Source organism: Cinclus cinclus, chromosome 18 (assembly GCF_963662255.1).
Source record: "Cinclus cinclus chromosome 18, bCinCin1.1, whole genome shotgun sequence".
NCBI lineage: Eukaryota > Metazoa > Chordata > Aves > Passeriformes > Cinclidae > Cinclus > Cinclus cinclus.
This window is the reverse complement of record NC_085063.1, coordinates 9,864,619-9,935,523: the sequence shown is the minus strand read 5'-3', so window position 1 is coordinate 9,935,523 and position 70,905 is coordinate 9,864,619. Positions and strand designations below refer to the sequence as shown.

The following is a 70,905-nucleotide window of genomic DNA, read 5'->3' as shown; positions in this document are numbered from 1 at the left end:
CTCAGACTCTTCTGAAGCCTCCAAAGTTTGCAAATCAAGGTTCAGAGTGAAACCCAAGAAAAGCCAGCCCCTCCCAAGATCTGAGCGTGGTTTGGGCTCAGCAAAGAGCAGCCTCTGGGTACACCCCCAGCAAGCTGACATATTCCAAACTCTGTGAGCTCCATTTCCTTGCACAGATGGCAACCTTGCATGGAAGGTCCACAGCGAACTCTAAAATTGTCATTTCAACCAAACCCTCATGTCGGCCCTGCCTTTCTTAGGCCAAAATCATGCCAGACTATCTGCAGGAGCTGGGGAAAGAGACTGGCTTTAGGAGAGTGCAAACTGACTTCATTGGAACTACTGCCAAGCCAGGCTGATGGAAATAAGAGCAAAATCGCTGCCCTCCAGCCTGAATTCCCAAAGGAAGCAGAGCCTTTGCAAAGCCCTGGTTCCCACTTGCTCAGCCAAAAGAGGAAAAAAAAAAAACACAAAACAAATAAGGAAAGCAGGGGACAACATCCACAGAGTCTGACCAGTGCACAGATCTACCTGGCCTTGCTCTGTTAAATCATCTCAACATATAGGCTGGTTCCTTGGTTGTTCTTTATATATTTTTGGGGAGGGAAAAAAAAAGAAAACAAACCAAAGGAAAAAGAAAAAATCGATTCTTCTATGATTTACGGTGGGGTTAAGGCAAACGTGAAGCCCATGTTAAGGCTGTTCATCTCATGATAAGGCAGCAAAAAGGTCAACAAATTACTCTCTCCCTAATGGTTCATTTGAACCAATGAAAACAGGATATTTTATCCTCCCGGGTCAGGCCTCCTTAGAAATCCTACGTCCCATTCCCTCCTTCCCTCCTCAGCCTACCCCTCTCCCCCCTCCCTCTCTCCCATTCCCAGACCCTTTCTTTTAACTCTCTATCTCTGATCCTCCAAGGTGACCTTTTCTCCTACTCCTAATACCAAATTTTCTGGCTGAGCGCCGCTGAGCGCTGTTTCTGCCCTGGCCGGGGGTGCCCGGGCTGCAGGGCCAGGGCTGGAGCTGCATGTGTGCATCTCGGGGGATGATGTGCTCCACGCTGATGCTGCTGTGCCGAGCGGGAAAAAGAATCCCGAGCCGGAGAGATGGAGAGAGGAAAGCCCTGCTGGTCCTGCCCCGCCTGGGAGAGGTTTATTTGGCCATAGGAGCCTCATCAGCTGTAACCTCGCAGGGGATGATCCAGGGCTCTCCTGCTTTAGCCAGAGCTGGAGCAGCGAGCGCTAACTGCTGCCTATTAGGAATAGCTATCACATCTAATTGTTATCCTTGCTGCTGATTGAGGGGGGAAGTGGAGGGATGGGAAGTTCAGCCGTGTGACATGATGCAGTTTTAATGAGTCTCTCTTTTTCTTTCCCTTTTCTTCTTCCATTTTTTTCCCCCCCTCCGGCCTGGCTGTTTTAATATGGAAATATAGTAAATTCTAACAAAATCAGGCTGGCACGCAGAGCGCAGACCGAAGGCAAACCTCCAGGAGGCTTTCAGCAGTGGCTGGGCAGCAATAGCAATACAGAAGCAATTAATTCCTTAAGTTCTTTAGTGCAGGGCCTTCGGAAGGGGGTGGACGCTAGATTAAGCCCTGCTTCATTTGCCTATTTATTCAACTGTCAGAAGGCTGAAGGGGTTAAACTCGTGTTGGAGCAGAGAGCCTCCCCAGAGCCCGCTCCCGAGTGACCGTCCCCGGCACACAGCGCTGGCTCCACCGCTGCTGCAGCCTGGCCACACGCATTAAAGAGTTAAAAATGTACTTTTCCCCCTCTCCCAGCAGATGCAGAGCTGCGAGGTGGGGCGGCAGCACAACCTGACTCAGCAAAGGCTCCTGATGTCAGCGCAGCCCCATCCGTGCTGGAATTCACCCCAGCAGAGCGAGCGGAGCCCGGGGCTGCTCCCAAAGCCGAGCACTCTCTGCAGAATTAGCCCCGCTTTAGGAAAAGGCGATTTCTGAGCTGGGGTGCGTGTCTGACACCGGGAGGGGCTGGTGCACAGCGGCGGACTCTGTCTCTAAATAATGGACAGATTAAGCTCCACGTTGGGATCTGGTTTGTATTTGTTCCCTGCCTTGCTTCCCCGTCCCCGCAGCCGTGCGTGTGTCCGAGCCCTGCATCCCAGGGCTGCCCTGCACATCCCAGATCTCGTTTTCCACATTTCATCAGAACTAGATTTAAAAAGTTAACTCTCCCAGAGCAGTTGTTTTGCTTTGTATGCCTCGACGCACACACTGGGCATCAACTGTGTCTGTACCAGGGAAGGTTTTAATTACAGAATCATGTTTGTGGTGCATGACCAGTTCATCCCCAATATAGGTCAGTAATTTGGATTCTCTCTTGGCTGGAGGATCCCGTAGTGCTGCTCGTTGTGATGTCTGGCAGCTCATACCCAACCCCAGAGTTTTTGCTCTTCCTCTCTGCATTGTTTGAGATACAAATTTGAGAGAATCTGTTTTCACAGTCTAAGAAATGTGTATGTGTGTTTGGTTGGTTGTTGTTCCAGGGGTTTTTTGTTTGTTTTTTTTTTCTTTTTTTTTTCCTTGAAGAATTAAAAATGTAGCATATTTGAAATGTATTTAGAGACAGGGCTCACATACAATCACACACTCAGAGGAGGGATGCCAGTGCATATGGAGTATGATAGCTCAAAACACAGAGAGAGCATGTAATACAATTTTGTTGTAGCATATCACTGAATTTTGTTGATATAATAACCTGAAATAAAGTATTAAGACAGATTGACATGCCTGGGTAGCACAGCTGAGGATTCAAATATTTAAATCTAACATGTTCTAGCTTGTTCCTACTGAAATCGATGGAAGTTCTCCTTCACAGCTGATTGCAGTGGGGAAAAATGGATCCAGCTTATGCAGAATAATGACAGGAAGGGGAATGGGTAAGTTCAGCTGAGTTTTCAAATGTTGATTTCTCAGCTCAAATCAGCCCTCCATTTGGCTTTTGGTGGGGTTGGAGGGGGGGGGGGGTTAGAGGAAAAAAAGGAAGCTATTTTCTTCGACATTCATAAATAAAATAGAAATCATCCCAATACAAGGAAAGAGAAAGGGAAGAGAGTGAAAAACCTGTTTAATCTGCATCTTCCTTTCATGCCTTTCACTTCCTCTGCCACTCTTCCGTTGCCACTTTATCTACCCAAAGGATGAGACCATATCCTGCTGGAACCTGGAGATTCTCTAAGTCTGCTCACAATGGACACAAAAACTTCAAACCACGTTTTTGAGCTCAAGATCTCAAAATACAAATATTGCAAAAAATATTGTAGCCTCACGCTCAATTAATGGATGGTCACATTCTCATTCCAGTCACCTTTCTCTGTTCCAAGATCATCCTGAGCAGGCAGTCGCTCTTTTAGCTGCCTGATAACATAATTTTAATTTTTTTTCCAGGATTCTGCTTCACATTAGCAAATTGTGTCCGGGCATTCAACCTCCAAACTGACTTCAAAAGATTGTAGCAGCAAGGCATATGTTTATACTTCCATTGAGACAACAGGGATGCCCCTGTGATTAACAGAGAAGGAAGCTCCAACCCAGATCCTAAAAAGCTGAATCTTTCAAAAAAGACTAAAACTATTTCAAATTATTTCTACAGAGGGTAGAAATCACCCCTCCCCAGGACTATCTACTCTGATTGACTTTAAACATCAGGAAAGTTCTGGGAAATAGAAAACTTATGTAATAAGGCTCCCACAAACACATTTGAAGCTCGTTTATAGCAAATCCAAATTCCCATACTAAATGTGCCACTTCAAAATGCTTTCTCAGATTAAAAGACGAGTTTTCAAAAATAAAGCTGTAGCAGCTACAAAAGCAGAGTGGAGAATTTTGGTAGAAATAAGAAGGAAACGCCTCTTTTCCTTCAAACAAAACTAAATGAAATGGATTAATGAATGGTGAGGAAAATTGACAGGAAGGGTTTTGACATTTCCAATAGGAGCTTTGAAGGGAAAGAAATTGGCAATTCCCAAACCTCCTAAAACAACCCAAAGAAATCCTTTCTGTGGTAGAAGTCTGGAAAGAGGAAAAATACATGTCCCAAAATACTGCAACATCGCTCAGGGGAGGGCAAGAGAAAAACCCTTCCACTATTTCCCATCTCCTGACTGAAAATTCAAACCCTAAATAATTTTACGTTTTATCTACGATGTTCCTCTGGTTTGTTTTGTTCAGGTGGGGGGAGGTGGGTTTAGTTTTGTGTTGGTTTTTGTTTCAGTTGCGCTTGACAAAAATCACGAACCTTTCAGCTGCTGCATCCTTCCCGCACTGCTCGCAGCATTCCCGGGAAGGTTCATCTTTTGTGGGAAAGAAACAAAAGAGTTGGGGGAGGCAGAGGGAGCAGCAGCCCAACCCTGCTGCCCCATCCCGTATCCACGGGAAGGCACAAGCCCCTTGCTCAGGACGTTCCTTTTGCATCTTCCCGGGAAAGGAAAATGCCATTCCCTGCCCCGGACGGTTCCTTCGGGCTCGATTTTACATTCAAATCATCCTCCCGGGGCACGGGGCTGGGTGCTCACCCCAAACCATCACCAAAGTGTAACTGTGCGTTCCTCAGCTGGGGGAAAACACTGGGAATACAAATTGGAGCCAGGATCATTTCCTGGCGTTATTTCACTGTAAATTTAAATGGCCTTGGCATTGTGAAGCTCTCTCATCTATTTTAAAAGCAGGAAAGATTTATTCTACCCAGAAGTCGTTCAGAGTGGGATGGAGAACAAGCAGGATTGGGTTTTGCTCTTTTGCTAACAGCGGCTGAAGCCAGGGCTGCCTCTGGGCTGAACTGCAGAGGGGTTTGGGGTACTTTTATTTCTCTTCCAAAATATTCTCTCATTTTTCCTGTATTTCCTACGCATCATCTTCTGACATAACTCCTGGTAATCTGATGTGTCATTTACCCCTTTGATACCCATCTGGGTTTTAAGTAGCAGCTTTCAGAGTCCTCCCTGTATTTCTTGTACATGCTAAACATAGAAATCCCTTCATAGGAATTCAGTGGAGTCAATCTCCTGGTCACAAAAAAAAAAGTATTGCCATTGAGGACTGTTCTGAGACACAAATAAATACTTAGCATTAACCTGCTCCCTTTCAGAGATGGAAGAACAGGCTGGGGAAGGAAAAATGACCCAAAGACAAAGAACAGACCTGCGGGGAAGCTGAGCTCACTGCTCATGCTCCTGGCTGGCAGCCCCATCCCTGTACCACTACTCAAGCTCTCTACATCTTTGCAGGGTATGCAACTGGCATATGGAATTTTCAAAAGCAATTTTGTAAAGATGGGCTTCTATTTCTGTGCATGCCATAGCTTTTAATCCTGAGGCAGAAACAACCAATGCCTGAGTTTTGCATGTATGCATATGCATTACCTGGAAAAGGCAGGCGAATGTCAGTTTTGGGTTTCTACCAAAATCTTCCCTTAGCTGAGTTTTTCTCAGAAACTAGAGAACAGACAGAAGCAGAGCCCTTAAAATATGTTTTCAGGATTTAAAATGCAAACTGCAACCTTCTTCCCTTCCCCACTTGTACCTGGGGTGACATTCAGCACCCTGGGGACCCACAGATCGTCCCCTGGATGCAGCACAAAGTGGCCAAGGTGGGCATCACCCCACAGAGATGAATGCTGAATTTGGGTACAGGCTCTCTGTTGGATAAAAAAAACATGTGCAGAGAGATGCTGAAGAGGAATAAAAGCAGGGATGAGAAATATTCTGGACTGACCTGCTGTTATTTGAATACACAGACTCAGTGCAGACAGGCCAGAGTTGGATATTAACACAGAGGAGATTTCAAGCTCTGCCTTCAGGGTTGGAGCTGGACTCTCTTTTGTCATATATTCATATCTCCCTTGTGTATAACCCATTAACTGAGGCTGTGCCCAGGCTGTCAGGGGTAGGAATAGAGCCACACACTTGTTGGATCAGGAGAGTGGAGCATCTCTGACTTTCATGGATACTCAGCAGCCAGCCAAGGATATCCATTGTTGGACTCAGTTGTGCATCACTGAGAAATTCCAGAAAACCACAAGTCTGAATCACTCATTTACTGCCCACTCCAACAGGAACTGGCCCTAAAATCTGGGAGAGCTGTAAACAGCCCTTCTTCTATGAACTAAGATGGATGTTTGTTCATATCTGTTCTTTTAGATGTTTATTGCCCTAACTGGCTTTTCATTAACTCAAGAGCTCTGCTATTAATTTTAATATTCACAGTATTTATGACCTTGTAGCTATATCATCCGATTCTCTGCATATACACATTCTAGGTGATCAACAGTGTGTTTCATTTTCACAACAGTGGCGTTTAAAACTATCTGCCCAGGTCATGCAAATTCCTACAGAGGAGCTCTGAAAAATGTTCAAAGCTTGATCTTTTCCAGGCATAGAGACCTCACTGAAATTTGGGGTGCCTATTCAGGAGTAGAAAATAGATTTGTTGAAATCATGCATCAAAAAAATAATGTTTTCCCTTCTTAAAAAAATTTTAGAATTTCATGGTCCACTTCCATAGGGCTATGTCCAGTTTAAACTTTGGGGTCTGGGTAAACTTTGTTCTTCAAACACAGAGGGGAGAAAGAAAGTAAAAAAGGAGAAAATATTCACATTTTTGTGAGTGAGCATCTTTTTCCTATTACTATTTACTCTGACTGCAATGAATCACTTAATTTTTAACCTTTTAAAAGTTTCTATCACCAAGACAGAAAAAGATATTTAAAGTATGGATAACCATCACTTTTCCATTTGTGGCCTGTCTAGAAGCTTCCAATCTTTGGATCAAACACCCCAGAGATAATGGTGTGGCCCAGGTGTCACCTTCCATCCTCAGCTCGCAGGAGCTGGTTAAGCTCTGCAGATTTCATTGGTATCTGCATTCACTGATGTGAGGTTTTTAATCTCGTCCTTGGGTTGGCTCTAACTATGATCTGAGCTAAGTGGCAGCAAGGTGAAAGGAAGTGATTAATATTGTTTTCAGTGGTGGCTGCATCGAGCCTCTCACTCGGAGGGTCTGTGAGCGATGGCCGTAGTCAACTCTGCACCGTGCAGGATTTGGCTCTGCTAGTACACAATCATCTTGAATTATCACACATGCAAGAGAACAACAGAGTCTGAGGGGAAGGAAAAGTCCAGGAATTAAATAAGGCCATAAAATAATGAATTTTCTGCTGGACTAGAACTGTCATGTCATGGGAAAGGAGAAAACTGAAGAGGCTGAAAATTCAACTCCTCTCTCTTCATCAGCAGGGTGGTGGGGATGCAGAGAGCTCTGGCTACCCCAGCTAAACCTAACACAGACCTTCAGGCATGGCAAACACCCTTCAGACCTTCCAAATCTTCGGCTTTCTTCTCACTACCTTCAACCTCTCTCCTTGATTTGAGAGGGAGAAAATCCACTTGGCATTTGCAAATGGCTGTGATTCAATGCAGCGAAGGGTCTCTGCCGCCGCCAGCCTCGCTGAGCCTTGGGAACTCCTTGTGCCATAATGAAATCACATCTGCTGCCGAGTAGGGAGTCAGTGAAGGATGGATGAGTGGGGAGATGCTTTCTCAGGCAGGCTGGGCTCTACTACTTCCCGAGTTTAACATCCATGTGCTGCACCATCTGGGGTGTGCGTTGGCCCAGACATCTGCCCCAGTTACAGTGACTCTCGGACAGGTGATGGGGTGGAGCAGGGTGGCACAAGGACCTTTTTGCAATGGATCAGCTGCTGGGGAGTGAAGGTCCTGATCCTTTTAGGCACTGCCTCACAAAACCCAGTGTCACAAATGGATGCCCTGATTCCAATGAGAGACTGTAGCGGGCTTGGGAAAACCCAGAGAAGTGGATGCAAACGCAAACAACGAATCTCATCATGGATTCATGGTAACAAGTGCCTACAGAAGTAGCACTCTTAACAAATTTCTCCGAGCTCTTAGAGCATCTTAAGAGGAGATCACTCTGTCACTTGCTTTATGGGTCTGTGGAGAATCTTACTGGGTAAGAAATGCACATATTTAAGTTTATGGGAAGCTAAACCTAACATTTAGTGCCTGGCTCTGTTAATATTTAGCTCTGTGCATTCTGAAGTATATTCCTGCCATATGGGGCATTCTGGCTGACCAAACCAGAATGGGTTCTGTAATTATTTAATTACTATAGCAGGATGATACCTGTTATTAATATTATATATAATAAACAATATGTTTTCAACTATAAACCCCAAAGACCAAGTCAGACAAATGTGTAGGGGGAAAAAACAGCAATGTGAAAAATACATCTCTTCAGTAAAGATGAAAGAGTGGCACTGTAGGAGTCAGGGAAGTGGAAATACTGGGAAAATAACAGTGTGGTCCCTGCCTTGTGCTGAATCTGCACAAACACACACCATATGAAATAGTCCCTGTTCTGAGGACTTAAAATTCATGGCTTAGGCTGAGTGAGAAAATGCCTTTATGGTCTCTCTGTCTCTCTTGTGTCTCACTGAGGAAAGATCTTCAGTGGTAAAAACAGCCAAGCCAGTGGATTTTATCATCTCCAGCTGGATTTTCACCCCTATGACCACCGAGAGCAGCTCACTCACAGAAAAGGTTTGCAGAGGGACGGAGGGCAGGGACTGCCAGAGAGAAGTGCAGGAACAGAGACCAGTGCAAGGGAAAGAGAGCAAGAAAAGAGAGGCAGGACAAGGTGTCTGCTAATCTTTTTTTGAGGGACAATGGAAATACTTTAGGGGGACAGGGCAGGAGAAGCCAAGCAGGGCAAGAGGCAGGGTTGGAAGTGATAAAGAAAGGTTTCACTGCCAGAGAGGGTGACATTCAACTAATCTTTCCCTGCTGGCAGTGAGCTGAGCCTAGACCTGACATCTAGACCAGGACACAGGCAGGTCCTGCATGGGCTCCCTGCCACAGCCACCTCCCCAGTTCTCCCTTCCTCTCATGTCTGTGCAGAGCAAGAGAAGGGACAACATCTACTGTGCTCTTCATTATATAAAAAACCAGTTACTTAGATAGAAACTACTCAATATCCCTTAAACCCCCCCCCCCCCCCCGTTTATAACCTCTCCTAGAAAAACTCTTGCTTTTTTACTTTTTACTACCACCATCTTCCATCAAACGAGAAGCAGAATTTCCCTCAGAGCTGAAGAGCCTGGTGTGGATTCTGTTCCTCTGCCCCCTCACCCTGCCCCTTCCAGCTCTGGAACCATGGCCCACCAGCACCCCCCTCTAGCAGCAAAGCCAAGGAAAGTCCTTTAACTCTGAGGATTTCCCCTGAATATCTTGGGAGAGGCTGGGAATTTTGGCAATGAGGAGGTAAAGATGAAGAGATAATAATAAGAGGAATAAGAATACCCAAGCACAGAGCTGCACATGAATGAACTGCTCCAAGATCACCTGGTAAGTGACATGGAGACAGGTGGGACAGATTCCCTTCCTGCTCCCTGTCCTCTAATGAAAGATGCACTTTAATGTGCTGATTTCATTTGCACCAACTTCTTTTAAGTGCAAAGCAAATGCAGAAACTCCAGAGATTTACTCCACTGCTAAAAAAATCTCTAGTAAATAATTAGCCCAATCATGCATTTATGTATGTAAGTTTTGTGGTGTTCACAGATTAACAATAGTAACAGACTTTGTGTGGTAGGGTCTGGGCAGTGGGTTTACACCTCAACCCAAATTTCATCCAAATTGTCCAGCAAAATATGTACTTTTTTATTCTAGAGTGTTGGTGATGACACAAGGAGAGAGAAGAAATAAATCCCACTGGGCCAGTGTGGACAGGAGTGCCTGTTTGCTCTGGAAAGAATTGGAAGAAGAAGAAGAAGAAAAGAAGTGGATTGCTGCCGTACATTAATTGTACAAGAACTGCAAAATGGCTGAAAACAGAGGGATGATATTTATAAAGCTGTCTAGTTTTGAAAAGATCAAAGGCAGAGGTAGAGAAATAATCCATTGGACGTGTCTAGTTGCAAAACGTATATGGTAAAAAAAAATAAAAATAAATTAGAAGGATCCCTGGCTGTTTCCTTTGGCTCCTGCCTCTGCCCGGGGCTCGGTCCGCACGGCTGGGCAGGCGCTCGGCGGCAGCCGAGGCTGCAGCGCTCCCTGCACCGCCCTGCCCGCTGTGACACCGCGGGGTCCGCGGGAAGGACAAAGCCCGGGGAGCCTGGAGCAGGTCACCGGGCCGCTGGCTGTGACACCCAGGGCTGCCGCTCTGGGGACACGCCAGCCTGATCCACTCAGGGCTCGATTTAAGGGAAAAACAAGCTCCCTTTGATGGGTGATGGGGAAAGGCCGGGTCCCCTCAAAAACCACCCCCAAGCGTTCGATGGCTCCGTGGGTTCTGCAGTTTCTCCATCCTGAACTACAGCCGATGTCCTTCCAATCCCTCCCGCTGCTGTCCCACCGCCCCGGGAGCCAGGACAGGGCCGCTGGCTGGAGGGGAGCTCCGAGGATCAGGGAGGGACCAGGGACAGGCAGGGACAGGCAGGGCAGGTGAAGGTTGGGACAGGCAGGGCAGCATCCAGCAAGGCAGGCAGGAAGGACAGGGACAGGGACAGGGACAGGGACAGGGACAGGGACAGGGACAGGGACAGGGACAGGGGACAAGGACAGGCAAGGCAGGGAGAGTAGAGACCAGCACAGGGGAGGCTGAGGATGGAAACATCATCTCTGTCCCGGCATTTTGGGCCACGGACCGGGGCCGGCTGTGAGAGCGGGGACGCAGAGACCCCCGTGTGCCCGCAGGGAGGGATGCCCGCAGCCCCCGAGCACCGCGGGGACAGGAGAACACCCTGTTCCCACCCAGCGATGCTGTTCCCCAGCTGCCAAGGGGAGGAAGCCGATCCCCGGAGCCGGGAGCGGGGAGCGAGGCCGGCGGTGCCCCCGAGGGTCCCCCCGAGGGTCCCCCCGAGGGTCCCCCCGAGGGTCTCCCCGGGGCTCCCGCGGCCGCCGCCCCCTCGCCCCGGCGCGGAGCTGAGGCAGAGACTCAAAAGAGCAATTTCACAATCGCCTATTAAAATGAGGCTGGGCGGAATTGCATTTCCCCGTCCCTTTAATCCAATAAGTCAGAACTTCTTAACTGATTAATTACAAAATTAATGAGTAAAATGGCAGCCTTTGGGTGAGGCGGGATGGTGGGGGATTTTATTTTTTTTAATGCTGTGCTCTTTAAAAAGACTGATGGAAATAAAGTTACCTCAAAGCATCAGGGTGCTTTGATGCCTATAATAGCAATTTAGTTATTGCATTAATAGTTTTCCTCTTTATTTTTAACAAGTCATTGTTAAATATGGTCTTGTTTTGTCTGAAGGAGGAACACTGGAGTTTGTATTTCCCATTATACGAATTCTCCCCGTGCAAAGAATTATTTTGCATTACTTCTCTGCCTTAGATCTCGGCATTCATGTGAGATTATCACCGCATTTCACGGGGGGAGCAGGACTGGCAAACCCCCAAACCCGAGTATCCCCCGGCGTCCCAGCGCCCCTCCTGCAGCACCAGGGGTTGTGTTTACATGAACACTCTCCCCTCTGGAAACTACAGCACCCAACTCAGCACAACCAAGCCCCGAGATGAACCCCTCTACCCACAATTCCAATTGCACCGAGCTGATGGTTTGAGACAGCACCAAAGCAGCAGTTCAATGCACACAAAATGTATGTTTCCCCCCGCTAAAACTCCGCTGCAGAAAATACGGAGGTGACGCTGCAGAAGCTGAGATGAAGGAGTTTTACTCGGTCGTAAGCAGCTCTGAGGTGCCTTCCCTTCACTCAGTCGCTCTTGTCACAGAGGAATGCAAGGCAGAGGTGTGCGCGGGGTGGTACCCGCAGGTACCTGCCCTGGCTTTTCCCCACCGCCACCCCAGCTCAGGATGCTGCGGCTCAGGCGCTGCTGCAGCGGCTCGGAGCAGTGCCGGGAGCCGCTGCCGGGCTGCTCACACGAGCTGAACGTGTTTGGGAAGCTTCTTTTGGGTCAAACAGGCTCCTGCCTCCATTAAGGGCTCGTATTTTTAGGGCAAATATATAAGGAGAGGTGAAACTTCATGTGGGTGGGAGATCTCTTTTTTTCCCTCTCTAAGTGTTTTTGGTAAGTAAAGGAAGGGAGAAAGGGGAAGACAGGGATGCTCGGTAAAGCACTAATGGGGATTTGTTCCCTCAGCAGTTGCTTGGAGAGTGGCATCGGGCACAGGAAGGTGCCTATCCCCTTTTTGGGCCCTTTCCTAGAGATGGGCTGATTCAGGAAGCAGGGGGGAAACCCACAATGCCAATCTTGTTTCCCCCCCATTCCTTAGGGTAAAAAAAATCTCTCCAAAGCCCTCATGGCCAGGACCACATTCCTAAGGATGGCTCATTTCCTAAGAGCAAAAAAACCAAACAGAAATTCGGTAGTGGGTTTTTTGGGTTGTTTTTTTTTGTTGGTATTTTTTTTTCCCCTAGGAAAAACTCTTCCCATAGCCTACATGGGGGCACTCCCTAATGTCAGGCTGCTCTCCCAAACACTGAGAACTGAAGATACCTGTGGGGAGGGGTGTGGGGTTAGAGGGAGAAGGTGCAAGGATGCTCCAGCCTCACTGAGTGGGGTCCTCCAGCTCAGCCCTGGCTCAGCCACCACTCCTGAGTGGCGGAACGGCTGAGCTGAAAGCACTCCTCAACTTCTGCAGGAGAGGCCGAGGGAACAACACCAGAATTCACACATGAAATGGGAAAACGACACCTCTGAGGGCAAGATGTGTCCTTGTGTCTGGACAGATGGACAGCAGCACAGCTGGCCTGGCTCAGAGCCCGCAGGAGCTGTAGTGATTTTACAGATACATTCTGCAAAATATCTCTGTGAAGTAGATGCGTCCTCCAGGCTCTGAGTGAGCCGTGCAGGCTGCACAAACACAGCTGGGGGGATGTGGAGCACACAGGGAGTTACAGCAAGAGCTCACACACAGCCTGGCCATGCAGGGAGATGTGCCCCCCCACTACGTATGTGTTATATAAATTTATAGATAAACTCCAGCTCTCTCGGCACATCCATGAGGAAGGAGCTGTAAAGCTGCCCCAACACATGGGCAGTGTCACATGCGTGGGAGAGGGGCTGTGGCTGTGCCCACCAGAGCCACGGGGGAATTATCTTGTTTTCCCCACACCGAGGCAGATCCGTGCTTGGTTGTGGGGTGCCCTGAGCATATGGTGGGGAGCAGAGAATGGGAACCAGGCCTGGGGGGTCAAAGGCTGTGCCAAGGGATGGGGGGAGCCCTGACCAACCCCCTCCTGCACCTCCCCACCCTGAATGAACATCCACAGCTGGACTGAGTTTGGGGGGCTGCAGGGGAAAGCAAAAGTCAGAGGGACAGGGATGGGGAGCAGGGAATTTTGAGAGTCCTTGAGTGGGGGGGACAGCATCAGCCAGGGATGTCTCCAGCCCTTGCACCCCCTTTCCCAGCTTTCAGGGCCCATTCACAGCCAGATCCCCCTCCCACGAACCTCAGTGCACCCGGTTTCCCAGAGCCATTTCCCAACATTTTGCAGAAACCCTGTTAAATAAGTGGCGAGCAGTATTTAAACACAGCACTCTAATTATCAATCCCCCCGCATCCCTCCCTCAAACGTGAGGGTTTAATTGGCTCCAAGACGAGGAAGCCACAAGCAGTGTTATAAAATGAACTGACCCCGCGAAATGATGCAACATCTGGAGGCAGGGCAGGCGGGGAGGCAAGAGCATCTCTGCGGAGCATCCGTACGTGCAGCCTGCACCGATGGGAAGGGCCCTACGGAGCTACAGCCCAGCTCCTGCCTCGGCAAGCCCGTGCTAAGAAAGAGAAGCCCCTCGGTGCTTACCTGCCCGCAGCGAGGCGCGTCCCCTCAGCACCTGCAGAACAGGAGACCTCTCCTTTCAAACAAAAATTTCCCCTAAGTCCAGCCGGGTGATTGTTTTTTTAGAGCTAATCAAGGAAATAAAGTTAAAGAGGAGGAGAGTTCCTCTTGTTTGGGGTCTGATTTGGGAGAAGGAGGGGGTGGGGGGAGTTAAAGAGACCAGTTGCTGCCCACTGCTTTGACCAGTGAGGGATTCAACCCTTATTACCATTTTGTTTTTGTCCAGATTTGCAAGTAGGGCCCCCTGCATTCAAATCATCGCCCTCCATCCTTATTGTAAAGGACAGGCCTTAGTGGGCCCCCTTTGGATTGTCCTCCATTAACAATCCCTTCTTTTGTGGAGGTGTTTCTTTTTCTATTCACACACATCGCTGATGGTACTTCAGGCCCAGCTCTTAAAGAAACTGTTTGCAAAATTATACCTTTCCACACGCTACTCCACAAGGAAGCAGGGAATTGTAGTTAGGAAAACATTATTGAGGCTTGTAATTTAATTAAAAATGTTAAAGCTGGCAAAGGGGACGGGAAAGAGGGAAAAGGAGCATAAGGGTGCAAAAGCAGGAGCCAGGTTTATTTTCTTTTTGAGCTCTGCAGTCCCTGCACAGGCGGGGCTGGGGCAGTGCTCACGCTGCTGCCTGTGCACACCCAGAGTGTGTCAGCCTGCACAGGGACACGGCTGCCCACGGCCGTCTGTGTGCCACGCTCCCGGGCCAGGCACGGATGAGGCAGCCAGACACCCTTAAGCAAATGTTGTTTTTAAAATGTGAATGCAAGCTCGGACATGCGTGGACAGAGCCCGAGGGGCACGGCTGTGCAGCGGGCGCCTGCAGCTGCCCCTGCTTGGGGCAAAGCCCTGACCTGGGGTGTCTGTGAGGGGTTGCACGCTGCACACTCCTCCTGAAAACCTCTCTCTTTAAGAGTTTAGGCTGAAAGGAAGCTGGAGGAGCTGCACCCCTCCAGCTCAGCATCCTCGCTCTCAGAAAGGCACAGAAGCACGTCTGCAGTGAGGACGCCCTTCCTTTGGTTATTGTTGTTATCCCCGTCGCCAACAGATCTGTAAATGTTCAAAGAACAACACGACTTTAAAAAAAAAAAATCATAATAATTCAGCTGGCGAAGCAGGGCAAAGCCTGACCTCCGGCTCCATGGATGAGTGCTTCGCTGGGACCCCTGCTGAGCCAATGTGGACCTTCAACATCAACTCAGAAATTGGTGTGATTTGCCTGGGAAACCAGCAGTCATAGAGCAACTGGCCTTGACAAGATGAAGAGGAAATGTATAGAAGACGTTTAATGGGTCGCAAAAGGAGGAGGGGGGAGAAACTCAGCCTTGAGTGCTGCATTTTATATGTCTGGAGGGGCCCTTCTGCTGGAAGGGAAGGAGCGGAGCTGGGGAGGGGAGACTTCTTCAGGTTGGCCTTCATTTCCCAGCCATCAGAAGCCATTCGGGAATGCTCTGCCCTGCAGAAGGTTATTTCCCTGTCCCTGGCTGGGACTCAGGCCCAGGCTGGGCTTCCAATAAACCCGGTGATTTCTTTAATGTCAGTGAATAGCTGAAGGCAGCCCGGCTGGCGAGGCTTTGTACATAGACGCACTGGGCTTGGATTATGCACGCCTAATCGCCTAATTTTCTTCGAGTGATCTGGATGCTGTACTCTTGGGCTGTGGAACATTTTATAAATAGCTGTGCTTGGGGTTAATATGATTTACTGGAGAAAGACCAGTTAAGCAATTCCCCACCTAAGTAGAGCAGTAATGAACAGGCTCTGGAGAAGATGCCTTCCCCACTGGCTCCGAGACGGGGTGGGCAGGGAAGCAGGGATGCAGAGAGGTGATGTTTATTTGTGTGCGTGCACAGAGTGTCATTGATTTTTAATTGTATTAAAAGAATTGCAGTAGCCACAGGCTGCCTCTAGGACTGGACTTTTCCCTTAAATATGTGCAGTAAAGCTGTGGCCTCCTTCTCCTGCTGATGCTTGTACTGCTGCAAAATCCCACTGCAGGAGTGAGTGGGGACAGCAGAGCTCTGCCCCACTGAACATTCCATCCCTCATCCCTCACCCCTCATCCTTTTTCCTTCCCTCATCCCTTTCTTCTTCCCCTTCTGAAGCTAAACCAAACCAGGAGGTCTCTCTGCTGCCCTGTTCCTCATTCTGAGGAAATCCCATTGTCAGGGGATGCCAGCAGAGCCAGGCTGAACCCTGAGGGACAGGAGCACCACTTGGCCTGTCCCCTCCACCAGTGGCTGCAGCCTTGGCCAGGAGAGTCAGCGGTGCCTGGAAACCCAGCGGAGCCACAGCTGAGCACAGTGACCCCCTGCCACCACCACTGAAGCCCTGAACCAAAACCACCACAATTTCAGTGAGAACCCCAGTGGGATCTCACGCAGGGACCTTTCTCTCCCCCATTCCCAGGAAAAATATACCCTGGGACAATGTCCTGGAGTTTGGGGGAGCATTGCTGGGATCAGGGTTGTTCCTTGGGGAAGAAGGGGGAGATCAGCAGGTTGAGATGATGAAAACAACACTCTTAGAAAATGCGAAGAGGAGAAATACACAGGTTTCAAACCCTGGTGGTGTTGGTGTGGGGAAACTGTGTCCAAGGCTGGTCCTGGCTCTGTGCAGCAGCCAGCAGAGGCTGGAGATGGGGATAAAGTGGTCAGGCCTGACCTCCCCAGCCCAGGAACAGGGCAGGGGCAACATTGGTTAGTGGCTCATTGGTCACATCTCATCTGAGAGGTAGGAGATACCTCCCCCATGGTGGGCAGGAGAGGGTCCCCCATCCCTGCCAGCACGAAACCCACAACCCAGCTGTGCCACCTCAGCAGGGAAGGAGCTGTGCACCCCCTGACACCAGCACAGGGGTGACCCCAGGCACGAGGGAGCCCCCAGGGCAGCCCCTGCTCCCCCCACACCGGGGAATGTCAGACCCCACACCCAACCCCACGCATGCACAGCATCTGGCACACAATAACCAGGATCCCTCCCGCCCCAGCACCTCCCCTCCCTTGGCTGCGCCTTCTCGAGGTGACCAGGAAAAATTAGGCTGCAAACTGTCCTGGTGATTGATCCGACCAAATCAACATCTCTAGGGAAAGGGGGGAAGGAAGGAAAAAAGCCTTTCTGCAGCGTGGAGCCCGAGAGGGGAAGCAGGTAATTAGCTATGTGATGGAGCAATCCTCTCCTGCCGAGGAAATTCTTGACACCAGAATTCTGCCCTGAGAAACCAAGTGTGACCCAAGTGAGGATTTCCCCCACCCCCCTTCCCCTTTTTAAAATTAAGATCATTATATGTTTTTTAAATGTCAAGCCCAGGAAGAAGTGGCGGGGGTGGGGGCTGGGGAGCTGCGGGCATTCTTCACTTCAGAAGCTTGAATGTTTCAAAGTTGCTGCTGTGCTGTTAGCTGACGGCTATTGTGTGTGTTTAAGGCTGGGGGGGCCTGGGGAGGGGGCTCGGACCCCCCATTGGTGTGGATTTGCTGTCCAAAGACCGTTAGAAAGAGGCAAGAATGAATGAGATTGAATGGAATTGTAATGCACAAGGCCCTCCTCCTTTCTCAAGGAGCTGGGAGGCCAGGAAAGCGAGTCGTGGGGAGAGCAGGCAGCTTTCCTCTACATAGGAAGAGGCTTTGCAAATCAGCAAATTGTATATTTCTAGGGGAAGAGGGGATGGAGGGGGGATATTTATTTTTTTATTTTTATTACAGATCTGGAAAAAAAAATTAAAAGCCCTGCAGCAGCTGAGAAGACCAAAAGGAGACAGAGGGAGAAAAAAGGGAGAGGAGACTTGATAGAAAAATCTGATTCCCAAACCTCTTGTAAGTGTAATTACTTTCTAAGAAAATGAATTGCTTTCTAAGAAAGATAAAAAATTGTAGAAGAATGTCTGAAATTTATATCAGGGACCAAACTCTGCTGATGCCTTTCCTACCCAGAGAGATTTCTGGGGCAGGAACCAGAGGCCTAGAACCCGCGAAACCTTTGTCTGAGGCTTGAAAGAGATCTGGGCTTCATTTTAAAGAGATTTTGCTTTCTCTCCTGCAGGCTGTGGGTCAGCTCCGAGGTGATGCTCGGGCTGGCGATGGGGCAGCGGCCGCTCGGCGCTGCTCCGGTGCCTGGGCCACGTCCTGGTGGCAACAGACAGACAAAGGCTAGTTATTATTGACTTATTCATCAGAAATGAGAGGGGGATGAGATTTTTGGGGTCTTTTTTAGCGTTCTGCAGTGTGTGTGTGTGTGTGTGTGTGTGTGTGTGTGAGAGAGAGAGAGAGAGAGCACGTGTGTGGTGTCTGTGTGTGTGTGCGTGTCACGTTGTCCAGGACGGGGCTGAGCGCACGTTTTCCACGGTTTGTTGTGCTGCAGTTGATTTGGGGTTCAATCTTGTATATTTTTGTAATGTGGTCATCTATGCATGGTGGAGCAGGGGCTTGGAAATGGAAGGAAAGTGGAGGCATGTTGCTTGTCTCTGGGATTTCTTTGTTCGGGGAACAGTAGGTGGTAGGTTTAAAAAGGCAGAGAGCGACAGAGGAGGAGAAGAAGAAAGAAACGAAAAAGGGGGGAAAAATGGCCCTTTACAAATCATCTGACTATTTCCTTCTGGGATGGAGAAATGCTGCATTAGAGATTAAGGAAGGGCTGAGCTTAAGACAAAATGTCTCACTGGAAATGTTGGTAAAATAGCAGCCAAACCCAGCCTGCCTTTAAAGCCTGGGATCAGGAAAAGGCTGCAGGGCCGCACAAGCTGGGGATGAGCTGGTGAGGGTATTTAATGGCAAACTTTAGAAGGGCTGAGCCTATGGCGGGTTTGTTTTAAAGGAGAAATAAACCCTGCTGCCAGCCTGCCGAGCAGCAGCGCTCCCCCCCACCCCACCATATGACACCGCTCAGTCACTACTACGGAGCTTCGCATTGACAGGAGGCTCGAAATACCCCAACCCCGCCGCACCGGGGGAGGGGAGAGCAAAATCAACCCCTCGGGTTTTCGGGGAGGGCTCTCGGGGGGAGCAGGGGCAGGTGGAGGAGCGAGCGCTCGGGGACAGACAGACGGACGGAGGCAGCTCCCCGCAGGACACTCCGGCCGGGTGCGAACCTGTCGGGAAGGGCACGGAGCGGAACGCCGCCTCATTTTAGGGGAGGAACGAAGCGGGGGTGTCCGTGCGTCCCCCCAGGGCTGACCCTGCCGCCGCTGCTGCGGCCCCGCGCCTTCAACACCATGGACAGCGAAGCGGGGCCGGGCCGGGCCGGGCCGGGGGAGGACGGGGACCGGAGACCCGGGAGCGGGGCAGAGGGCAGGGGTCGGTGACAGAGGGACCGGGGGGCTCGAGGAGGCCGGATGGGAGACCAGGGGTCGGGGTTGGGCAGGGGGGAGGCTGCCCAGCCGCCCCCGCATCCCGGGCATCCCTGGAGCCCCTCCGCATCCCTCGGCCCCGGCCCGGAGCAGCACCCTCGGGGCTGGGCGCCGATGCCGTGTCCGAGCCACCCCCGGGGACAGGCCCCGTGCAGACGGTAAACCTAAGCGTTTCCTCCGTGTTAATTTGTTTAGGTTGTTTTCTTTTAAATCGATAAAAGATTGAGAGCCTCGGTCTGGCAGAGTAAATAGGTCAATATGGAACAGGCTCTAAATAAGCAGATGATTTTTTTTTTTTTTTTTTTTTTTTTTAAGTTTCAGAAGATGAAAAGCGAAGGGAAAATTCCCTTTGCTGTGTAATGTCAAACGTTGGTTGTCCCTGGTTTGGGCTTGTCGTGAACCGCAGCATTATAAAAGAGGAAGAGGAAAAGGCACACAAACAGGGACAGGGGCTCTCAGTGCTGTGGCTGCCTTGTAAATATGGCTCTTGAGTTTGGGAGGTGAAATTTCACCTCCCTGCAGAGTATTTTCAGTAAGCAACGGGGTGCACCAGATTTTTGCGAGCTGCTATTTGGAGGTGGTTTCCCCTTCGGAGCCTGGCCTGGCATGGCACGGCCATCAGCGAGGGAGACACGGCCTCAAAACAATTGTTTTGCTTCAGCGGGGAAGGGAATAGATCCCTCTTCCAGCGGTTGTTGCTCAGCTGTCCTGGAAATGCTCATAGTGCTGAGGTAGGGAGAGACTTCCAGCACTGGAGTAAGACACCTTCCATCAAAATAATTGTATCCTGCCTTCCCCCACCTTACAGCCTTCCCACCATGAAGGAAAATACCACAGCGCATGGAAATACACCCAGCAAATAAATCCTTGCCTGAAAGCTCTGCCAGTGAACACGCACAGCACTGCTGGCCATAAAAGTTACTCCAGCCAGGGAATAAAGGCATGTAGAAAGCCACAGAGCTGTCTCAAAAATGAGTGTGTGTGCCTGTACACAGGCTTTTTGGGGATGTGTGTGTTTGGAGCCGGAGGGATGGATAATTAGCACTGAAGAAGCAGGGTGCTTTCCAAAAGACTAAAGCCCATACAAGGCTTCTAAGCAAGACCTCTACTAACTGGATATAGACTGCTTGTTATTAAACATGATTTCTTTTCCCAGAGATTAAATTTGGTGACCCGAGGTAAATAAATAAATCTCAGAGCCTATTCCCATTGTAGCAGCCGCCCTGTGCTGAGGTCTGTAAGTTTAACCAACAAGAGCTGCAGCAAACCCATCTCTGCTTCCCAGCTCGCAAAATGGATGTGGTGGAAAGATATAGTGAGGCACCAGCCACACTGTAAGCTCAGGATGCCTGAGAGGGACGGGGAGAGACACCTGGATGTCACGGCATAGGTTAGAGCAGGTTGAGGGCAGAAAATCTATACGTGCTTTCGGCGTTTTCCTGGGTGGAAATTTTAGCTTAAAGGAAAAAAAATATAGTCTCTCTGTTTGTCACTTGGAAGTCAAACCCATTTCCTTCCAGGTCCTCGCTCCTGTTAATCTGAGCTCATGCAGAATTAAGAAAAATCTAGCATTACACCCCAAAATATAAAATTCATATTGTATATTTAAAGGGAACCTCTTACTTTATATAACTCAGGACACATTGTCTCTTCTCAGAGAGAACGGGGGTGAAATCCTACACATTACCTAAAAAAAAAAAAAAAAAAAAAAAGGAAGAAAGAAATAAAACACGTTTTAAAATTACATCCATGTCAGCTCTAAAGAAAATTATCGCTGATGTCTTTCTGAGCTTGGAAATATAACTGTAGGATTCAACTTTCCCCTCCCCCTCTGCCCCTCCACCCCCTCCCTTCCCAACAAAAAAAAAAAAAAAAAAAGAAAGAAAAGCAACAGAATATATAAAGCTCCTCTGATTAACAGTTTAGGTGCAGAACCCTATTTATAGGGTACACGTTCTCCTGTGCTGCCTCGATCCTCCAGCCCGGAGCGGTGCATTATTGATGCAGCTGCAAGTGCTCAAAGCCTAAACAATATTTTTTCCGAAAGCCCCAGCAGCCCGCCCGGGAGGAAGGTGGGGACGGGCTGGCGATGGAGTCCTGAATGTTACTCCTCCAGTTTCAAGGACATCTTGCTGATGAGGATTTGGTTAATGGAGGAGAACTTATGTCCTAGCGGTGACGTCATTGGGTCCCAATGTAATCCTCTTGTGCTGAACCCAATCAGCAGATGTGCTGAGAGCCGGGATGCGGAGAAGAAGCTCTAATCCCTTAGACTGGATGAGATCAGCTGAAACAGCCAGGACTAGACCCCAAACCCCTCTGCTAGGAAGATCAAGAGAAAAGGGATAAATTGAGAGAGACGCCTCATAACCCCTTTAAAGAGCTTCGGAGAAGAGAAGAGAAAGATGGGTGGTGCACCAAGTTCATCTTGCTTTTAAAGCCTAGCGGGAGCCTGGTTTTCACTCTGATGAGGTCCTTCTGCATTGTTCCAGGGCAGGAAGAGAAAAGAGGAAAAAAAGAGAGAGAGAGAGAGAGAGAAAAGGGGAAAAAAAGAAAAAAGAGAGAGAGAGAAAAGTCTGAAATTCAAAGATAATGAGAGACTAGGCGCCTTTCTTATTAATCTCCAGTTTGCCTACACAAAAACAAGCTTCCTGAGCCACGGGAGGGCGTTTGCACTGGATCTGAGCGAGGAGCGGAGTTTGTGCCGCCGGAGCCGCCGGGCGCCGCGTCCACGAGTGGGTAAATCCGCTACGAGCGGGGCTCCGGCTGTGAGCGCGGGGTGCGGGCGACAGTGGCGGGGAGCGACCGGCTCTATCGCTGACTTGGAACAGCATCAGGATTTTTTTCCTCCCCTTGTGCAAGCGACCTTAATGGGCTTGTGATTTTTTTTTTTTTTTTTTTGTTCTTTCTTCTTCTTTTTTTTTTTTTTTTTTTAATTTTTGGGTTTTTTTTGCTTTTGGACAAAAAAGAGGGGAGGAAGGGGAGGGGGTGAGATTTTTTCAGACACGATATCTAGAGAGAGAAATCGTCCTAAATTCATAAGGCGACTCTTTTAAGTCTGACGGCGAACAACGAAACCGGTTTAATTGCTTTACCCCTTTCAATCCCTCTCAATTTTAATTTTTTTTTGTTTCCTTTTTGCATTGCTATTATTTTTTAAAATGAAACGATTATTGTGCCAACCGCGGCGGAGCGGAGAGATGGGAAACGCATGTTTAACCTCCGCCGGTTTCCCTTCAAGAGGAGAGAAATCGGCTCCTTTGCCTGGCCAGCAAAGACAAACACACGAGCGGGATTTTCATTTCGCTCTGGGGAGGGAGCGGGGGTCCCCCGCATCTCCCGCATCCCCCCGCCGGCTGCCCGGGGCTCGGACGGCGGCGGCCCGGCGTGGAGGGCAGAGCCGCTCCCGCAGCCCCGGGACCGGCGGGGCTGTGAAGCATCTCCGGGCGCTTTGCCTCCGCTCCTGCCTCCGTGCCGGGACGCGCCGCACGGCACCGGCAGCCGGAGGCTTGCTGCGAGATGTCCTCGGCGTTACCGGCTCTGTTGTTGTTGTTGTTGTTATTGTTATTATTATTATTATTATTATTATTATTATTATTATTATCATCACCACCAGCCACATTTTTCTCGCTGGTCGGGCCGGAGTCCGGGATGTGTCCGTCTGTCCGCCCCTCTGCCCCCGGGGCTGCTCCGCACCTGCCCCGGGGCGCGCTGCAGCGCTGCGGCTGGGAGGAGGTCCGGGGGACCCTGCCGGCTCCGGCAGGGCGAGGAGAGGGGGGAAAAGGGACGGCACCGACTCCCGGCAGCAAGGCGGCCCCTCCTCGCCGCCCTCCTCCGCTCCCCGCCGCCCCCGGCCACGCCGCAACCCCGCGGCCGCCCCGGCGGAGGGGGGACCCGGGCGGCGGGGAGGGCGGCCGGCGGTCCCGGCGGGGCGGACCCTGCACTGACAGCCTCTCTCTCTCTTTCTCTTCCCCCCTCCCCGCTCTCTCCCGCAAGCCCCGCTCGCCGCCTGCCCTGCTCCGAGCGGGGACAGCCCGAGCCCCTCTCTGCGTGTTCACAGCGGACCTTGATTTAATGTCCATACAATTAAGGCACGCGGTGAATGCCAAGAGAGGAGCCTCACAGCTTCATTTTCATGGAAATTGGGGACATAAACCCTCTAATTACACTTAACAACAGCCACGGAACGATCTATGGAGCATCCTCGGCCTTTTGACAAATAGGAGTAACAATGCGCCAGCGCCCGGCGGGGCAGCTGTCTCCTCGCATTAACGGGGGCACGGGGGGAGGCGGGGGGAGGCCCCGCTCCGGCCCCGCCGGGGCTTGCGGGGGCTCCCGGCGTACAAAGGGCAGGAGGAGCGGCAGGACAATGCGGGCAGAGCTGAGGGGGCCGCGGGCAGGGAGCGCTCCGAGGAGCGGGGCGTGGGCGGGGGGTGACGGGCGGCCCCTCGTTGCAGAGCGAGGGACCCCCCTCCCCTGCAAAGGGACACCCTCCTTCTTCTCAGCCTCCACAATGCCGTTCAGAAGCTCCTTGAAAAAAAACACCCCTCTGGGGGATTTTAGGAAGGGGGAGGGCGCTTTTTGCTTAATTTTTTTCAGTAGATCTTTTTTGGTTTTATTTTTGCCGTTGCCCCTGCAATGCCCCTCCCTCGCGTGGGGGCTCGGCCGTGTGGCTCCCGCTGCTCTGCGGAGCCGCAAGACAGGTCTAGGGTCCTGTCCTGCCCCTCTGCAATTCAACTATTCACAGAACTAAACGATGAGCCTGCTTTTTTACAAAAGCGGGGTTGGCAAGGTGAGGGGCTGCAGTACTGCAGCCTCCCCGGTGCCGCCTCCGGCCCTGTCACTGCAGCCTGCAAGGTGGCACACATCCCCTTTCGCAGTCTCCAGCGAGACTGCAGTAGCCCACACCGGTTCTCAGGTTAGGCTTTAGACCTCAATAAATCTCTGTTGTAAGACTCGTGTATTCAACTTCCTAAAGACATAGAGAGCCCTAAGTTTGAGCTTCCTGTGGACTGTGCTTAGGCAAGGGAGGATTTGATCATTTGGTAGCAAAAAGCCATAGAGCCGGATTAAGCTGCATACACCCAACTCTCTGTGCCCCCTCCCCGCTTCATCTCTGCTCCACTTTTGTCAGCATTGCGTCTGTCCAAGGAACCGAGGCCATGGATATCTCCATCCTCCATCCCCGCGGTGCTTGCGTGGGACACACGACCTTGTCTGCAGTGGAAATGTCAGTGGCAGAACACTTGCCTTGCTTAGGAGGGGGGGAAAGGAAAACCTTCCCGTACTCTGTGGGATTACTTGACTTCAAGATGGCCTGTGAAAAGCAGGGACTTTCAGGTAGGTCTCCTGGGGGAAGCAGGGCAAGGGAAGAAGCAGAGGACACGGGCTGTGGAGGACAGGAGCGTGGTGTTGAGGCTGTTCTGCTGCAGAGGCATTGCACAACCGAGCAGTTGTGGATGGGTCATGCCTCCAAACCTGTCAGGAGACAGGAATGAGGAAGCACCCGATGCCCACAGGCTCCATCGAGCAGTGCAGTCACCCATCCCTCTCCTTGAACTGATCCTGAGCATTGCTCCAGCGAGGCCAGGTACCCTGTAACTGCAGCAGCTCATGGAGCAAGGGGCTGCGAGGTGCAGGATGGCCCAGATTCATCAGGAGGGCTCTAGGGGCACAGAGATCCTCAAAAGAAGCTGGATTTTCCCCCCTCCCTCTTTCCCAACAGATCAGCACAGGTGTTGGAGACCTGCTTGCTCTCACATCCATCATGTGCTGCAATGTCACAGGACACGCTTTGACCTCATTTGCCCCCAACATAAGCCAGGCTGTGCGGTGACTGGATTCACTGCTGTGAGAGGGAAACACCCCTGATCTCTTCCATGCAACCCTGTGGGGGCAGAGCTCCAGCTACAGGGCAGTTCTGCCCTTGAACAATTTCTTGGCTCTCTGCAAAGCTGGTGGGGAAGAATAAGAACCCAAGGGCAGGGAGACAGATCCTGGTAAACCTAAAGTTGACATTGAGAGAAGTGAGCAAGCCCCTCCAAGTTGTGCAATGCAGTGCAGCAGGAAAGCTGCTGGTTTCCTCCAGGGGCCACCAAGAGGCCAAGGATAGCTCTGAAGGAATGCAGGTAACTGGTGGGTTCTGTGTGGGGCCCAATGGACAAGACTGGGCCTGGGATTGAGAATCAAGATTGGTTGTGCCAGGATGGTGCAAACCAGATGCTTATCCTGGACCAGATCTCTCTCCAGATTTGCCGGGGAGAGTGTTGCACATCTCCTCAGCAAACAGGACTGCCTCAGTTATCAAATGTTCTCCCTCAGGCTTTCTGTGTGCTCCCTTCTTAGACAAATTTGATCACTGAGCTGTAACCTTTTTCCCTCACACAACACCCCCTCCTGTGCTACCACACCTATCCCTCCAGAGTGCCTGGTTGTAGCTGTCCCCATGCCTGCTCTGTGCAGAGCCAGAGGCTGCAGCACAGCCTCGGGGGACACACAAAGCCCATCAAGCTCTGGGGCCACCACGCTGCAAGGAGCCCTGGCCATGTCACTGATGTGACACCCAGGGAGGCAACAGGAGCCATATGGGAGGAGAGGGCAGGCTGGCAGTGCAGCCAGCAGTGGTTTCACGTTGCACATTCCCTGGTCCTACACTGACCCCTCTCTAGGTAAGTCAAGGCTCAATCACCTGGGAGCAGAGAGTTATTGCAGAGTTATTGCTCTGTGTGCCCACAAACTGCTCTGCCTGGCCTCCTCCATCGTCTTTGCTGCTCAGTGTGGATTCAAGGTCCCTCGAGGATATGGTGCCACTTCAGCACCAGCTGCTTAGCTGTGGCTGGTGGTGATCCTGCAGTGATTCCTGGCTGGCTCTGAGGCTCAGCTCTGCTGTGGATCAGCTGGAGGCACCTCCTCCAGGAAGTCACACATTCCACAGGCTGCTCAGCTGAAAAAAGCACCCAGAGCAACACCATTAGTCACACAACAAGGACAGCACTGCCACCAAGTCACCTCCAGTCACAACACCACCTCCTTGACATTCAGAAGGAGGATTTGTCCAAGATCAGATATACTCCTGTGCCAGTAACAGCTTTAGTCCAGTTTCCTGGTGTTAAAGCCTTGGGGAAAATATGAGCTGCAACAATGGGTCTGGATTGGCCATTCTATGATGCAGTCATCACAGAGGAGAAAGCATCGTCTTATTTCCCCTGTACAGCTCCCCCAAACTCAGGAGTGACACAGTTTCCTCCCCACAGGGAAAAGCATGGCTGGAGCCAAGTTGGGGTGAGAAGGAAGCATTACCTTCCACCCTCTAATCACCTCTTCCCTGTAGATGTACACAAAGCACCAGTCTCCACACGACAACTGCCCAGGGAATGGCTTTGCACATGACACTCATCCTGTACAAGTCCTTACATCACCCACTATGGATGGGTTTACAAATAGGTGTGTTTTCTCCCAGATCACCACAGGGCAGATAGGGCTGCCTCATCAGCCCCCTGTGTGTGCCAGGGAGGCCTTGGATTTCAGCTACATTAAGAAAAACAGGTACCACTTGCAAATAGGATAAGGAGAAACCAACCTGGGCAGAGGCCTGACTTCTGATGACATGAGGGCAAACCTAAGAAAGAAAGAAAGAGGGCAAGAGTGAAGTGCATACAGGGTTGCTGCAAGGAGAGGGAACCAGACAATTTCCACAGCTGTGTAGGAACACACTTAACCTGCAGCAAGAATGATTCAGGTAGCAGGAAAAGAACCTTCTCATGGAAAGGATAGAAAAGCATTGAAACAGCCTGAGAAGGAGGGGAAATTCCTGCCAAAGGAACATACTGGGGAAGCACCTAGCAGGAGTCCCAAGGTGACACTGGTCCCTCCAGCCTTCAAGTGCCACAAGCAGAAGGTAGCATCACACATCTATTTCTCCTGCAAATATGGCAGAGGCCCCAAACATCTTCATGTCTTTTCCTAAACCCAGAGGGTTCATCTGTGTCTCCACAGATACCAGAAAGGTGCCACTGCTCAAGTGATAAAAAAAGAGTGCATTGCCTTGTTGTCCTCATACAAAAACAAGGTTGAGGCATCACAACAGAAGTGGTAAAATTCAAGCATCATTTTTTTTTTTCTAAAAATATAGAAATGAGATGTATCTTCATCAGTCCTATGGAAATAATCTTCTTTGGGATTACTTCCTTACATGGTTTGTCCCAAGACAGCTCAAAACCAATTGAGAGCATTACCAAGGTATAATACCCTCAGGTGACATCCCAGAGGGATTGCCATTTTCTGTCATCTCCTAATAGCTGCCTTTCAATTGACTGCACACCTTCTTGGGTACATTTGCAGAAACAGAGGAAAACATTGATAATCTGATATGTGTAGAATTATATATATATATATATTAAATAGGTGCATCTGACAATATATATTTATTGTCATATATATATGTTCATATATATTATATATGTATTATGCAGCTGTCTCTCTGACTTGCAAAGTCAGACAGGGAAGGATTCAAAGCATCCATTCAAGGACCCTGCACAATGCCCTACCCTGAAAGGAAGGGAGAGGTAATTTCTTTAGTATTTCTTTAGGGTGTCAGGACAATTCACCTCACCGGCAGCACAGCTTTCCCAGCCTGGGCTGCCCGAGTTTTGTCAGCAGAAAGTGAGGGACCCTCAGCACAGCATCCTCCCTCCCTGCAGAGCCTGCCGGTGTTTTACAGCAGCTTTCCTGGGTTATTTGTGGAGCTTCTCCAGGACGGGGAGAGCGCGGGGATCGCTTTCACAACCTTCTAAGTAAGCGCACCGTCAGCTGCTGCCCTGCCTGAGCAGGCAACACCTCTTTAAACTTTCATCGTATTTAGCACAAAGGGAGAAGCAGATAGAAGCAGTTCCTGCAGAACAGAGGAGACAAAAGCGGGACAAAGCCAGCGTGCCTCCCGCCAAGGACCAGGTGCCCGCAGGATGGCACCACTGTCGCATCTCCTCCGGGACAGCAGGGACACCGTGCCCGGCCCTCCCGGGTGGCACTTGTGTCACCGAGCGGCCGATGAATGATTCGGTATCCGGCACCCACACGCGCTCTGAGCGGCGAATTTGGTTTCAAGGCTGCGGCTTGAATTAAGTTTCATTCTGAATTGAGGAGGCAACTCTGCCTCCTCCTGTCAGCCCAGCCCCGATCCTGCGAGGCCAGAGCCAGCCCTCTGCTCCGGCATTCACGGAAACAACCCAAAGGCATCTTCTACTACATCAAAGGGATCTTCTTCTGCGTTCTGTCACCCTCGGCATTTCGGCCCATCGGCCCTGTGTGGCTTTGGCGCTCTGACTCAGCTCTCTGGCTGGAAGCCCAGCCCGGTACCGCGGTGTCTGCGGGCCCCTCTGCAGGCGGACAGGGGGCTGGGGAAGGGACAGGGACCCCTGCTCGGGCTGGGAGCCATGGCTGCTGCCGGGCACACGGTGGCACTCGCTCTCCGTCCCAGCGCAGGCTGCGGGAAGCGGCGGCCGGGGCAGGATGCAAAGCGCGCCTGGAATCGCTCTGCCAGGGGATGCGTGCTCGGCTCCTTCCCTGCGTCCCCGGCCCCTCTCGGGATCTTCCAGACACGGCCGATCTGCTCCTGCCGCGCTGCTTTGTCTCGCACGCAGCAGTTCGGGGTGCCAGGGCTGCCCTTGCCCGGGATTTGGCCGAGAGTTCGTGTCTAGAGCGACAAGGCTGGGAGTGTGCGAGGAGCAGAGCCTTTCCTGCTGGTCTGCAAATGGGCACTCTGAGAAACCAGACCCTCTGAAGGCCTTTCTCCCCATAAGGATGGGAGAGGGTTACAGTCTTCACCTAAAAGCCAGTTCTCCTTTCTGTCCCTCATTTCCACAGGTCTCCCAGCTGAGATCCACATAAACGTGCTCCTTCCCCATCCCCAGAGGCAGCACAAGCCTCCTCTTCCCCAGCCTTGCCTCTCACAAGTTAACACAGCCTCCAGGGAGAGTGGATGCTCCTCAGCACTTCACTGCACAGTGGTAACATCCAGCCTTCCCCCACCTCATTCCATAAAATCTTCTATGCCTTCCCACATGGAAATGCCAGCTGATTCAGAGAGGTTCATGTTTTGTGCAAAGCAGTGATCAAAGGCTTGCTTGCAGCTGCTGAGCTCGGTTTGAGCTATTGCCCAACACAAGAAGCTGCCTCCCAGCCCACCTTATCCCCAACAGCATCTCCAAACGAGGAGTGGTATTTAAATGAGACCTACAGAAATCACCTAATATGATGTGTCAAATCTCTTGCATTCAGATGGGGGAATAAAAAGGCAGAAGCAAGGGAGAGGAGGAGGAGGTGGTATGAGCACATGAGAGAATTTGTCAGGAACTTGTACATCAGCTCACACAGAGAAGACTTTTATGCCATACTTGGAAATGAGCAATTTCAGTTTTACAGGGGTTACTTGTAGGGTGGCATCCTCATAAAAGACATCCCATGGGGTCCTGCAGCAGGAGAAACTGTGCAGTGCTCATGCCAAGGCACAAGGATGTAGATCCAGGGGCAGCCAGGTTGTAGGCTTGGAGCAAAAGGCACAAGAAGCTGACACCCAAGTGTCTGCAAATAAATTAAAGCAGGGAGAAGGGAGGTGGAACTGGGATGGAGCAAAGCAGCACTTCAAATTGGCCAGTGAAAGCAGGAGGACATGGGGACTATTTTCCTGGGATTCCTGGAATTTTCTGCTCTAAACTCTGCTTGCACTAACCCTTCCCACACAAGGCTCCCTCTTTTTCCAGTGTGAGTGACAGCCAGCAAAGCCAGACTGTCAAATCCTGATGCAAAGCCTTACCACTGGAAACCTGTCATTCCACAGCTGCACTCAGGTGCAGGCCCCAGAGACAGAAAAGCTTTTGGCATCGTTACAGGAAAAGATCTGGAAGTGCTGTAGGAAGTTACATCCCAATTAGCTTCACGTAAAGGTGGGGTAAGCATTACAAAGCATTTAAAAGATCAAATGCAAAAGCACAGCTTGAGTAATAGGGACCAAGGCGATTTCAGCAAGGAACAGTTGTGGTTAATCTGGAGGAACTCTTTGAGGCTGGAACTGCTGCAGCAGCCAAAGGGGAGGGAACAGCACAGCACAATTAGGTTTGCAGCATGCAGTGGACAGGGCTTTGCAAAAGAAGCTAATGACTGAGATGTGGAGTCCCAGAATAAGTGGATGTGCTGTGGCTTAATGCTCTGGAAATTGCCCAGAAACAAAGATGCAAGCAGGAAGGTATTAATGGAAGCCTTCTGTGTCAGAAGGAAATGATTCCAGGGATGCAGCAGTGCAGCCAGCTTGTCTGGAGCAGAACAAAAGGCAGTGAGGGAGCACAGAGCTCCCTAGGGCTGGGGATTGAATTGCAGTCCTGAACATCATATTCCATGACCCCTCATACTCCAAATAAAAAATTCTCTCTTTTTTTTCCTTTTATTTTACTAACAGAGCTGCTGGGACTTTGCTTTTTATGTTTTTGCCATTTTTTTTCCTGCTCTAACAGTGTTTGGATTTTTTTTTGTTGGTTTGTTTTGTTTTTTTGGTTTTTTGTTTTTTTTTTTTTTTTTTTTTTTTGGTTGGTTAGTGTGTTTTGTCTATATTCTTTGATTTTGTTTTTTTTTTTTTAAACAAAATCAGGAACTGCTTTCAGAACAAACTGTGCCAGCAGCACCCACAGGCCCCATCAACGTGGGGATGGAACAGTTGCATGGCTGTGATCACATCCTATACTTGGAAGGCCAGGCATGAGCTATGCCAGATGGTGCCAACTGGGAGTTACATTCCCCATATCCTTCCCTGCATTCTGCAAATGTGCAGAGAAATGGGAATGGCAGGTGGGGAACAGAAAAGCCTCATTTTGTACCCTTTAGCTTTGGTAAGAGCCTTGCAGTGCAATAATCTGACACACATGAAAACAAATTCCAAGCAAATGGCACCTAAGAACCATCTCAATTCCCAGGACTCAGCATCCTGAAAGCAGGGACTTCAGAGAATGCTGAGTTTTTAGCTCCAGTCCTTGAATTCACTGTTTGGTTGTAATTGTCACAAGTCAGGCTGACTCTCAGCTCGAGCTACATCCCCGCAAAGACCCCAGACTGAGGGGTTCCCACCTTGTGGGAGTCACATCTGGAAGTCAGAGCTAAGCATGGAATAAGCTCAGGAAAAAAAATCAAAAAACAAAGGGTAAAATATTCTTGGTTCCTGAAGCACTCAGCCCACAGGGAACAGAAACCCAGCCTGACCTGAGAGCAGCAGAGCACACCCAGGTTAAGGAATCTGTTTGCCAGAGGAGGATGCAAAGCACTCTGAGGGGTCAGCACACTCATACAATTTACCACAAACCAGTTTATTTCCACTTCTCCACTCAACAGAACTCTGTGAACAATTTACCAAATACATCACATGACCTCAGAGCGATCCACATACACCTATACATTTAAACTAATTCAAAGGCATCCTCAATATGCAGTTGGACCTATGGAAAGAGCTAATGCCCTGCCCAGCTCCCTTAGGCTCATCTGACTGAGCTCTGCTGGTGGCCACTGAAATGGCAATGCCATTAACTACAGCAGCAACACCAAATTAGCACCGTGGAGATGATCAGGATCTCTGCAGTTGGCTTCTTGGCACGAAGTTTGCTATTACATTTCCTCCAGCTTTGCTAATTCTGAGCCTTTACCCTCCACTACCTGTGCTAACTGTGCAGCCCGGGGTGTAGATACAATCACTGAAATAAGGTATTTTGGGTTTTATAGTTAGAGTCCAATTAAAAAACAAAGTATGGGCAAGATTGTAATGGGGAGGGGAGCAGCCCTCTGTGACAGACAGCCTGTGTTGTAGCCAGTGCTGCCACCAGAGAAAAGGTAACACTGAATAAAATCCTTATCTTACCAGCACTTTGACATGGTAAAAGAACTGTAGAGCTCCCAAACCCATTGGTTTTTTACTTATTGGCAAGTTATTGCAGAAAGGAGAACCCACCTTTGCAGAATCCCTTTGTTGGGCTGGAACCACCCAGTGTGGGTTGTGCTTTTATAGCATGGGCAACTGGGCAGGCATCACACCAGACCAACTGTCTGACAAAAGCTGTGAAAAAGGGGGTGCTTTCCCTGGTTTGCAGCTCTAAGAACAGTCTCTGATGTAGCTGAGCCTTCCAGACCTCCTCCCTCCTCTGCTATTTCATTTCATTGTTAATCATCCCACTTTCCTCTTTGTTAGCATCATTAATACCTTTAATGCATTCTTATTAAAAGCACAATGAGATTGCCAGCTAGTGGAAATCAGCAGCATCTGGGGCTGTGCCAATTCCCTTCAGCTCAGACACAGTGATAGTTACCACCTTCCCATTTGTGTGAAGAAAAAGCCATCACTATTTGTCTCCTCTTGGAAGCAAATGCATGTATGTGTGTACCTAAATGTAATATACACATTGATATACACAAAGCTATCATACAGCAGAAAAATCCCAGTGTTTATTCCAGAGTGTGGTTTATTCGAGAAACTAATGGCTTATTACATGCAGAATGCTCTTATTCTACTGAGGATGAAAGGTGCATTAGAGAATGAAGTCTGAGAAAGCTGCACAAGTGACTGCATTGGAAAGGATGACATTAGATCACAAAGAAAATCCATTTCAACTGTCCAGGACTCTGAGCCTGTGTTTGTACAACATTTCCTGTGGGCAGAGGTGTTAGAGTGGTACTGCCTATAAATTTCCTTTTCTCTGTGCTGTCGTGGCTCCTGAACTAATCTTTCAAGCAGACTGAACGCTTGCTGCAATCACCAGGCTAGAGATACTTTGTGCCTCTGGACATACCTCACCAAACTAACTAATGGTACAGCTGGGATCCTGGGAATAATTCAAACACCACCTTTATTGCTCCATGAGCCACAACTGAGGGATGCTGCAGCAGCCACAAGCCTCTCAGGAAAGCTCATGCGAGTTTCTCACTGCAGGTGTGCTGGGGAAGCTGATGACAGCACATACTGTGCACCACTTGTTTTCCCTCCCCTCCTCCTGCCTTCCCATTTATCTCTAACATAACCACACCCTCGCACTTTAAAAAACAAGTAAGAACAAAAATCGCAGGGTTGCTTTCACATTTGCCACCTTCCCCCTTCCCTCTGCTCAGGTTTCTCTTCCCTGGCCCCCTCTGTGCCTCCCTCCTCCTCCTGCAGAACTGATCAGGGCTCTCTTTATGCCCCACTTGTAGCACAGGCTTTCCACTGCTAATGACCTCCCTGCTCGGAGTATTTCTGAGCAAAACCCTGCATCTGAAAAACATGACTGAAAAACACAGCTTCACAAATGCCTGGCATGTTTTCACTCACCCCCTTCATCACCCCAGTGGGACGCTCACTCGGTGGAGCATCAGCCCATCAGGAGGGGGTAAGAGGGAAAGGGGATCTGAGTTCACTGGAATCCCAACACAGGTCACAGTCCCCAGAGCAGATGACAATTTTTGAATGTTTCTGAGGATGGTTGCGCCTCACGACCTACTCTCATTTCACCAGGAGGGCTCTTGGAATTCAACAAGAGGAACCTCTGTACAAGTTGTGATCTGCAGGTTCACATCCTTGCTTGTATTTGTTATTTCAAATAAACTCTAATGGATAAATAATTTTTAAAAATCTGCCTAAAGATCACCCCATCTTCTAGTCTTTTATTAATACCCTCCTCTTCATATTCCACTATCATGTTCTTCAAAATAACTGAATTAGCAACTTAAAGTGTTTTCCCATCCTCTGCAGGGTCAGTAAGTTCAGGAAAAATCTGAAATTATACCTGGCTCATAAAATTACTTGTCTTCCCCACCTACTATTTTACTCACTATGGGGAGGTTACATTTCCCATGGGGGCTCATTAGTGTTGCTCTTTCCTCAGCATCTGGAAATCTTTTGGAGTAGTCTTTACTCCTACTTGATAAAAATATTTCTTCTCCCAACTCACTGACCACGACTCCCTGCTTCTGAAGTGGCAGTTTTGGAAAGACAAAGATTTTGGACCAAAAAACCCACCATGCTTCTAACCTTGATGTTGCTGCTGAGTGAATGAACGAGCTGTCAAGGTCTGCAAATCAAGCATTCAGCCAAGGTACACTGAAACATTGTTCTTTAAGAGACTAACAGGTTAAAACTAGGAATTCTTGTTCCTTGTCAGAGCAAACAAGGAATTATTTCAGTTGTAATGTTTTGGTTGTAATTTCTCCTTTACAGAGGTCAAATATATAAAACTGGAGGACACAAAGCATCCCTTGCTTTCATTTTTGAAATGTTGCACACCAGAGACACAATGTGCAGCTATACCTCCATAACTGGTTCTTTTGTTCCAAATTTCTGATGGCTGATCTAGGATTAGTGAAAAAAGCATAGGCCCTTGAACACTGTGAAATAGGCTAGCTCAGTTAAGCAGATACTACATATAAAAACAGGGCATAACAACACTGAATTTGGAGTGATTAAGTGTCTGTGTCTGACCATCCAACTGCTGCCAACAGCTCAATTTCAGTACACCACAACTGACAAATTTTGATTCAAAGGGAGATCTCAAAATGACACAGCATGAAGACTGAAAAGGATAAAATATGAGAAAAATCTCAACAATTTGCCAGTGGCTTAAGAAATAAAACCTGGTTTGATACCTCAGAATCTAATACTGTGCCAGAACTGGGGTCCTTACAGTAACTGCTCCTTCCTGACACCTCCACAGCCTCCATGGCCAGCCTTTGTGGCTCCTACCCCTGGTCTCTGCTCTACCTTAGAGCACCTGTGGGAAAGTACAAAATAGCTCCTTTAAGGATTAAATAGGCACTCTTTAAACAAATGGTTCAACAAAACCTCCACGATGGCACGGTTTTGTTATCAGTCCTACCCTGCACCCACCTTCCAGCCTTTGTCCTACCCCAATGCTGAGCAGCAGAACTGGGAAGGATCTTAGAAAACCTTTCAGAGAGGCTTAGCTTGAGTCAAAGTTTGGACTAGATAGGTCTAGAAACTTAACAGACAGATGCACTTAATAAATGGGAATTTTCATGCCAGGTAGCAATTGTCACTGATGTATTTATCAAATACAGGCCAAAACCATCAAAGCACTTTGTCTTTTCACCAAAGTATTTTCAAGGGCTCTGGATAATCAGCTTTTATACAAGTGGCCAAAAGCCTCTGCTGACAGTTTTTGATGTTACAAGCAGGAACTCTTTGCAGTTCCTCCGAGTTCTTCTTCCTCCAACAAATCAGACTATTTGTGCTCACCTAAACGTATACTGTCGATATTTTACAAATTTGTATGAAAGAGATTTATATTAGAAAAGGATTTTCATGCACATCAATGGACTAAGAAAGCTGAACAGTCTCCATAAATCCCTAGATATTCCAAAATCCATTATTTCCTGAATGGGCTGATTATCCACAAAGGAGGTGAAGAGGAATCCACTCTCCACCAGTAAATTTAACTCCAACCTTAGTAAATCTGGGCTCACTGCAGGGCATGTGTAGTCTTGAATTAAAAAGTGACTGCCCCTCCAGATGTAGACAATGATCTGATTTGCTATTTCTGAGCCTAATGACTCCCAGCTCCCCAAAGTTTTACCAGAATTGACTAAATACTATTTCAGCAAAATGCCTTCAACTGCAAGAACCCTGAACATTCCATTTCTCTGCCATCAAGTGCTTTCAGCTGAAATGTGTTGTCACAAGAGAGCAGCAGCAGCAGGAACATTTCCTACTACATCAGTGGTTTCTAACTCAGGAGGGTTTGCAAACACAACTTCCAGGGAGAAGCTGAGCTGTCCCATCTGAAACATTATCAAGAATCAAATTGCTCAAGTTACAATTTGCAGACCCACAGAGCAAGGCACAGAAAACAAAGTAGATATAAATAATGAAAAAAGCTCCCTAATAATATCTGTATAAATCAATGTATCCTTTAGTGATCAAAAATATTTTCTTCCTATTCTCACATCCAGATGGTGAGGAGGGAAAAGATATTTAAGGAGGCTGCTTGCAATATGTATTACTGCCCAAGGCACTGCATTAATAATCTAAAAATACCTGGAGAATGTATATTTGGTAAAACAAGTATTTACACCTCTTTCCCACTGTCTTCATTATTGAAACCATAGCAAAACACCAGATCCTACTGATCTAGCAGCAGTTGGATGTTAGAAATGCATTTGGTGAAGACTTTACTGTCTGTCTGTTGTCATGGTAACATCCCAGGTAAAAATAATTTCTTGAATAACTTATAAACAGACAGATGGCATAAAACCTCCTACGTTCTCCAAATTGAAGGATATTCAGTAAAAGACAGTGTTGATGCCAGTTCCATGAAGTCCTGCATGGTGAAGAAGGCACATCTCCAAGGTCTTGCTCGTGCTGGCAAAAACTCACCTCAGATCATGAACAAAGGAGATCAGGGATGCTACAGGAAGCAAAATGAGGAGACACAAATCAGCACTCTTGGGTGTAGCATTTCCCAAAGGATTACAAAGGTGCCCTGAAATGATGATCCTACATAAAAGGAAATTAATCCCATATTGTACCAGGGAACAAAAGCTGTTCTTGGAATTGCTGAAGCCCTGCCCTGCTCATGCTCTGACAGGGAAATGAGAAACATCCTTGACTGCTACCACACTGCATGTACAAAGCAGTGCTGCATCTGCACCAGGCAATTTGAAAGCTTTTCTTAATCAACATAAGCCTTCTGATGACAGGACAGCTGTGAAATTGATAATGTTCATACCCAAGACATTTCCCTTCACCCTCACATCAGGTCAAAGCACCACGAGATGTGAACTGGGAAGTTGCACTGTGGGAATCATGTCAGCTGTGGAACAGTCCATCAGGCTGGACCATGTTTCTTGTGAAATCCAAAATCTCCCCCTGCCAAGTCACACCCCAATTAAGTCATTTCAACATTCTGACTCAACTCTCTTAATTCTAAAAATAGGCTGAACAAGAGCTGTTCCTGCTCAAAGGAGCTGTGGACAAGGCAGGCTACAGCCAAGGCAGGACCACAGCCCCAGCTACGCTTGCTCTCTTCTTGGGCAGGATCACAAATTCCAATTAAAAACCTGCACATTCCCAAAAATAGTGAACAGCTTTCTCCTGAAATGAGCAGATGCTGAGCACTGTTGTCAGCAAGAGCCAGAGCTTTTTCCAAGGGAAACAGATTGTTCAACATAAAGAATTCAAAGTAGCTGAGAGACCAGGAAAAGGAGCATTACATCAAAACACACTTCCCTCCATCAGATGTTTGTGCTTAGTTTTGCATTTATCTGCTATTTTAACTAAATTTCCCTTACTCCTCTCAGTTTCTCTCAATAGGAGCAGAAACCAGAAAAGGGCAGTAACATTACATCAGTTAGTTTTCTTTTGATAGTTTTGCACTATCTCTACTGACAAGGGTTTTTTTTTTTATGGCTATATTTACTGGAATTTCCATCTTCTCTGGCCAAATAAAATCCCTCATTATTAAAGAAAAGCAAACCACTTACCCATGCTCTGTAGTGCACTGTGGTCAGTCTAATGCTTAGATATAAATACTGCTCTTTTTCACTGAAATCTCACTAATACCCTTCAAGTAAATTCATAAATACCTTTTTCTCCAAAGAAATATCAAGTATATTGTAAAGAAACACATCTTTGAATATCAACAGCAGTGTAAAGGGTGAAAAAAAAGAAAGCAGAATTTTAAATTTTACATCCCTTATTTCCATCTCCCAAAAATGAGAAGTAAAAAAATCAGTCTGGCCTTACGAGCTCGATGTGATATGGAAGTGATCTTGAGTTTCTGTCTGCCTGTTGCTGCCCTCACATCTCAGTGTAGTGTAACTTTGTTTTCTCTACAAGCTCAAGTCACTCCCAGTGACAAACATAATCTTCATAAAGATGTAATTGTTCAGTACTACTACTTTTGGTGTGACTACCTACAAATACATTTTTTCCCCTCATGATGCATATTCACAGCTTCAGAGCAGTGTAATGTGCTGCCATCACCAAGCAGTAATTGAACCAGAGGAATAATTTAACTTTTTAATCAGCATTTGGTGCTACCAGCTCCATTTGGCTTAAAAGTGAAAAGCAGCAGCATTACTGTCACTCAAACTCCAGAACATCAAACAAAGCAACTCATTTAGGGAGTGAGTTTAAGCACCAATTCCAAAAGCACACAGGAACATTCCTTCAGAACTATTACTTGGACTAAATAAAGAATAAGCAAGACTTGTGACATGAAGTTATTCTTCAAGAGACACTGGAAGAATGTTTCTTCCCCCTCACAGTGAAATGTGAACTCTGTGAAACACAAAAAAGTGAGTCATCCCTTGGAATTGCAGTGGCAGGGGATTGAAAATCAGGACCAGCAGCCAGCACCGCCGTTTTCCAAGCACCCAACGTGCTTGTGAACAGGATTATTTTACCCACTGTTAAATCTTCTCCCACCTCTCTGATAGGGCTGTACCACACTGCAGTGCCAGTAACAAATCTTCCTACTGAAGTTGTTTTCTGTTGCCCACAAAGCCAAAGAGCTGAAACCCACAATCACTTTGAAGGCTCCAAAATTTTATTTTTTTTAGAAAACATTTACCTGAAGTCCAAGTATATCACAGCAAGGAGTGTTTAGATCTGAAAAAAAGTACTGAAGTTGTGTAACTAACTTTTCTCTTGAGGGTCCAGATGCAGCAGTTATTTTTGGCTCTAGAATCACCAGTGGAAGTGTTCTGACAACTAACAGCAGGTCCTTTTACTGGATAGCAACGTGTTTATAAAATACAGAATTGCTTTAATAAGTCAGTTAAATAAAGATATCAAAGCAAATTACTACAATTAGAGCTGGAAAAGAAACTGATGCTGGTCAGAGCATCACTGGATTTGGGAATTCTTTTCTCACCCTGGCGACCCAAGGCTGTGCTGCTGCCTCCTCAAGGATACAGCACAACTTCCAGTGCTCTCCTCAGCTTCTCTGCTGTACAAGGAGGAAGGGAAGCACAAGTGGCAGCCACTGCACAGGGATGCAGGTCCTCTGAGGAATGGGAATAGTCAAAGCAGCTTAAATGTCCTCTGCAGAGTCCTGTGAAACCATTCAACATCGGAGTTGCGCAAGCAAACCACTTCTCAAGGTAGATTTAATTGAGGAGTCAGCATAAAGGGTGATTGTAACACAGGAAGACAACTGAAAGTAGGGAAAAAATGAAAATGACATCAAGCTTGCTAAATATGTATTGTTTATTAAGGCTTGTATTCTCCTAGAGGAAAAAGTTAATCTGATGCTGTCCATTACTCCTTACAGGCAGTAACAGTCCAGAGACAGAGTTATACGTTCTAAATACAAGTCTAAATGATACAGATTAAACTTTATTTAAATTGGAGGTCCTTTTGGAGTAAATAGTATTCAGAAGATACTTGCTTTCTAATATAGTAAAAGATCCTCTACAATAAACACGTGCAGATTCAGTGTGCTAGAGCAGCGGACATGAGCACCATTTCCATGCTTAACTGGAACTCCAGTTGGTGACAGGTTCTCCGACGGTCCCCTCACTCCACAAAAACATGACAGCAAATTCAATTTCTTAAAACAGGCTTTTTACTCATCCAACAGAAAAAAAAAATTAGACATACACACTGTCAATTTTAAACATCTGAGGCATAATCCATCATATTATCCGTACTATTAGTTCCTACGTTAAAGCTCAGCATTATTGGTATAAAAACTTTAAATGGCATTAGGGTTTGGGGGGGTTGGGAGAGAGTAATGAAGGGAAGGATTAAAAATGATCTGCAATTAACTAATAACACCTGAAAGCTGAAACAGGTTTAAACACATTGTTTAAAACCCCAGCAATGTCGAGAGCATCACATTATTATTTCATTAAGCTACAAAAACCGTAAAGCAGAATTATGGCTGAGAGAAAGCATCTCGCTCACCCTCGGCAGGATATGGAATAACAGATGCACACTGAAGCACTGGTTAACAGAATGTGAAAGGGAAATATTTTCCAGAGAAACAATTCCACTGACAATTTGATTTTCTACTGGACAGAAAAAACCAACATGGCGCATCAGCAGTTTTAAAAGAGTAATTGTACAGATAAATAAAGAGGCAGAGCAGCTGCACAAAGTGATCAGAAATTTAGGGATTTTTTAATTTTAAAATTCTGAAGTGCAGTTATCTTAGGAGGGATTTTTTTTACTTTAATGACAAAAAAAAAAAAAAAAATCAATGCATGGTTTCTTACTTGTGCCATGAAGAAAAAGGGATTGGGAGGAAGATAAAGGAAGATTTGTCATGTATTCTCCATAATCTCTATATCTGGCTAGGAACATAATTCGTGCCAAAATAAAGTCTTTGGGAAGCACTGACACTTTAGTATGCTCATGTATAGGTCCACATTAGGTTAATATAACTGTTTACCAACTTAAAAAAATAAAAACAGACACACCTTTATTAATGATTTCTACAGAATTTTACATAGAAAAAACATACAAATTAATGCAGATCCACTTGGGCAAAAATAAACTACAATGTACTTAAAGATGCAACAACTTAATTTCCCCTGCACGAGAAGATATATTGGAGCTGAAAGCTTTAGTTTGTCCTGATGCCAGGATACAGCACCAGGATACAGCAAAATTTTGCTTCTCATAGTCGAATTTAATATCAGTTCTAGTATATATATCAAACTGTATATGGTTATTCTTATTGTTTGTTTCGATTCTGACGTTCCTGCAAAGAGAAAAAAAGTTAAGATTTTAGTGAAAGGAACAAGCACAGTTTTTAGTAGTTTAACAGCATTAATGTGATCCCAGATAATTATATATTTTAAATAATGCTGCTACATTGTATAAATACATTGTTCATACCCACAAAGCCAAGGACTTGATAACTTAAGGTTTTCAAGTGCAGGCTCAAGTGGAACATCTGGATGAATACCTGCAGTCACTTCAAACCAAGGTCACAGAGAAAGGTATGAAATACCAACATTCCTAAGGAGAAACAGGATCTGCAATATTCTACTTTCTGGATTATTTTAGCTACTGCAGTAGTAGCACAACCAATACATGAGCAGAAAGCAGATGGCAGATTAGTGAACTCCACAGAACTGGTCTAATTTTGAAGCACTCAAATGACTCTGGAGTTTAGTCACATTCAGTAAAAGCAGGGATTTGAGCTGCAGAGAAATTCTGTCCCTAATTCTTCCTATCAGTTCAACTATTCTGGGAAGCACTGGGAAATACTTGGGGGTAAGAAATAAAAACAGTATTAGGTAGAAGAAAAGTTTTGTGCTTCCACCTAGTCTGATAAAACCCAGCACAGCTGGACTAAAAAACCCAAGGGTGTCCCAAAGTGCTCCAGCACAGAAGCTGGGAAGGTCTCTGAGGCTTTTTCCAAAGTTTCTGCTAATCACAAATACTGAAGCCAGATAAAAATCACTAAGGGATACAGCTGGGGGCTGCCTGCAGGTGAGCTCCAGGTCAGTGAGCCTGTGCTCTCCCAGCAGCACAGCTGAGCAGTGCCCAGCAGAACAGGGCACTTCTTCACTGAGGCCTTCAGGAGCCCCACAAGTGCAGGGCACAACCAGGCTGCTGTGCCTTAGCCCTGTGCATCCCCCAGCTCAGGCATCCCTACACACTGAACACAAAGGGCTCAGCCTCCCCATTTTTGCTGCTTACACTGCACAAGTGGCATGGAAAGACTCGACTCTGTACTTAAACACATGAATATGACACCAAATCCTATTCCAAAGGAAATTGCGAGCTAGCCCAGGCACCACCAAAAGCCAACTCCTGAACTAACACCTTCAGATTTTATTTTGTGGACTCATGCTGTGTAAAGTTCATCTCACAATTGTTTCTGTTGTGATGTAAAGCTTACTTGCAAATATACCAACCACTGTAAATGTAAGACTGCGTTTGCTGCTTCAGCAGGCCACAGCATAAAAGTCTGAAGAGATTTTTAAAAACTGAATCTATTGATTTCTGCCTCCAGGCAGAATATTCATATTTCAATTTTCATAGTAAAATTAAATCAACAAAATCCAGAATGAATTATTAATCTATAATTTAAGACTGAAGTAAGAGATAGCAAAGTTGTTTTACCAAATCAACAAAACAGGCTGTGTAAAGTGGTAGAATTTACAGCCCTACCACATTAATGAGCCCACTCTTTCCCACGCCACCTCATGTAACTTACTTTTAGTTTTCTGTGTAGTCATCCACTGACCTCCTTAATTCCACTTTCTTTAGAAATGGAAGCTTTCCATTCTCATGGACTAGCCTCACATAAAAAGAGGCAGGCTAACACCTGAGACCTCATGGCACTCAGAAACTCAGCTCAGACTCTAATTCAGTAAAATGTGCTCTTTACTGGGCAAGTTCCCAAGCAGTTCCTCCTACCTTGCTTTTTGCTTTCTCCCTTGGGGGCTAATCTGAGTCTTCCTCTTTACAAATGTCTGAAACCACATAAACTGATGCAACAATTCTTCGTGCTCTGGAGCATGGCTGCTTTTTAGAAGCTCTAACTCTCAAATTCTCTTCCTGACTGCTACTTAGCACTACTGCAAGCAAGAACAAACAGTTTTGTGAGCAGCTACCAAAAAGCTGTGCTCATTTTGGTTCTGAAGATCCAGAGCCTTCAGCTTCTCTTCTCCAGTGGAGTACTCTTGGTATCTCACAGGACAGCTCCAGCTGCACACTTCTCCTTCAGGACACTAATCTGTATGGTCTTCAGACAGAGGGAAAATAGGTTTCCACAAAACTTGCAGAGGTTTACATCTTGGAGACACTCATCCCTGTTAAACTTCTTTTTTCTTCACCTCAGGCTAAAGTAGTTTCAACTTTCCTAATATACTTGGTTAAAGTCAGTGGGATCAAAGCATTCATCTTCAGACACAAAAATACAAATGTCTTCTTTATCTCAGGAACACACTATTAACCTTAAAATATGTTTTTTAACTAGAGCTTTGGAGGAAGGACAATATTCCATCCTTTTAAGTTCTGTGACTGTGTTCACAGAAAGCTCATCACTGAAAGGAATCACACAGTGCTAGGAGAAAATGAGTATTTCCAGGTGCCAACATGCACCAGCCAACACCTTTCAGTATTTAATCACCTAAAGCAGAACTGGTAATGTTGGTGATTCAGGAGCTTTCTAAGACTGTGCAGCTGTGCCAACATAACACCAAGGTTTAGAGCTGAGTGCCTTGCCTGGATCAGAGGTGACAGCACAGCAGCCCAGTACAGGAGTTGGGACCATCTGCTCTGGTGCAGATCTGGGAGCACAAGCTGCTGACAGCTCATCTGTCACCTGTAACGTACCAAGATCTGCAACAAGTCTGTCTTTAAAGCTTTTAAGCTTTGGAAGACAACTTTGTTAAGGGCCTGATGGCATGCTTTCAGTGAATATTAATAACTAATGCCACATTATACTCTATTTTCATTTTTAAAAGCAGATCTCTCACATCAAAACTTTTTTACAGTTTTCAGAGCATGAGCTTTGATGACAGAAGTAGCTCTTTATGGGCACTTGTAGCAGCTCTGGAACTGACTGAAAAAGGCTGTGAGGGTCAGGTGAGAATTCATGCCACTCACTGTTCTGCTATTTCATTCTAGACCCCAATACCCTTCTATTACTCCCAGGTTCTGGGTCACCAGAGTGGGTTTAAGTATTTCGGTGTGGCAAATCAAAAGCTGGACTTAAATCCCAGCACGACCAATTCCTCTCTCAATTCTGGAGGGGTATCTTCTTTCAGCAATGCTGCAAAGTGATGAATCTTGGGCACTTGAAAGAATTTTGTCCAGCATTATACCTACCAAAGCCTTGCTGGATGATTTGGCACTGACACTGAGGCTCCTACATCAGTTAAACTCAGCAGCACAAGCTGGAGCTGGCTCTGCACACAGCAGCCATGGAAATGCTGGTTAGCAACAAACTGGAACCATCTAAAGAGCTGAAATGCCAGTGGCCTGCCCTGCACAGATTACATTATTATTATTATTATCTACTAAATATTTGTGTATAAATGAAATTGTATCATTTAAACTCTCCGTGTATAGATTTTTAAGAGCTGTGTCCCTTTGTAATTACAACAGCAGTGAAATGGAAGCACAACATGTCAATGACTTAACAGCTAAACAAGAGTATAGTGAATCAAACCTGGCAAACTGAAAAGTAATTAAGATGGCACATATACAGACAACTATCTGAAAATGCCAAGTAGTTATAAGATACTTTAACTGGCAATAAGATTCTTCAAAAATTACTGTCATAGGAAGATAAACTTTGTTAACTGGAAGGCTGGAACTTCAACAACACAAACTTTTGAACAAAAAGAACTTTAGCTGTGTGTACATCCTGTAAAGAAACAAACTCTTCCAGTAGTCAGCCAGACTTTAAAATTTATTTTGTCAGCGAAGGTGAAAAATAGTGACTTTGCAGATAAGCTTTATGGAGTCAACATGACAAGCAGCATGTTATTTTTCATTCCTTCATTGCTGCTCTGCTTTAGCTCTCTAGCACTATTACCTTCCCCACTGTACTTTGGTGTCCCATTTTCTAAGCTATTCAGAGGAATCTAAGAAATATTAAATTAGACTTCATCATTTATTTTATAAATGTGTAATACAAGCCAGAGCCTCTGTTTTAAATGAGGAAAGAAAATGCATAATTTTGAAACACTGATCCTGTTATAAATGAAGCAGTGACCTAGGTAAGAATATTTTTGAGCAGATAGTGGGAATTAGTTGTGTTTATTAAATCAACCCAAAATGAGATCAGCTCAATAGTCAAACATCAGCCCTCTGAGATCCTACAAAGCACAGGCATTTGGGTGTTAGTGCCACCACTGGGATCTTGCTCAGGCCAGGGAGTTATCTGTGCAAGAGTAGATCTGTTATCACTTTCCCAGTGCTCTCCTTAAACACCCACAGCTCTCCCCTCCAGCCCTGGCAGCAGAGCACAGGGGCACAGAATTCAAAACCCAAACCAATCACACCCCGCTACACCATGAACACTGGACAGAGGAACCCAGGCTGCCTCACTTTGTCAAGACCCTCTCCAACACAAGGGAACACCTCTCCAAGATACATGCTGCATTAAATACTGAATTGCTAATTATCTGCTGAAGGAATGAAGTGTTCAAGTAAAACCCTTCAGGTTTTACCCTGTGGAACCCCACAGGGAGTACACGAGAAAAACTTACAATTTCAAGCTGTCCTGAAGTCAGCTATGCCCATCTATCATGGCCAGGAAAAGTTCAGCCACAAAGTTTTAAAGACACTGAACTCCTTTTCTCACATAATTTAAGGGTACAATCTATGAAGATAGTTTAAAGCAATTTTATCTAAACTTTTAAATGGCAATAAAAACTTTAAAATGGCAATTTAAAAATTTAAGCTGCAGAAACATGCATTAAGTCTTTTCTTTAAAACCATCTTAAAACGACTGTGAGCTACCCTAAACTAAACCAGCCTGTCAAACAAATGCTGTATTTGCAATGGTTAAAAAAAAAAAAAAAAAAGCTCTAGGGAACACTATCAACACCAAGCAAATTTAAGTGTTACTTCAGTAGCAACCACACATCCTGACACCTATTATTTTGTCAGGTCATTACTTCTAGACTGCCTAATTAGAGAAAGGCATTTTTGACACAGAGGTTGTGGGTTGGAGAGGGACAGAGATCCCTTGTGATAGACTTAGGGCCACGAAAGTGTATGGGAAGTTTTACTACACTCTCCCAGCTACTGCCCAGACTTCTCTCACTGCATCTTCACTCAAAACTTCAATAATTAGTAGACAGATTAAACCTGGGAACTGAAAACCTTTATTTATCCAAATAATACATGTGACTTCAGCAGCATAAATGTACTCTTTCTAGCACTATTCCAGCAATATTAGGCAACTCTTTCTTTTCCAGAGAGATAAACTGAATAAACAAAATCAGGTTTCTTATTCTTAAAGGTGACGTACAAATTTCAAATACCAATGCAGGTATCAATTCTGATAGCCCAGTTCCAGTCAAACAATGTTAAAGCACCTCATATATAAGGCAAAAAACTTAAGTGACAGTCACTGGCAGAACCCAATTCTGAAACAGAAACTATTTTCTATTAACCATTTTAAGATAAAAAAAATAAATCAAACTCCAATAAACTGGACATAAAGTCCTTGACCCGTATTACTGCTTAGCTTTCTGCTTTGAAACTCATTGACTTGTGAAACCATCACAGAGAAATATGCATCAGATTTGTGTTGTTTAACACACAAGAAACCATCAAGCTGAGATGTATTAAAAACATTTTGAATTCCTACTTACATTTTTCCACCATAGCAGCCTTCACATTTCATTTTCCCCATTATCTGTGTATAAAATAAATTTTTTAATAAGTTTACCTTCCGCACCACCTCCTCCTCTTCCTGGCGCTTTTCATAATGAGAAAAGTCATCAAAGATGGAGGTCGTGTGCTTGTAAGTAGCAATAATTTTAAGCACTTGTTTTGCTTTTTCTAAGGGCACCTCCTGTGTATCACGGGAGTTTGTAACGGGTTTGTTGTCATTGTTCTCCAGCCTGATGTGTCTCAGTTGGTTGTTGGGCACATCCTTCACAAAGATCCACTTGACATCAAATTTCCCCTTCCACTTGTCCTGAGACCAGACACCTGCACTGGTGCCATAGTCCACAGGTGATTTCATCTCTGCTACTCCACAGAAGTGTCCACTGCCATTGACACTGAACAGCAAGTACACCGGGCCCTTGCTGTTCATGGAGCGAAAAGCGCTGTCCAGGCGTTTGTTGCCGTGTTCTGTACTACACCAAATAGAATATTTAATGGAACGATGAATATCATCCTCAGAATAGCTCTTGATTATGAACACACGTCCATTTTTAAGGTTCCATTCGAAATCTTTAGGGTTATAGCTGTGAGCAGCTTTCAGTTTTTCAAGGACAGGATGGGACTCGCCGCTCAGAACGGGGTTGGGCTGGGTACTGCCAGCTGAGTTGGTGTCGTTCCCAGTTCCTCCACTTTGGCCAAAAGCTGCATTTCTGTTGCGGGGAGCTACCCAGCGGTTTTGGGGTGGCTGCTGAGGGCTCTGATACTGTGGCTGAGTCAATGGAGGAGGCTGAGCTGGAACAGGTTGAACAATTGGTTGCTGTGGCTGTGGAACAGACTGAGGAGAAGGTATCTGTTGGGGGGCAGGAACTTTTGCCACAGGACCCTTATTGTCCCAGGTACCTATGTCCATATTATGCTTTATAGGGGGAGGAGGCAACGCTCCTCCAATTACAGGTCCAGATTTTGTTTTCATTTTAGGCTGTGGTTTTGCAGGCTTGCTGGCAATAGCAGCCCAAGAGGTTGGTTTAGATACTGGCAAGTTTACATTAGATCCGCCATTCCCAGAGAGGGCGCCTGTCATCCCAGCACTGTTAACAACAGAACCTACTGTTTTCACCGCAGAAGTTGTAACATCTCCACCAATCTTAAGTCCTACCATTCCCTGTTCAATACTGTTCATTCCAGGAGCTTTATTTAATGTATCATTATGAAATCCTGTTTGTCCATCCACAATGGTACCCCCCAGGGAACTGGGTGGGTAGCTGTAACTGCTCCCATATGCTGAGCTTTGTGTCTGCTGTCCTTGGGATCCGCTTGTTCCCCAAGCTGAGAAGGCAGGATTTTCAGGGAAAAAGTTAAACCGGTGTTGATAGATATTATTTCCCAGCCCCCCAGGCTGTCCAAAAACGGCATCGTGCATAAAATGATGATCCCCATTACTGAGCTGTCCATAGGTGGTGAGATAAGGGATAGGAGGATCTCCTCCTGTAGACCATGGTGCTTCACTGAGAGAATAGGGGAACCCAATAGATGGTGGATAATAACTGGACAGATAAGGATCAGTCATTGATGGATAGCTACTGTTCTGTTAAAGAGAAAAAACAGTCACCAGATAAATAAACCCTTCATCTATAAATAGCCACAACACCAAACAGAAAAGAACACCAGAGACAAGGTAATGTAATTTCTAATGACAGATCTTAGTTCACACTCCATGAAGGATTCAGGGCTAAAATGAAGTACCTGGACATTTATAACACCAGAGCACTAGGGGCTCACTTTGATGTTAGTACTTGAGATTTTGAAACCGTGTAATCTTACTTATGCTACTACAGTTATTTAGTAGCCAAGACCCCAAATTATTGCAAGGAACATATCTAACAATATTTTGTAGCTCACAGACTAAGTATATTTAGCATTTCTAGATAGCTAGATGGAAAAACCTTTAGACTAAATTACCTTAATATGACAATACATGTAACATACTGTTACAGTCCTCATTATGGAATTCTTCTGAGGAGCCAACAGTCTCCAACAAAAACCCCACCTCAAGCAGCAGAACATACACAGACTATTTTGGACACACATGCCAAGCTTGCCACAGGTAAGAGATACAAACTGACATTACAGGGCCTGGTGCACCAGAGACAGCTCCAGGCCCAGGTGGCACAGGACACAGACCATCCCAGCTCTTGGAGAAAGACCCTTTCCAGCCTTTTGCATAAATCTTTTCCTCCCTCAGTAGTAAAGTTACAACTGTGCAGGAGTGTTCCTGACTGTCCTTCCAAACAGGACATCTCTCCCACTCATGAAATAAGAGACCAAGCATTTATAACCCAGCAGACCTCCTCTGAAATTTCCACCCCTTCAACTGTTTCTTAGACCAAGCTGAGAAGCTTTTCCTCTCACTAACACTTTGCTGGCACCTGATTTTGAAGCATTCCATATGATTCTTATATTCAATAATGCAAAAGAACAAAGAACAAAAGAACAAAGTCCTAAAGTGGGTTTTATTCCTCTTCAAATCAACTTGAAGCACATATACTGGAGACCTTCCAAAGTGACACTCAAACCACAATTACCAGAGAGGGGGTGGGAAGGTCAACATCTCCTGTTAATGTGTCAAACAGTAGCTCGCCTTTCCTTACTCATAAGGACTATTTTAAGACGAGGAACTCTTCTTTCAAACTGCTAGATTTCAAACTTGAGAAGAAAAATGTATCTGCAAAACTAGGAAAACTACCAGAAGTTCAGCCATTTTTCCAAAAATCTGATTATTTCTCAGCTTAAAATAAAAAAAGTAAAATCCCCTCCTCGCTGAAAATAAGCCTAATATTGAACTGATACAGAATCATTTTACTGCTCATTTTTCAATGACCTCTCTTCCATGACACCCCAAAGCCAGAGTAATTCAATATCCTTATGTTTCAAACACAGAATGGTACCACAATGCCTCCAAGACTTCATACAATACTGCAAACACTTCAGAAATTGAACCAGCCTAAATCCAATGTTACTGATTCAAAAGAAATAGTCTCTGCCACTGTTCAAGCTGCCTTTATTTACACACAAATTCTACCATTAAGAGGTACAGAAATAACCTTTCTATGAGATGATCCTCTAAAACATAGTTTTCTGAGTCTCCCAAGCTAAAGTAATCAATATTTAGCATAAAAAGATTCTGAAATACTTCTACACTGCTGAGTGTTATATTTTGAAGTGTTCATTTAAGAAAAAAACTAAAAACAAATGCAGATGAAAGGGACAAGATACAAACAGTTCTCTGAGATTTATGCTCATATATTCTACAAGTTTAGAACTTAAGACCAAAAAGAGTAAGCCTAGAGAAAAGCAAGTGCTTTGCTCAGAAATATTTTGGCTAAAGGATTTTAGACAATTCCTGCAGCTTTCATCTCCTCACACAGCCTGTAAAGTCCCCACAATGATTCCAACAAGATTAAAGGAAAGTTTCAGCAGCCATCCTTACCAAACATTCAATCTATTTTGACTGGCTTTATGCCAGAGTGTGTAAAAGAAAACCCGACAGAAGTTCTTCCCTGTAACAGCAGAATGTTTATTTCAACAAACTTACCCTTGACCTTTCTGTACCCTTCTGTATCTTTTTTATTAAAAAACCCCAAACAAAACCAACTCAACCATTCTGTTAATTAGGAAACAATCTCCTTTCCCCCAAAATATGCTACTTGCTGGGGATTCCCTGTTCCACAGGGCTGATCTCTTGGTTCTGAATGACTCTACAGGAGGATGCTTTTCTTGCCGAGTGTAAATCTGTATATGAAGAGTCTACCTGAATCAATTCTCTCTGCTCTTAATAAGTACTTTTAACACAATATTATGAACCAGCATTTGCTTTTTGATGCCAAATATATTAACTGTGTCAGGTGGGGCTTTAATTTCTTGAGAGGTATTTGTTTAAATATCCAGTTGGTTTCAAAATTTTTAAAGTCATCCGTACAGTAATTTTTAAGGGCTGAATAAATCTGACTGGATAATAAGGCTTTGTTCAGCAACATGGTTGTCTTCAGTACAAAATCTCACAGTCCTAATTAATGCTACTGTCACTATCCACTTAAAATTGTAAGAGGACCTACACAATTGTTTCTTGTGCCATGCCAGCTTTTCACTGCAGCATAAATAAATTGGTCAATGGAGCTACACTTTCATAAAGAAAACTTCTATTATAATTATGGAAATTCTGATAGCCATAGCAATTTTTCTATTTAATCCTAAGAACTGGGCTTGTTGACAGCAAAGACAAATTTCCTACAATAAAACTATAATCGATGGGTCTATTTTTTCTATGCAAATATTCAGTATATTTCACAGTTTAAAGTACTCAAAATTACATAAAAATGTGATGAAGCACAATTTTAAAAACAAGAGGGAGGTGAAAACCTCGACTTCTTTTATAAACAACTTTGCATTAAAAATTAAGATTTTACTTCCTTTTTTTTCCCCACAAAGGCTTTTCTACCTTCCACAGCCCGTTAACTCCAAAAGAAGGAATTCCTCACATTAAATTATTGTTAGTCTGGAGAACATATTTAGACTGAAAGCAAGCTCAGTGATGTCAACAATACTAACACTGGCATCTGACAGCTTCGGGCTGAATTATTAAATTTCCTTTTAAAATGTAACACTTAACCTTCCCATCATGTACCTCTGGTAAGTGTTTCTCTCTGAATAGTGTTTTGTATCTGTGAATGAAAACTTCTTCCTCCTCCAGTTTCATTTTGGTTCCTTTAAAGATCTGAATGTGAAGTCAAAAATGACTTCAGAGTATACTTTCAATTATAGTGGTATTTTAGTCATATGTGTTGATTTAATGTACATTATAGTAAGAGTTTCCATTACAGTTCCTTACTCTTAACATGTGTTTAGTTCTTAAAAAAATATCAGAGGACATGAAAAAACAACATTTGCTGAAGTGTAAAAAATGGGACAACTCTACAAAGTACCTAGAGAGCATCCAACCCAAGTCTCAACTACATTAATTTCTAGGATTATATAAATAATAGAAATCAGGAGAGCCTAAAGGAGAATTTACAGACTCCCACAAGGAACTGTGTATCAAAGAACTGCAGATCAGTCTGTCACAGTCCAGCCACATCAACAACCTGCAATGGGAGGAGGAATCAGCTCCAGCTCCTTGGAGCATTAACTTAATTTTCACTTGTGGCACCTGGAGATGAAGAGTAATATTAGCTTTGGGAACACAAACGCTGGTTGTATCACCAAGTAACAAAATATGCTGTCATTTCTTTTTCCATTTCTATTTAAGGCATTTGCTCCCTCCACACAATCCCATGAATGGAGTGCCAACAGCATGCCTAAGGAGAAAAAAAAAAAAAACAACAAAAAACCCCACTAAGTTAAAAATACACTAACCTGATTTGACTGCCCAGAAAGGTAAGGTTCAAAATCGTTGTCATGAACTGTGTCCTTCTGATGTAATGAACCATTTTGTACTACAAAAAAAGGGTTACAGCACATTATAACACCAGCAGCAGCATTGCAGGAATGATGTTCCACCCTATGCTACTTTAGGAAAAGCCATATTTCTTCTGCAAATGAGGAAGACTCACTAAAAGACCAAGGGATGGCATCTCCCACCCCCCCAGACAGTCTTTATATTACTGCTTATACAACAAAGTTTGAGTAAACTAAAAAAAAAATTAGCAATTAAAAATCCTACAGCTGAGAGTGAGTAAACAAGTCATGTGAATTAACTCCAAACAAAAAATCATCATTGAGAACAATTCTGTGAAAAAAGATTGGGAAACAACATCTATTGTTCTGGCCCATAATTAGAACACACAAACTCACAGTTCTCCCAGCGTGTGCTATTCACTGCTTAAGCTGGCTAAAATAAGATGAGGTGAGGTTACATTTAATTATGAAATTAAGACTGCTAAGTGCTTTGGTATCCTGATATTTTCAGGAAAACTTAAGTTTCAACGTTCTCATCTGTAAAACAGAGATATCTGCCATAAAGTCCTACTTTAGCATAAAAGAATGTCTGATAAGCATTCAAAACCCATTACTGAATGACATAGAAACCCAAAATGGCTATTAGGCCTCTTCAAATGATCTCCTGTTTGCTTTAAATTTGAAAAAAAACAAGGTCAAATACACGGTGTGATAGTTGCTGTGTTTACCTACTTCACAGAACAGCTGACCTAATTATAATACTACACCAAATAAAGTATTTAGCAAACAAGCTAGGGAATTTAGCAGAATATTTCTGCAAAGTCTGTCAAGGGGAGTAGAGGTAAAAGAGTGTATACAAACACAGGGAATGCTTCTTCAGATAAAGGGAGATGGATTTCAAAGCAGTTAAGAGGTATTAAAAAGCACTTATGAGTTGGATATTATTACCTTCTAAGTCTTAACAGTTGCATACTTGTTAGCAAAGACAGTAGGAATGAAGGCATTTTTAGATGACTTGTTATTAATTTCAAATGAAGCAGAAAAGTTATGAAATGCCTATTATTTAATCAGAAGTTAGCCATCTTTAAGTTCCCTAAATTATTAAATTTATGGGCTTAAGTAAATATTTCAGCTAACACCAGAGCAGCAACACAACTGCATTCACAGAGCATGCAAAAGCAGGTAAAAATATATTGTACAGGGATATCCTTGTGACTTTATGCAGCAACCTACTTCATCTTAAACGAATTATTTAGTACCACAGTCCTTCCCACTACAAATCCAACAGCATTCAGTGGGATGCAGGCAAGCTCAGATGAATGGCAGTCGATGTTATTTTTGAAACAAACCACCCATTCCCTCATTCCTAGATGTTTTCCACACAGAGTAACAGCGATACATTTCTGCTCACCTACAGATACCTGTGCTATTGATCTGTTACAGTAACAACTTAAGAGACCATATCGCAGCACGATTTCTCACCTTTATTATCCTGTCCTTTCGGTCTCTGGGAAGCCACAGCGCGTGATTACGGAAAAAAAAAAAAGAAACAAAAAAGTTAATTTTAGAAAAACGCTTATACTCTCATAGGCACTGCAAACACCAAAGCTTCCGAGGACGTGGAAGAGACTTATAAAAATGGCCAGCAGCATCTCAAGGTTTGTTTGGACCAGGGCTGGAGCAGCGTGCTGCACGTATCACTCACTCAGCACCGGCCTTCCTGAGAAATGGCCCCGGCCAAGAGGCGGGAACGTGCTGTGCCCACGGGGTAAGTTAAGGAGAACGATGGAGGTCTAAAGCAGCCGAGGGGGAGAAGGAAACTCTCGCGGGGCCTGCCAGCCGCAGGCCAGGGAACCCCCCCGCCCACGGGCCGCCTCGCCACTCACTCACCTGAGGGTCAACGCTTGTGGCAGACATAATTCATGCACAGGGCCGCCGTGGTTCAGCAGAGAGCGCCGGGGGACGAGGCAGGGCCGCTCGGCGCGGCGCGGAGCTCGGGGGCCTGGCGGAGGGGCGGCGGCGGCGCCTCCTCTCCCCTCAGGCGGCGGCCGGGCGGGGAAGGGGCCGGGGCCGAGGGGGAGGGAAAGGGGCCGCCCGGCGCTTCCTCGGGGCGCCTCTTCAAGGGACGGCGGTGCAAGCGGCGGCGGCGCGGCTCAGCCGTGGCGCTGCCGGTACCGGTACCGGCCCGGTCTCTCACATGCCCGCGGGCCGGGCCTGGGGCCGCAGCGAGCGGGGCAGCGGCGGCCGCCGACTCCAATGGCGGCGGGCGCCGGGCTGCGGTGACGTCAGCGCCGAGCGCGCGCGGGGCGCGCCGGGAGCGCACGGGGCGGGGAGCGGGGAAAGGCGCGCGGGGCGGTGGCGCCTGGTGCGCGTGCGCGGGAGCGCTGAGGGGCGTGAGGGGAATGAGGGGAGCATGGCGGACACGGCTCCGCCCCGCGTCCCGCCGCACGGATGTTGGCCTGCTCGGCCTGCGGAGGGGAGGCCTGCGGACGCAGCTTGTCGCTGCGTGCGACTTCCTCGGGAGGAAATTGTTCTTCGTCCGGGGGGGGGGGTCGGGCAGTAGAACGAGCTCCCCAGGGATGAGGTCACAGCACCAAGCCTGGCAGAGCTTAAGATAAAACTGTGTGGACAACGGCACGTGGGGGGATTCGTGCGTGTCCCGTGCAGCGCCGGGAGTTGGACTCGATGATCCTTGTGCGTTTCTTCCAACTCAGAATATTCTCTGATTCTGTCCCTTCTCTCTTCCTCCCTCAGCCTTTGCGAGGACTCTTCGCCCACAGGCTCGGCTGTGCAAGTTCATAGGTTCATTGAATCACTGAGACAGAATCACTGTGCTGCTGAGGTAGAAGGGGCCCGGGATCACCGAATCAATTAGGTTGGAAAAGACCTCTGAGGCCAGCGAGTCCAACCTATGACCCAGCAGCCCTGATCAGCTGCACCAGGGCACTGAGTGCCATGGCCAGTCCTTCCTTCAGCACCTCCAGGACCGTGACTGCTCGCATTCCAGTGTCTAATCACTCTTTCTGTGAAGGAATTCCTCTTAATGTCCAGCCTGAACCTACAAGGTGCAGCTTAAGACTGTTGTTTCCTATTGACAGCAAGGATCATCAAAGACCAACTCTTCTCCTGGCACAAGACACCCCCAACAATCCCACCTTGTGTCTGAGAGCATTGTCCAAATCTCCTTGAGCTCCACCAGGCTCAGTGCCATGATCACTTTCCTGGGAGCCTTTTCTAGTTCACCCAAGTGCTGTGGGAGCCCCACTTTCACCCTGGTACCATGGCCAGGATGCTCTGGCAGAGGATCACAGCCAGTCTGACATCTGGCAGCAGCCACCCTCAACATGGGTTCTTATCAGATTAATTAATTTTTTTCCCTTCCAGCTGTTTTGCTGGGGCTGGGTGAAATTATGGGCCCCTTAGCTCAGTTTTTGTTGATTTCAGCAGGGTCAAGGTCTAAATCCTGCAAGTTACAAAGTCTTGTAACATTTCTATACTTAATTTTGGGGGTGAAAGTGGCAAAATCTGGTCCTTGTGAAATACACTAAACAACACAATCATACTTTCCTTTAGACACAGTTAAAACCAGAGTCTTTTCTGCGTTCATATGTTTGGAAACTTCTAGTTTGAGTTTGTACTTACCATTCTAATAAAAGATCTCAAATGAAGAGTTCACTTTCTGTCCTTTTTCTGATCAGATATCCAGAGATAAGGAAGAAAGAGTGGTGCTTTAGTTCTCAACACCTGGATATGCCTTGGGTTCTCTGAATTAGGTAGCAAGTAATAATTGGTATTTTCCTAGAATCCCAGAATGGTTTGGGTTGAAGACACCTCAGAGATTATCTTGTTCCAATCCGTGCCGTGGGCAGGGACACCTCCCTCTAGACCAGTTTGCTCCGAGCCCTGTCCAACCTGGCCTGTTGCAATTCTCTTTGCCTTTGGTGTAATTACGGAGCAAGCCAGTAAATCCCTGCTGTGGGCAGTCCCTGAGTGAGCTGGAAACTCTGTCCAAAGAACAGAGCTTCAAAAAACAGGACAAAACCAAAAGTGATCAGCGTGGCTGGAGAGAGGAACGTGTGTAGAAGGAGAAGGGAAAGGCTGGATGCCTGGGTGCTGGGCGCTGCTCTGAAGTCCATGTGATTGTGTATGTTCACATCTCGATATAGAAACGATGTGACTGTGAATCATCCTCGCCAGGAGAGCATGTGGGCAGAATGGTAGAGTTCTCTCTGCTCCAGCATCCCAACGTACAGGGGGCTGCTCTTAGGCTGTACCTGTTAATTAGACCCAAAGGCAGAGTGTCACATATATATATGCATGCACCCATCTAAGTCTTTGTGGGAATATTTATTTTTTACTGTTGCATTTGGAAAATTTGATTTTGTTTTTTTCTTCCTGGTAATGCTAAGAATGATCTTGATCCATTGAGAAGCGCATAGTCTTTTAGAAATCAAACCAATAAGATTAAAAGTCTATGTTGAAGGATATGGATAAAGCAATATTCATATTTTTATATATATTATATAACAGGATATTCTTGGAGTGTAACACTGTAACCCAGGGGGAAACCCGTGGTTTAGTTTTGTCTTAGTTGCATGAAATGTATTCTTCTAGTTTAAGAGAAAGTTGTACTTATATTTTTCTTCCTTTGCTAACATTCTCTGAAATCTCAGAGGAGTTCATGTGTAAGATGCAGCATACTTTTGTTGGTGTTTTTATAATTTGTTTTCAGTTTAAGTTTTACAGGAATTTTATGCAGCCCCCTCTGTTATGAGCATGGAAGAAATTCAAATATCACCATAATTGAATTGTCTCCTTCCTGCACCCTACACCCCTGCGGAATGTTCCAAACCAAGGATCCAGCATCCACTTCCATCATTTTAGGGTGAAAAATAAAAGCAGACACACAGAGAAATTGTATCTGTTCTGCTCTCCTGTTTCTCATGTCACTGACACATTGTTTGTGAAAACATGAGGAGGGAAATCATATGCAAAGAGTGTGGCCTGTGAACAGATCCCATCTGACATCAGCATCACACATGCTGTTCCCTGCAAAACAACTTCCTTGGAAAGCTGTGGCAAGGAGCTCAACAGAGCAACAACTGAGCACAGGGACTCTTCCCCGTCTCCTTAACCTTCATCTTTGGCAGCTCCTTCTTGCTGCTGTCCTGGGCTTTCCATTAAATTGTAAGGTCAGTCTGTCTTTGGTTACTTCGTGTGTATTTTTCCCTTCAGCTCTTTGCAGTGACTTCAGGTTGTTCTGCTGTCTTTCTTCCTCGTCTTTCAATCCTGCTATTGATTATTGATACAGGGGCAAAATAAACTCATTCCAAGCCAACTTGCATGGAGAAAAGCAAATGATTGTAGTGTGAATTGATCAAGAATAGACCTTTCTGCCTGTTGCCCAAGCAATATTCAGGCAGCCAGGCATATTCTCTGCAAAAAAACACAGTCCAAACTATAGCAGGATTTAATTGGAAAATCAGATGTTCTATGATTCTTGATGGCTGATTTTCTGCCAATTATAAAGTAGGATGAGCTCCATTAGAATCACAACAATGGCTGACAAACCCTTCTTTACAGGTAATTTAATGGCTGAATGGTGGAACTGTGGCCACAAGTGGGTAAGAATCTCTTCTGAGGCGCTGTTAGTTTTACATGTGAATAATTTGGAGCTGCAGTGCTGCTCAGTTTACATGAGGCTCCAGGTCTTCTGTTCCTGTAACTCCTGGCTTCGAGTAGGTAAAGGGAATAGAGCCCAAATGTGAAGCTCTCCTCAAATTTTAATTTGTATTCCCAATCCCTGTGCTGCTGCTCAGGCCTCTAAACACTCTGTATGCTCTTTGGATTATTGGAATGTTGATCTGCTGAAAACTGAAAATAGTTAATTCAATTTGCAGCAGCAATGAATTTTTACAGGTTTTTTTTCAAGTATTCAGAATTTTATGGGAAACAAATTTAAAAAAGACAACAAATAATGGATGGGGTTTTGGGGTTGTTCTTTATTTATTTATTTTTTTTTCCTCATGATTATTGGGTTCACAGGCAAGGGCAGGAAGGGCTAGAAAACTGAATGAAGAGAAAAAATGACCCTTGAGAAAGAAACGCACATTTTTAATCTCCTAAAGATGTTTAGAAAAATAAAAGAGAAGCTGTTTTCTACAAATACTTTCTTTTGGAAAAGAAGTGAACAGTGGTCAACCCACTCTTCAATAGCACACATATTTTTATAATAGGACACTGAAACCATGAAGTTTTTTAGATTTTTAAAGCCAGTTCCCATACTGATTTTTTGAGTATCTGCTGTGCTTTGCAGATTTTCCTTTTCATATGTACTGTGTTCTGTTCTGTGGGCTGGGATATTAATAGTATTTGATTTGAAGCACTTTCATGAATCACGTTGCAAGCTACATTTAGCTATTCCTAACTATTACAATACCTGAAGTACTGAGGCAATCAAATGCCATGGTAGTGGGGACCAGGGGAAGGAATCAGGGCAGGAGATGAAAAGATTTGAATCCCTAGGAAATCACAGACCAGGTATTTGTTACTCAACTGTGCATTAGTTCCAGCAGTGTCTATGTATAGTTTGTGTATTTTTTACAAGAGCACGCAGTGATAGAATAAGGGAGAATGGCTTAAAACTACAAGAGGAGAGGTTTAGGTTCAATATTAGGAATAAGTTCTTTACTCAAACAGTGCTGAGGCCCTGGCACAGGGTGCCCAGAGAAGCTGTGGCTGCCCCATCCCTGGAAGTGTCCAAGGCCAGGCTGGATGGAGCTGGGAGCAACCTGGGATAGTGGAAGGTGTTCCTGCCCATGGCAGGGGTTGCAATGGGAAGAACTTTAAGGTCCCTTCCAACCCAAACCAGTCTGGGATTCTATGATTTACTTCACAGCAACATTTTCCATTTCCTGAATGAATGATTGTTAACGTGTGGAGAAACTAACCATTTATTATTATTAATGTTTTAATTTTTTTTTATTATTATTGAAATGTCCACTGAGGGAAGTGCAGCAAGGAAGCTGTTGATAGGCAGAGAAGATCCCTGTGATGAATAGCAGCACTTGTCATGGGAAAAGAAAAACTTGAACTGCATGAAACAGCAAAGTGAGACTTCTGAGCTTTGCCCTGCCCCAAGGAAAGAATTGTGTTTGTCCCAGGGGTGACCAGTCACTTTTCAGTGTGTCTCGTCACTATTCACTGAGTTGGATCCCGTTTCCTGTCCCGAGTGGATTTGCTTTATGGGTGCTGTGGAGCTCTGTGTCGACATCCAGCAGCGTGCGTTGGGAGGCAGCTGAGCAGATGGGCTCCCTCAGTGTGTTCCTGTGGCAGGAGCTCCCCAGAGAGCAGCAGTGCAGCTGCTGTGCTTCTGGGCCAGACCAGCAGCCCTTCAGTGGGAAGGAAGGGGGAGGACAACACGCAAGGAAGAGGCAGCCAGAAGAGAAAAAGAGAGGCACTAAATAGAGCAACAGCAGCAGTCATCCGTGTCTAGGGCTTTAGGTGTAAAGATTTTGTCTACTGTGCTTCAGGCTGCAAAGCAGTTATATCACAGGGTCTGAATGTTTTATTCTGAAAGATGGATCCACATCTTAATAGTGGCTAACACATGAGCAAGTGGGAATGGGAACTATGCCATAAATTTGCTTGATACCCAGTCCCTTTACACATCCCTTACGGTGGCAAGCTATGGTGTCTCCTTTTGTGTTCCAGCCACTTCATTGCTTCACCAATGCCAACTGATACCTTTTTTTCTGCCTCCTATAAAAGCCTCTTTCCTCAGTAAACTGTTAATTTATTGATGAAAGCACAATACTCTTCCTTGAGCTAAGCCACACAGAACAGCTTCAGCCCTTACAGCTGTGGAGCACCTCGAGGGTAGTGATGCTGAATTTTGCTGGAGTTTTTCCAGGGGCTCCAGTCACTTCAGTGCTTTCAAGCTCTTCATTATGCTGTCTCCAGATATACTCTGGCTCTTGTATTTATTGATTGTTTTCGTTCCAAATCAGGTTGATAATAGCAAGCAGATTTTTGATTAATTATGTTTATATTACTTTTTTCATCGAGTGTTTCCAATCACTGTCTAGTGATGGCACTGTTGATCATTATCACTGATCTGTCCTGGACTCCTGATTGATGTTTACTGATTCCCACATTTGTTTATCACTAGCTCATGATGCTCCTCATTTTAAGAAGCATTCAGAAGTTCAGTAGGACATCTTAATGCTCTGAAAAAAACCTGAAAATGTATGACTTGCTAAAAAGATCAGGATAAGTTGCATACAACAGATTACTGAATATGTTACTTGCTTTCCAAATTTCAGTATGCTAAAATAAAACCCTATCATTTATACATGGTGACTTGTTTTTCCTTGCTCTCAGCCTCACACTTGGTGTAATTTAATCTTCTTCTGCTGCAGTCATCTCACTCATCCTCCTCAGCTTTCCCCTGCTAGTGAAATGTTCCCCCCAAAACCACGAGTGTCTCCCCACAGATCATCAACCTTAGACCTGTCCTGAAGTTTTTACGATGGAAGAATGTTATTTATACAAGAAAAAAACATAAAACAAATAACTACTGCCAGAAACAGACCAATGTTGTTAATTAGAAGCTGCTTTTGAGCTCCTCTGAGATTTATACAGCTTTTCCCTCTTTAACAAAAGGCTGGGGCTTCTCCTAAAACAGGTGGAATTGTGCACACCTTTGAGAAGCCAGGTGGTTATAAGCAGCAGAAGATAAGGTCATGGCTTGTAAAATGCTTCATAAAATCAGAATTATCAATCATTCCTATTGATTAACAGGTGATTTTCCACAACCCATCAGCAGACCCCAAACAGCCTCTGCAGGAGGGATTTTGTTAACTCTGTCCCTAGGATTTTTAGGATGCATTCTTCAAAAATAAACATAGACATAGAAATGACAGGATCCATGGAGTGGAAGATAATGTGCAATTATCTTTATATGTATTTTATTACAGAGAAATTCACCAAGGACAAACCTCCCCAGCACATTCGCTAGTTAAAGGATTCTCTGAATGTCATATAAAAGCAGTGCCCTCTACTGCTCAGGGGCTTTCATTAACAAGTATTTAATTAGCAAAAACTCAACACTGTTCTTTTTAATGAGAATAATTGTATGGGCCTGCCTGTAAAAAAAAAAAATACTTTGGAGCTTTTTATTAAAAGAAAAATGCTAATTTATCATTTCTCAAAAACATGAACTACCTATGTTCTTATGTTTACATGGAGAACTGATATTTTGTCAAGAGTTTGGAAGAAGCTTTAAGCATCTTCTCAGGCAGTGATAAAGGAAAACACATTTTCAAGTAATTGCACCTTTCAGAACTATCCTTAAAATCTTCCATTTTGTGGAATTGTGACCCCAGGAAGGCAAAGGAACGTGAGGGTTTTAAGTTGTGAAGATGCAATTGTAGAAAAAGACTTGATTCCCAAAGTAAAGGCAATACAATCTGTTCAAGCTGTCTGGAGAAAGTTCTTGTTGCTATTCATCTACTAATTTCACAGTACATTTTCTTAAGAAATGTAACATGCAAAACACATGTGAGAACAAGTTGGAAAAGATGCAGAAATACTGTTAGCAGAGTCACAGCAAAATGGGAAGGTAACAGCCATTATATCATAGGAGTTAGGATGTCACACCTGGTTTTAACAAGGTCTGTTATTTCCTGGAGAAAAACTGAGCTTAATTTTATACCTTTGCCTTTTGACTCCTATTTATAAAGATAAAATTTGGTCTCGTTAGCCAATAGAGAACTTCAGCCCATGCCAACCAATTGGGGGCAACTAAGAATTATAAATGGCTTCTGAGTCAGGTGGGCTTACTTCTTGCTAGTGTTTCTGCTTTGGGAGAGAGTCTAAGGAAAGAAGATTTTTGTGTGAGACTTGTGGTATTGAGAGAATTTTAAATCATGGAAGCCTTCTGGGGTTTAGTTAGCTTGTTTCAGGTAAAGCTGGTTTTCTTAAAAAAAGAAAGTTTTATTTTTATTGTGCTAATTGTTGGCATGAGCTGTAGTGTTGCTTTGGCTTTGTGTTGCTATGTAATAAGTAGGTTGTGGTAAAACATTGGTTTTTAGTGGTGTTATACCTGTTAAAAAAATTATATTGTCTTGGGGAGTCTCATTAGCAGATAAATCTTATGCAGAGTATATAAATATGCAGCAAACCATTATGGACTTCTTAATAAGCAAAAGATGAATATATTTGTTCTATGTTGCACTTCTTATTGAAAAAAAATCTTTTGTGGAAGGAATAATTTTCTTTGTGAAGACACAAAGCAAAAGCTGTGAAGCTTGCTCTTAAGTGCTTTTTAGGTGGAGGAAGGCTGAGATAACCTGGCCATCACCTCTCTGAAACACCACATTCCTTGTTTAAGAGTTACAGCTTTTGCTTTGTTAAGGCTCAAGATGAGAGCAGCACCGATTGTGGAGCTGTGCCTGATGAGCAAGCGTCTGTGCTCTGGGAGCAAAATCTGCTGTGAGGGCAAACAAACTGCATCTCCTCAGTTTGCTTAGCCTGCAAATTCTGCTGCCCATCAGTACCTAATGGCTTCAGAGCTTGCTTTCTTAATGGCCTTTTCCTTATACCAGTGACATAGCTCTTGAGTAAATTCTTTATTGTATTAAATAAAGCATAGTTTCTGAAAGCGACTTTCAGAGCCTTTTCTACCAGCCCTGGTTTTTGTCCTTGTCATTATAGAAGGAAGTTCTCCTTGCTAATGAGCTTTCTCTTCCTTGCTACTTTTTATTATGTGAGGCATGTGGTGTTTGCTTTTAAAATCTTACTAAATGTGTAATACCTATAGAGGACAACTGTGGGTTTTGTGGGTAAAATTACCTGTAAGCTTTTTTTCCTCCCTAAATGTGCTGCAGCTCTTAATTAGGAGAAATAGCTCTTCAGAGATGCTACTGGCTTGAGTGTTTTTTAAGCCTTCTCAGACTCTGCTGCATCTAGCTCTACCTGTTTGTATTTTACTGTGTACTGCTGTAGTTACCTGTTATTTCAATTGTCTGTATCAGCCTTAAAAAATTGTAGCTTTTAAAGGTGTGTGTTTATATTTATTTCCTTGATATACCATTTTCCTGCGTGATGTTTTGGGGTCTGTGTGGTAATAATGCTTATCCCTGATAACCAGTAGATAGGAAGCTGCACTTCCTTGGGTTAAACTCACCTATTAAGTTGAGCAAGGAAGGGATTTTTGAGGGCCTTTAATTTAAAAAAGGGGGGTGATTGCACCTTTCACTTGGCCACATTGTGTAGGGACTTCACTCCAAAGGAATTAAATTGTTCCTGGTTCTTAGTTGTGTCACTGTAGGGCCTTTTGAAAGTGTCTTTGCCAGCCATGCGGATAGTGTTGGAAGCAGTGGCTGAGTTGCAGTTCAACTTAATCACTCAGGGAAGGGCTGTTACCTTAAGCAGGATGAGGGCTTGGAGAATCAGGCACTTGGTAACTTCTTTAATTCCACTCTTCCTCTTGCACCGAAGTAGCACAGGCAGAATATGACCGAAACTAGAAAATCCTTGATTTAAAGATATCATCCCATAGAAGATGTACCAAATTATTTTAGGCTGTGGCTTGGAAAAGTCCTCTTTTATAGAGCTATTTCTAGATAATCATTGCTTAATAACCATTACAATAAAGCTATGAGAAATGTGGTGTTTGGCTGTAAATGGGAGCTCGAGACATTATTTGTTTGGGTGTGGCCACTCTCTGTTTTATGACATGCTTGGTTTGGAGAATAAAAAGCACAGAGCCTTTTAAATGCTAGTTTAAAGGCTGAGCAAAATGGCTGGGGATTTATCGTGCAGATTAGATACCCAAAGGTTGGCTTGGTTCAGCTTCGGAGACAGCACAGGTTTTGCTCTCCCCTCTCTGTTCTATCTTTCCTGTAAATTGGCAGAGGGCCTTGGAAAGCACTGGACTCTTTCCCATCAGACACCAGTGAGGGCTCAGCAAAAGTTCAACAGCAGAAACACCAGATCTGTGAGTGGGCTGCCACTCTCAAACAAGCTCAGCTTTGTTGCGAGCAGGAGCTTTCCGGAATGTGCACGGGGACCAGGAATAATCATGTAGGGTGAGTGCTGCCTGGTGCTGGAGTGCAGCTGACTGCTCTGGGCTCCCTCATCCTCTCTTGCAGAGCACAGCCATGGGGGATGCAGCACCAGCAGGGCAGCCTGAGCCCAGGGCTTCTCGCTGCCAGCTCTTCGATTCCAGCATGAGGAGTGAGGCCAGGAGGCTCAGGACTTTCCAGCAGTGGCCCCACACTGCCCCTGTGTCTGCCCGGGACCTGGTGGAGGCTGGATTCTTCTATGTTGGCCCCAGGGATGAAGTGCAGTGTTTCTGCTGTGGTGGTGTCCTGAAGGATTGGAGACCTGGTGATTGCCCCATAATAGAGCACCTGAATTTCTTCCCTTCCTGCAAATACCTCTGTGGTGAGGATGTTCGGAACCAGGAGATGCTGTCCCTGCAGGACATCTTTGACACTGTGGATGGGCAGTTCCTGAGTGCCTTGCAGGGGATAGTCAGTGAGGAGACAGCCCTGCCCGACGAGCCGGAGTACCCTGAGATGGTGACAGAGGAGATGAGACTGTCTACGTTTGAGAACTGGCCACAACATTCCAGCATGCGTCCAGAGCAACTGGCTAGAGCGGGGTTCTTTTACACAGGTAGGTACTCTGGGGAAATGTTTGTAACTCTTTTCAGTTAAATTCTGAAGATTTCACTGTTTTATTGCTCCTACAAATACCTGTCTGTATGTGTCTTTTAATTCAAAACAACATCCTTCCTTCTGCCTGTGCTGTTTCTCTTGCTGCTTGTGCAGAATTCAACATTCAACTCCTGTTTGGGTACTGAGGGGTCCACTAGTAAATACCTCCTTGTCAGCAGGAGAGGAAAAGATGTGTTTCAAACGGATGCTTTAATGACAGAAAAGTGTATGCTTTAAGATCCATTGAGTGTGTTTATTCCTTGCACTTCTGAAAGGACTTGAGGAGCTTGCTTGGTGTCTTGTTTTGGATAGGCTGTGTCTTGCACTGAAGCCTTTTCCTCTCAAAACCCCAAATCTAAGTGACAGCTGTATGGAGTCAGCCCATCTGGCTGTTGCTGTGGCTTGTTTCTCTAAGGACTCTTCATTTGAAATGCAAAAATCAGATACTTTTTCTTTGTTGTGGAACATTGGCAATATTTCTTGTAATCACATGCATTTCAAGAATATCGATATAATATTATCCTTTCCCTTTGAGGATCCTTTGTTGATTAGGTGACAGGTTTGAAGAAATACTCCCCTCTGAATTGACCAGCCAGAGGAAATACTTTCACTGTGGCAGACTGTGGTTAGTGAGCAAAGTGTGTTCACAGGTATAACAAATTCCAGCTCTGCTCTAAAGGCAGGCAGGGGGATTGGCTGGGGGGGTTGTGCAGGGGAGCTCAGCTGCTCCCATAGATGCTGCCTGTTAGCTTGTGACCCCCTTCTGGAATCATCTCAACCAGCCACAGCTCTGGGAGCTCAGACTGAGTTCCTGCCCCTGTACAATGTGCACTGTGTTGGTAAATTGTCATGTGTTCATCTCTTCTGTCCAAAGCCTGTTTTGTGCTGAGTCTTGCCCCAGGTTCTCACCCAGGGTTGAGTGTAGGACATGTAATGTCTCAGGTATCACATAATCTCTTGATCTCCCTTTCAGGACGAGGCGATGTGGTGAGGTGTTTTTACTGTGATGGAGGTGTGAGGAGCTGGTCCTTTGGAGATGATCCTTGGAGGGAACATGCCAAATGGTACCCAGAGTAAGTCAGTCTTGGTTACCAAATACCCCTCATAGCAAAAGGCCAAAAGATAGGTCATGCATTTCATACTGATACTTTTCTTTCACAGGATAGAAATATTTATATCCTCTCACCTTGAAAGCTAAATAAAAATGTTCATGCTCAGGTAGAATGCTACAGTTCAGGCCTGAGATTCTCTAATTTGACCTAGAGTTTGTAAAGAAGAGACCCCAAAGTCATGAACTCTTGATTAAGGTGTCAGCTTACTTTTGAATATTAAGTGTTAACAAGCTCTTAATTGAAGTGTTAATTTGCTATTGAATGTGAAGTGTTAAAATTCTAGAACTTATCTCTTGTTGTCATTGTTAAGTGTTAATATCCCTTGATAAGGTGAGGCATGTTCTGCTGACCCGCACTGGTGTTCCTTCCCATCACTTACTCTGTACCTGTGCCCCCTTCCGTCGGGTATCACCTCTACTGCTCCCAGGAGTCTGTGTGCCTAAAGGCTATATGCAAATTAGAGACACCCAGCAGCAAAAGACCCCAAGGACAGCGAGCTAATGTGAAACTAAAGACTGAAAATAACATTTCTGAGCTGGTGGAACAGTCAAGAATGAGACCACCACCAGAACTTTCTTCTATTTGTCACCATGGCTTAAAGAGCCTGGACAGCATGACATCCTTAGACCAGGAGGAAGTCAGTGTTTTTCCAAGGATATCCTCACTCTGATGAGGATACACGCCCCAGCTCTGCCAAGAGACAAAACTGTGAGTTCTGCTGCTCGGCATTGCCCAGTGGGAGCAGCAGTGGTGGTGGTATGTGCAACCCCTCGGGCTCCTCACCCAGAGCTGAGCTTTGATAAAGGCCTTTAAAAAGGAGCTGGTCTGCCGGCCCGTTCACAGTAGAGGTTACTGTCTAAGAGTGCAACTAAAATACCTTTCTTCAGCATTGAAGTACTTTTATTACTGCTACTCTGTGGTACAAGAAGAAATCTATTGTAAATATTTGGTTTCTGCAACAGTTCTTGCTTCTTTCCTGTGAACTACTTTCTCATCACAGTTCCTGTGGTCTATTCTAAAGCATGTTGCAACTGAGCTCATCTTGGGCCAAAATGAAGACTGAATTAAGGGTGGGGGGGATCATGATCCTCTTATTGTCAGCCTTTGTGCAAGAGGTGTGCAGGTGAAACACCTGATACCCTGTATTTAATGGGTGTATAGCAGTTTCCTCATTGCCCATAGCACTCTTTGCTTCTAAACTTCAAACTGCTACTTTCACTTGGGAAATTCTGTACTAATGTATTTAAACTTTTCTACTCATAGGTGTGAATTTTTACTGCACTCAAGGGGGAGAGAGTTTGTTAGCAGTGTCCAGGCGACCTTTTCTACCACCCTGCTGGCTCCAGTGAGTCATGGATATTTTGTGTAGTGGATTAGGTTTGGTAGATGAGAGAGTTTTGAACACATGCTTCTCTTTTTGTATCATTTTCAGAGACATTCCTGGGATCAGACTGAGCAAGAGCCTTCTTCCCAAGGTCAGTGCTGTAATTCCATGGTGTTTTATTTCTGGTGAATGTGGTGTAATCTGTGTTCCACCAGCCCACCTTGGCTGCTCTGCCCTCTGTAGACATGGTGTTTGTGAGACGTTTTCATATTCTAGAAGCTGTTTCACTTTGGTTTTAGAAATGGTCACTGGTAAAAAAAAAAAAAAAAACAACAAAATTATTTGTTCTTGTGAGACCTCTTAATCTAAGGCCAGACACACTTAGTCTGGATAATCATGTGAGTTTTGAGTGCTTACCTAAGTTACCATTGGTTCTTGCATGATCTTGCTGTTGTCTGTCTGTAAAACCCTTCACTGCAACACTTTAAACATGCTTGATAAGAAACCAGAGAATATAGAGGGTCTAGATGTTCATGAAAATGCTGATCCTGGGGTTTATTCCCATTTATCGGTTGCTCCCAGAAATGTAAGTAGGTGAAATTTGGCTCCTATAAGCTTAAACAAGACTCAAGCCTTAGAAGAGACTGACAGCTGACTTTCTTACTTCTGTTGTTACTGATGAATGGTTGAGGTAGGAGAGGCTTCAACTGGAATATTCCACTTGATGTTCATGAAAGCAGTTCTGAGGCTTCTGTTCTAGGATGTGAAAACAGAGATAAGGATTCTGGTCTGATGCCAAACACATGAGACTGTTCACTGATAAAGTGGAATAAACTATTCAAAATAAGTGTCTGGGTTTTTATGAAATTGGCTTTGACTAGCCTTCTTGTGAATAATGATTTAAAGTAAAAAATGTGGAAATTAATCTAGCTATATGGATAGCTCGAGGAGTGTTCTAAGATGTATTAACAACATTTTATTTGAGCACCTTCAAGGAATGTCATACTTTTTGCCCAAAGCTCTGCTTTTTTGGTAAGGTTCCTGTTCACTGCTTTACAGATCCTCTGAGGGATTGGAAATTGCGGGCTCATCCTTCTGAGGAACAGAGTCTCATAGTGCAGAATGTCCTGCAGATGGGCTTTGACCCTACCTGGGTGGCAAACCTGGTAGAGAATAAATTTGCACTGACTGGGACTTTCTACCTGTCCGAGTCTGAGCTGGTTTCAGACCTGCTGCAGTCAGGCTGGGGGGCAAGCAGCAGTGCAGGAGGAAGCAGAGGTGGGCCTGACTCACAGCTGGGCTGGGGGGTGTTTAACCTCTTCCTCACTACCCCTGGAGCATCCTGAGGGTCTGCCTTCGCTCTGCCCGGCCTGGAGTTCAGAGGGTTAATGTTCCCAAGCCTGCCTGTCCTTGAGGGGCTGAGCAATGAGGTTCTGGTTTAAAGAAACCTGGAGAAGCTGTGATTACTGGGATGTCAGTGGCTGTATCTGTCTGCACTGGGCTGTGGTGGGGATATCCTTGGTGTTTCCTGCTGCCCTCAGACCTGCAGTAACCAGCAGCTCCACGATGTGCACAAATTCACAGCTGATCCAGAGGCAGTTGTTTGAAGCAAAGCTCCTAGGATGGATGATCACTCCAAGCCTATTTAAAACTGGATCAATAACTTGATCAGAAATGGCCATAGTTTTTGTCTAGATAATATATATCTTCCTTAACTTCTCTTATATTATCTGTTTTGTGAAGTCTGTTTGCCAGGTGAAGCTTACTAAAAGATGCAGTTCCAAAGCTGCTGCCTCCACAGCATGGTCTGCCATTTCTGTAGCTAACCTGGAAAAAAATTCCACAAAACTGAAATTTGCATTAAATAGTAGCACAGGAGCTGGAATGACCAGCAGATGTGATAAATAAACCAACTTTGAGGAGAGAATGTGATGTGGACAGACAGTCTTGGCAACGAGGTGAACTTATATAGCTACTGAAGTACCACAGAGAACATCTGCCACACCAGGGGGAGTTAAGAAATTTTTACCCAAATGCTTCTGAGGTCCAGGGTATTTAATCTTTTCACACAGCACCGTCAGGAGAGGGATAAAGGCGGGGGCAGGGGGGAGGTAGCATGGAATACCATCATCTTTTCTGGTTATACAGGTGCTGTTCAGAGAGAGACTGGAACCTCAAGACAAGAAATGCGACCTGTGCAGCAAAAGGAATCAGGTACTCTGGGCTGGCAGTGGTGGGGAATTGAGCTTAAGCATAACTGGGAGGCATTATAGAATAACAGTAAAATGACTACTGATACTAACTCATTTTTAAAAATTTTGAACGGGGCTGTGTGTTAGAGTGGTATGGAGTGCAGGAACCTTTATTCAGGGATTGGAGTGCTGCTGTGAAGCAGCTGCCACAAAAATCTCCAGTTTATGGGGATAACTTATGTACCACAGCAAATGCTATTGATCTGTGTCCCTGCTCAGTCCAGCATGTGTAGATAAGATGAATCTTGTGTAAATAAGCCAGTCTACAATAGCTGTAGTTTTTCAGCTTAAATGAAACTTGCCTGAGAGCTACTTTTGCCACCTTCACAGTCTCTGAACAAAACAATGGGCAAGTTGCTGTGTGATTTCCTAAGCTGTCACAACTGGCACTCTGGAGCTGTGGCAACACTAACAGTTCGGGCTTTTGTTTTCTTTTTCTTTTTGGTAAAGATGGGTCTCAGCTGAGCACAGAAGAACAGCTCCGCCGCCTGCAAGAGGAGAGGATGTGCAAAGTGTGCATGGACAAAGATGTGTCTGTTGTGTTTGTCCCCTGTGGCCACCTGGTAGCTTGTGCAGAATGTGCCCTCAATTTGAGGCTGTGTCCCATCTGCAGGGCTGTCATCCAGGGCAGTGTGAGAGCTTTCATGTCCTGAGCCATGATGCACCCAAGGGGAAAGACAAGTCTATATAACTCATTCATAACTCTGCAGAGGGAGAAAATAAATAGTTTGCTGGAGCAATCTTATTTGCAGGGTAGCTTGGCCTAAGTGTAGAAACTCATTAAATGTGTCTTCCATGCACAGTGTTTCTAGGAAGAACTGCTGCTTTGATCTAATCTTTCTTGAGGATTGCTCCAGGAAAACTCTGGGTTCTTTTGCCCTCCAAAATGAGGCTTTTGTTGACAGAGATTCTACTTCACATTTTTGTGTTCTCAAGTGAATCTTTGCTTTCTGTATTGAAACCAAAAACTGTGTTCAGCAGACTCTCTGGTTCTTAGTCACTTAGCAGAACAATCTCTAGACAGCTGCTAGAGAATCCTTCAGGAAGTTTGATTGAAAATGGGAGTATTTTTTTGTACAAAACGCATTCCATTGAGACTAGAATACTCAGCAGCAATGTGCTGTGGGGGAGGGAGAATCTTACCTTTTCCTTTCCTTTTTGCTGTCTTTTTTCTCCCCCTTTTGTTGAATTTTCACCAACTGATTAAATGTTTCAGTAAAACTCAAATTTGCATAACCAAGTGGAAAAGCCTGGCCTGATTCTCCAACCTCTCTGCTCTCAGCTGAACCCCCCCCCCAGGTGGAAAGCTTTTTGCTCAGGGTCACTGGATGGTCTCCTGTAAGCTTCTTATGGAGCTCTTTCCTGGCTGTTGGGTATTACCCTACTAGAAAACAGCTCTGGAAACACACCTTTTTAGAACATCTGTTTTCTGGCTAAACTGGTGATTCTTTATTTAAAATTGAATATTCTATCATGTAGCCAAAAGTAAGTTTCATCCACACTAACCCTTGTTAAGTG

At 45.6% G+C, this 70,905-nt stretch overlaps 2 protein-coding genes across 4 annotated transcripts; one reads left to right on the top strand and one right to left on the bottom strand.

Annotated features, from left to right (window-relative positions):
* Positions 1–39,355: 39,355 nt before the first annotated feature.
* On the bottom strand, positions 39,356–53,998 carry YTHDF1 (YTH N6-methyladenosine RNA binding protein F1). 3 transcript variants are annotated; one of them, XM_062505032.1, is made up of 6 exons: positions 53,865–53,903; positions 53,457–53,481; positions 52,582–52,587; positions 51,933–52,012; positions 46,582–48,108; positions 40,768–40,917 (listed from the first exon to the last, which is right to left on the bottom strand). In XM_062505032.1, the coding sequence occupies exons 1-6, from the start codon at positions 53,889–53,891 to the stop codon at positions 40,891–40,893; spliced, it is 1,692 nt and encodes a 563-aa protein (XP_062361016.1). In that variant the 5' UTR covers positions 53,892–53,903; the 3' UTR covers positions 40,768–40,890. The 3 variants fall into 3 exon arrangements, with proteins under 3 accessions (XP_062361014.1, XP_062361016.1, XP_062361015.1); XM_062505030.1 differs by lacking the exon at positions 52,582–52,587 and having other exon boundaries at positions 39,356–40,917; positions 46,505–48,108; positions 53,865–53,998; XM_062505031.1 differs by lacking the exon at positions 52,582–52,587 and having other exon boundaries at positions 53,865–53,951.
* Positions 53,999–61,903: 7,905 nt separating this feature from the next.
* On the top strand, positions 61,904–70,104 carry BIRC7 (baculoviral IAP repeat containing 7). Its single transcript, XM_062505174.1, has 8 exons — positions 61,904–61,939; positions 64,130–64,658; positions 65,673–65,772; positions 67,075–67,156; positions 67,244–67,286; positions 68,195–68,413; positions 69,284–69,349; positions 69,838–70,104. Exons 1-8 carry the CDS (start codon positions 61,904–61,906, stop codon positions 70,038–70,040), a joined length of 1,278 nt encoding a protein of 425 aa, XP_062361158.1. The 3' UTR covers positions 70,041–70,104.
* The last annotated feature ends 801 nt before the right edge of the window (positions 70,105–70,905 follow it).

Bases quoted from the DNA above. Each gene is read 5' to 3' on its own strand.
- BIRC7 (XM_062505174.1), top strand. From the start codon at position 61,904: ATGGAAGCCTTCTGGGGTTTAGTTAGCTTGTTTCAG. The intron at 61,940-64,129 runs GTAAAGCTGGTT...CCTCTCTTGCAG, and splicing joins GTTTAGTTAGCTTGTTTCAG to AGCACAGCCATGGGGGATGC. The intron at 67,287-68,194 runs GTCAGTGCTGTA...ACTGCTTTACAG, and splicing joins GCAAGAGCCTTCTTCCCAAG to ATCCTCTGAGGGATTGGAAA.
- YTHDF1 (XM_062505030.1), bottom strand. From the start codon at position 53,891: ATGTCTGCCACAAGCGTTGACCCTCAG. The intron at 48,109-51,932 runs GTTAGTGTATTT...TCTCTTTAACAG, and splicing joins TTTCTGGGCAGTCAAATCAG to AACAGTAGCTATCCATCAAT. The intron at 40,918-46,504 runs GTAAGTAGGAAT...TTCTCTTTGCAG, and splicing joins GGCTGCTATGGTGGAAAAAT to GAACGTCAGAATCGAAACAA.